At 41.9% G+C, this 72089-nt stretch overlaps 1 protein-coding gene across 1 annotated transcript; it reads left to right on the top strand.

The window, feature by feature from the left end:
• Nucleotides 1–15240: 15240 nt before the first annotated feature.
• On the top strand, nt 15241–52898 carry FGF3 (fibroblast growth factor 3). The gene is made up of 3 exons (XM_020782788.3): nt 15241–15805; nt 22592–22695; nt 28344–52898. Exons 1-3 carry the CDS (start codon nt 15505–15507, stop codon nt 28674–28676), a joined length of 738 nt encoding a protein of 245 aa, XP_020638447.3. The 5' UTR covers nt 15241–15504; the 3' UTR covers nt 28677–52898.
• The last annotated feature ends 19191 nt before the right edge of the window (nt 52899–72089 follow it).

The following is a 72089-nucleotide window of genomic DNA, read 5'->3' as shown; positions in this document are numbered from 1 at the left end:
AAACCACAGACCAAGAGAGGGGGGAAAGAACAGGCTAATAACAGTTGTTATTGTCTGGGGAGGGGGAAGAAAACCCCTCTTTTGTACACACACTGTTCAGAGATTGTCTGTAATTAAAATGCTGTTGTCTGACCAAAGGTCTGCTTCTTGAAATCTTTGTCCCCTTAAGTAATTCTTAACCACAAGTATAGTTAATTCTTTAGTGGGATTGCTAATGCAAGTCAGGGTTATTTTCAAGACTAAGAGTTTGCTGGCTCGACTATTAGGTGTGTGTGTGTGTGTGTGTGTGTGTGTGAGAGAGAGAGAGAGAGAGAGAGAGAGAGAAAGACAGAGAGAGAGACAGAGAGAACTTGTTACTATTATTGATTTGTTTTTTTTGTTTGTTTGTTTAGGGGGAAAACAGTCTTTATTAGCTAATCGAGAACATTTTGTTTCAAAATGGAGGGGAAAAAACACTTGATAAAATGTAATTGTAAGTCATTGACTTTGCCAAGGTAGGTGTTCCTTCAAATGCAAACAGAAGCAACAAAAAGGAATTTTGGTTCTTGGGAATATTGCAGGAAAAGACAGAGTTAAGCATGCCAACCCAACCATGAGGGCCCCAGATCTTCTCAACACAACAAACAACAGAAATTTAAAAAATGACAAATTTATGTTAATTGCATTCACAGTTAGGACAGATGTTCTGGTTTGGCATTTAACTGCTGTGCTTCTATCTCACTGAGGGTGGAATGATCAGGTCAATAGTATCTAGACCCAGAATTAGAATTTGCTAAAGTAACCACTTCTCCAACAGTTTTGGAGAATGAGCTTTTTCTTCTAGCTCTTCTTCAGAAGCCCTCTCTTAACTGGGGATGTGTGAGAACGTCATTTCAGTTTGTTTTTAAAGACGATATACATTAATTCATTATTTTCTTCTGATTTTGGGTGGAAAGAAGCAAAGATGTTTAAAATCCAAACGTGGAGAAACTGAAACTGGCAGATTTTTCCATGTAGATCCCTGTGGGATCTGTTTTAACTCTTAAACATCTGGGTTTGAATTCCTGAGTAGTCAACAATATTAAGAGTTGCCACCTGAGAGGCTCTCAGCTTTAAACTCTTCTAGGCAGGACCTACACTTTTGAAAATAACACATAGTAAGCATTTTACTTAGAGTTATTTGCAAACCAGACTGAAACCTGTTATGAAGTCTGTGTTTCTCTTGGCTGGTTGTTGGTGGCAGTAGTGGCCAAAGAGCACATTGGCCGCAGCAATGGCAGCAGCAGTGGTGTTTTCAATGGCTGGAGACTATGGTCCTTGACCACTGCCATCCAGATACCCACTAAACAAGCTGCCCTACTGAGTTGAATGCAGAGGAAGCCATACTGCAATTGAAAAATAGTGCCCATTGGATGTTGTTTAAAATGCAGTAGGGTTTAAGCCATGTGAAATGGTGAACATTGCTTTATACAGTGGACCCTCGACTTACAGACGGCTCGACTTACAGACTTTTCGAGTTACAGATTTCTCTGGCCGCAAAATGTAGGTTTGACTTGCAGCCGGAGACTCAACCTACAGACCAGAAAAAAACCAAAATGGAAAACAAAATGGAACAAAAATGGCCGGTTATGGGATTAATCGGTTTTCAATGTATTGTAGGTCAATGGAGACTTGACCTACAGACTTTTTGACCTGCAGCCACCGTTCCAATACGGATTAATTCCGTAAGTAGAGGGTCCACTGTATTCCACCCAGTTTTTACTGGGCATGTAGTTGCAGCTCTTGGTAAGCAGCTATAAAAGGAGCATAACTAGATGAGTTCTCTGGATTTTAAGAAAGCATATTTCAGTGAACTTATAGAAATGGCAGGTGAGATCCCTTGGTCAAAAATATTCTAAAAAGGCAAGTTCATGATGCGTTGGGGCTTCTTAAATGTGAGATACTGAAGGCACATTTGCAAAAGTTGTGATGAGAAAGAAAAGTAGACGGTATCTACAGAAACTAGGATGGCTACATAAGGAGCTTTCTGATGAGATGAGATTTAAAATCAGCATATATAAAGAAAGAGGGATGAATCACCAGAGAAGAGCACAAACAAACAGCTAATATTTGTAGAGACAATGTCTAGCTGATTAAGTGTCATAATGATTTAGAATAGAAGTTCAAACCTATAGGGAGGTGTTAGTTATGTTCAGAGCAAGAGTAAGAACAAGGCACTAGTAAGTTTGGATGACAAAAGGACTAACAGGCAGCAGAAAGAAGGTGGAACTGTTCAACACGTACTGAGCCTGCACCTTCCTTCAAAAGGAAAATAGATTTGAACCTGGTGAAAATCATATAAATGATGCAGTGAGCGACACACAGTCTAAAATAGGTAAAGAAGCACATGTAGGGAAGCAAAAAGTTATTGGAGATCAATACATAAAATACTACAAAAAATCTTATGTGATACCACTTAAACCAGAATTGTTTTTATTGAATGTTATGACTGAAATTGTAGATAAAGAAATGACATGTTTGATAGTACATGTAATTACGGCAGTGAGGATACTACGCATATGGAAAATATTGGAAGAAAGAAGAGGTACCGTCTCTGGAGGAGCTGATAGAAAAGATACTGGAAGTGGCGGAAATAGATATACTAACAGAAGCATTAAATGAAGGATCATCTCAAAAAGGACTCAAAAAATAGGAACAGTTTTATATTGGATCTGAAATATGTACTGGAAAGTATACATGGATGTACATCCAGGCCTTCCCTCCTGTCAACTTCTGATTTCTTTTGCTTTGCTATTTATTATTTACTATATTCCTGCACTATTTGTTATTGTTGTATGCTAATCTTTTATGTTTTTTAATTGTTTATGATATGCCGTAAGCCTCCCAGAGTGGTAGAATATACCAGATGGGCGGGATATAAATCGAATAAACAAACAAACAAACAAACAAACAAACAAACAAACAAACAAACAAAGTAGATAAAAGAGGTATGAGAAGATCCAAAGGAATGGAGAGAGTCGTAATGATAGTCTGGAAAAATTTGTTACATCGTTTACTTACGTGATTTCTGTTTCTTAATATAATTAAGTGGATGTAAGAATATTCTTTTGCTCTCTGGAATTTTACATTTTCCCCATCCTTATTCCTTCCTTTCTTATTCCCTTCTACCCACGCCCCAACCCTTACCGTTAATGAAAATGAATAAAAGCTTTAAAAAATAAAATAAAATAGGTGAAGAAGCAATATGGGAACATATTCACGAACTTAAAAAAGTTCAAGCCTTCAGAGACAGATGGAACAGCATTCAATGTTACTAAAAAATCATATGACATTTCAGAAATTTTTCTGCAACCTTTGAGGATTCTTGTAGAACAGGTAGGATCCTTGGAGACTAGAGGTGAGCAAATGTTCTCTGTGTCTTCAGAATTGGGGGTAGGGGAGGCAACCTAGGCAACTATTGACTGGTTAGTTTGGCATCTATACCTGGAAAGGTTCTAAGAAGATAATGAATTCGTCAGTCTGTGAGCACTAAATGATACATTGAAAGTAATGTGATGATTATTAGAAACCAGCATGGTTTCTCAAGACTATGTCACATCAGATTAACCTTACCTCCTTTTTTTGATAGATTGATAGATTTAGTAGGTAAAGGGAATTTTGTGAATGTAGTGTGTCTTGACTTCCATAAGGCATTTGACAAGGTCACCCATGATATTCTTTGAATCAGGGTAGTAAAACGGACTAGGTAATACTATTCTTAGGTGGACTTAACTGGCTGATAGACTGAACTCACAGAGTGCTCACTCATGGTTTCTTGTCATCTTGGACAGACCGTGCTAATTGGTGTGCTGTGGTGTTCTCTTGTTGCAGGATTATTCAATGACTTTATAAATGACCTGGACAAAGGAATAGAAGGGTGCTCATAAAATGTGCAAACAACACCAAACTGTGAGAAATAGTTAGGACCTTAGAAGAGAGAATAGGTTTCAAAGCTACCTTAACAAATTGGTGAAGTGGGCCAAAAAACCCCAAAATGAATTTTAACGAGATAAATATAATTAAGTATTAATAAGAACATCCTGATAGTGCAGGTTGTTTAATAGCAGAACAGGTGACCCCTGGATGGTGATGAACTTTGCTGAGAATTAAATGGCCATCTGTAAGGGAAGGTTTTTCTATAGCTTCCTGTATTGGCAAGGAGATGAACCGATTTCTCTCATGGTTAGACAATGTTCTCCATGCTGGTAATAGCTGTACTGACTAAGTCGACCAGTATAGGAAAGAAAACTATAGTTTCCCTTTACTTTTTTAAATAAATTTACAAAATTTTGCAAATTGTCAAATATTTAGGAAGGATATTGTTTTAAAAATTCTACTGCAGGAGAAACTAAAAAGGCTTATCCCTGCATAAAACTGGACAGAAAGTCTGTTCCATTATCCCAATATTTTCTACTCTAAATGGTTGGAATTCTCCAGTACCTTCAGCAGAGTTCTTCCATATAAACTATTACCACACTCTTTCAACCTGAAGTACTAGGAACTGAATTCAGAGCTCACAGCATTAAAAAGAATTTGCTCAGAGCTATAATTCCTCTCCCCTACTATGCTGCAGTTGGTAACTATGATCCTAGTTAACACAGATTATTTTTTTTGTTAATTACTGTCATTTACTCCTCTGCTGGCTGCAGCATTCTGAGAGTTGCAATCTCAAAAAATAAAAAAATAAAAAAAAATAAAACACCAATCTTTCCTAACTCTGGCTTACGACCAGTCCCCTAATCAGTTTGTTGTTTGGGGGGTGGGGGGTATTTGCTGCAATTATTAAATTTGCAATTGGCTTGGTAAATGGTTGTGGCTAACTGGATCTTTGAAAACTTTAACAAACACAGTTAAAGTATTTGTCAAAATACTCTCCACCTGAAGAAAAAACAAAGGATGGCGTTCCCAGCCAGAGACAGCAGAAAGAGGAAATATCTTACATTTGGCCTAGAAACATTTGCAGTGAGACCCTCACTACAACCGAGAGATCATGTTTCCCTTTCCATTACTTCATTCTTGTTAGTAAATACCTCATGATCAATGGAAATTCCTGGTTTTGATAACATGAGGTGATCATCTGAAGTTACTGTATGAGATCATGTCACGTTAGACAACAAGTCCAATCCATGATGGTACTATTAACCTCCTTTGAGTGCTGATATGAAAGGGGGTAGGGGGTCATATGTTCAAAATAAGGAGCTTTTAAACAGTTCCATCTTCAGGTCCATGTTGAACAGATATGTTCCCCCTGCCAGGTTCAAGCCAATTTAACTTTTGATTTTGCAGAGAGGATTCTAGCTCTCCTTTCTCAAAAGTACTGAAGCAGGAAATACACATCACTGAGGGAATCAAGGAATTGTCATGGAAGAGGCACAGGCCTAGATACTTCAGTGAGGATGTGTAGCAGTATCTGGAAAAGTTGAGCATGAAGGGAAATGTACACTATGGTTCATGCTGTAAAAGTGAGTTTTAACATTACTGTATTTTGGCAATTAAATGATGCTGCAGGAATACCACATGGTTCAAATGTGCTGCTTGTACTACTGCCCCGAGTTCTGTTGTGAGTGTAGGTGCAAAGGCAAGGAAGTGTTTGGCAAACCCAAACCAACTTACCTATAAACCACTCTGCAGCTAACAGTCAAACCGCCATGTTCTATAGAGAAGCCAAATTAGTCTGCCTTAATTTTGAGTTCAGCCCAGAATACATTACAGTACCAAAGGGAAAACAATGCCAATTCTAGATTTTGCAAAAATTGAGAATATATAATGGCTGAAATCCAGTAGTAGGTTGTGACTAGAATAGGCTCATTGAATCAAAGGGGATCTGGCCAGCCAACTCCTCTGTAAGTTCCATTGATTCAATGTGCCTATTCTAGTTGTGACTAACTACTCCATTTCAGCCACTGATGCATACTGACAACACTATACTCCATGTGAAAACTGACAACACTACACTCCATGTGCAAATTATCATCTAGATACTGTATTAAAAACACTCGGGGCAAGAGGGAATCTTCCCATGCCCTAGTATACCTCCCAAGGTTTGGAATAGTGATAATCCAATACCACTTTCTGAAAGCACCACATAACATCTGATCCAGAATGCAATTGTACAATGCGATTCCCTCACCGAAACAGTTTCATGGCTTTTTGTTTGTTGGTTGGTTCAAATCAAACCCCTCGGGATGATCTTCAAAGTCCTGGATGGTGTGAGATCAGAATATTGGAATGATCTTCATCTCCTATATAATTATGTCCACTTAATGAGATCATCTTTGGATACCATTTTTTTATATCTCAACAATCCTAACATGATATGTTTATTGAGGACTAGGAAAAATGCCTTCTGTTGGACTCTGAAACTTTCTTCCGAAAGATCAGGAAGTCATTCACTGATGATCTTCAAAAAACTGAAGACATCCTTCCCTTTTAGGAAAGCATGTGGTAGGTGATTGCAGTTTTGTTCGTCACTATTGTTGTTGTTGCCATTGTTTGCAAGATTTTTAATTTTTATTAGGTGGTTATTTATCACCATCATTCTTGTATTTTAATGGTTCTGCTGTTTTAATGTTTAGTAGTTCTGGGGTTTGCATTTAGAAGACAATTTTAGTTGCTATATTTTAAATTGTAGTGGTGGTGGTAGATACCTTGTACACTCAAGTCATAAAAGCAGGGTTTGTATATTTTAAAATAAATAAATTAAAATGCAGGCAGGATGTGAACAGTGCAATGGAGAGCCATGTACTGCTGTTTCCCCCAGTTAAGAGCCTTCTCCAAGTCACTGCTCATATTGAGCTGGGACTTTGATCATTCCTTATAGCATGGTCACTGGGCTATGGACAGTGAAGCTTGTAATGTCATATATCTATCTATACATTGCCAGGTTGAAGGAAGCTGTTCCAGAAGGAAACGGTTATTAATAGCAGAAAGAGCACCTTTAAATCTTCTATGATCCTAACCACTCTGGAAAGATATGGATCAAGTAAGCAGAGTTCTTAGAATCCTATCCCAGGCCAATGGGGTTCATGGGGAGTAATAGTCAATATAGATCTGTCTCAAGAAAGATAAATTTTGAATGATAATTGGACTTTGAATGAAGTGAACCAAACATATACAATATTTACACAGGTTAATTGCATTTTGCTATTCCAATGATTATCAGAATAATTATAATCTTATTACACATGACAATTGGTTTGTTTTTTTACAATAAATAATAATAACCATGTGTCATCAAGTCAATTCTGACTTATGGTGACCCTTTTCAGGGTTTGATTTACCATTCCTTTCTATTGGGGACAACTTGGGACAGTGCAGCTTGCCCAAAGCCACACAGGCTGGCTATACACCGTAGGGAATCAAACTCTCCATTTCTAGCTCAAGAATTTAGAAAAGCAAGACAAACAAACAAAAACAACCCAAACAACCTTTGAATGTGGAAATTCTTATCTTGTTTCAGAAGCAAATACTGTAGTATTTATATATTATATTTTAAATTGTCTAGTTTGTTAGATTTCTGGATTCACAGGGAGCGTGCAATAAATACATTCGTTCGAGGTCAGTGCTTCGCCTCCTAACAATTGACCCAAGGAAAAGAGCTACTTGTTCCAGAATGTCAACCACCTCCACTGATAACATAAAATGGACCTTGTCCAGATCAGATTTCCCCTCCTGCTTTAACAATATTGAGGTGATGTACTTTTTGCGGTGGTCCTGATGAAGCAGACAGTGCAAGAGCATGTGAGTGAGGATTTCCCAAGCACCTTGCTCACATGGACAATATCTTTTGAGATAAGGGGTTCCATTATACCAGTGATGGCGAACCTATGGCATGTGTGCCACAGGAGGCATACAGGACCCTCTCTCTGGGCACATAAGCCATAAGTCACCATAGAGAAATACTTACCCGTCCTCCGATCCTGGATTTCGGTATGCCCATCTGCTGGTGGTCCAGCAGAGGAGTGCAATGGCGAACATTTCCAGTCTAGCCCAATGGGGGATTGGAGGATCAGGGCCATTAAGGGGGAAAAAACAAGCATTTAACTGTTGCAGTGCACAACCAGTTGTTTTTTTCTAAACTAAAATGTCAGCATTCAGGTTTTAATTGCAGTATTGGCACTTTAAAATAAATAAGTTGATTTTGTGTTGCAGTTTGGGCACTCGGGCTTAAAAAGGTTCACCATCACTGTGTTATACCTACCATATGATACAGCACCAGGCATGGCATTACATTTGGCCAGAGAAAAGGCCCTGCAGTTTTGTGGACATTTAAGCATCGTGGGGAAAGCAGCTGGTTGTCCCATTTTAAAGGGGATGTGGAGAGACAATGGGAACAACTCTTATCAGCTCTGCTCCATAATTCCTGAAATTGGCTATATTATTTTCCATTGATTGCCTCATTTGTTGTTGTTTAGTCGTTTAGTCATGTCCAGCTCTTCGTGGACCCCATGGACCAGAGCACGCCAGGCCCTCCTGTCTTCCACCGCCTCCCGGAGTTGGGTCAAATTCATGTTGGTTGCTTCAATGACACTGTCCAACCATCTCATCCTCTGTCGTCCCCTTCTCCTCTTGCCTTCATACTTTCCTAAAATCAGCGTCTTTTCCAGGGAGTCTTCTCTTTTCATGAGATGGCGAAAGTATTGGAGCCTCAGCTTCAGGATCTGTCCTTCCAGTGAGCACTCAGGGTTGATTTCCTTCAGAATGGATAAGTTTGTTCTCCTTGCAGTCCAGGGGACTCTCAAGAATCTCCTCCAGCACCACAATTCAAAAGCATCAATTCTTCGACCGTCAGCTTTCTTTATGGTCCAACTCTCACTTCCATACATCACTACAGGAAAAACCATAGCTTTGACTATGCGGACCTTTGTCGGCAAGGTGATTTCTCTGCTTTTTAAGATGCTGTCTAGGTTTGTCATCTCTTTCCTCCCAAAAAGCAGGCGTCTTTTATTTCATGGCTGCTGTCACCATCTGCAGTGATCATGGAGCCCAAGAAAGAGAAATCTGTCACTGCCTCCATCTCTTCCCTTCTATTTGGCAGGAGGTGATGGGACCAGTGGCCATGATCTTAGTTTTTTTGATGGTGAGCTTCAGACCATTTTTTGCACTCTCCTCTTTCACCTTCATTACAAGGTTCCTTAATTCCTCCTCACTTTCTGCCATCAGAGTGGTATCATCTGCATATCGGAGGTTGTTGATATTTCTTCCGGCAATCTTAATTCCAGTTTGGGATTCCCCCAGTCCGGTTTTTTGCATGATGCATTCTGCATATAAGTTAAGTAAGCATGGGGACAATATACAGCCTTGTCGTACCCGTTTCCCAATTTTGGCTAGGCTAACTAGCTGAACAGAGTGACTGCAAAAGTTTTCATGTTTTTTGTTGTTTTTTTGTTTTACCTAAAGCAGGACTGAAGGGGGTGGGGTGGAAGAGAGGTAAGTATATTTCAATGCCTTTCAACTTTTCTCTCTCTTAATCTGCCAAATAAAGCATGGCTGAAGCTGTAGGTGGAGCTTAAGGATACTCCACATCCGTTCCCTGAATGTTCAACTTTTCTTTTTGCATTTTGAATGGGCAGGCATCTCTACTTCCCCCCAAAGCTCCTAAAAATAAGCCTTTTTGTCCAAAATGTGTCAGAAGACTTTTCATTGTGGTTTTATTTTAAAACCATGGGGCACATGTTGCTTTTTCTTGCTCTTTTACAAACATAAAAAGATGGTGGGGGTGGGGAGATTCTGTTTAATTGCACACTTGCGGTTGTTGCCGTCCTTTAAATGTATGTGTGCTGGAATGGTTCAGGGATATCTCGTTTGTGAATCGTAGGCCCACAGGCTTGTCTAAAAGTCAAATCCCCATTCAGGCCACCTGAAAAAGATGCAGGCAGGGCGTTTTAATGTATTGCCCTTCTTTACTGAATTATGGAATGTGTCCTTCTTTTGGGGCCTACCCTACCGTACTCCCTCCACATTTCTGCTTAGGAAGGCCCCCTTTCAAAGAGAAATGGGCTGGAGGGAGAGCTCCACGAGGTATAATGAGCCTTGTTAACTCTGGGTCCGCATCAGAAGGGAGGCCAAGGGCTGCTGTGTGGTCTGGAAAGTCAGTTCAACAAGATTAGATTGTTCACAGGGTGCAGAACTGCTTCACTGAGGAAGCCACAAAGGAAGCAGCCGAGGCTGAAAAGCGGCCCTCTTTCCCCCTCCCCAAATCCCATCTCCCTCGCCGTCCGGCAGGTGCGGCGGAGCTGGTGCGCGCGTCGTTACTCCTATGGCGGGAGCGGGGATTTGCAGAGCGAGCGGGGCCCGCAAGCTACATACCTCCCCGCTGCCTTTTCACCTCTTTCTCCAGTCCGTGCCTCCACTAGTAATGGGTGTTCCACTGGTGGTGGAGGTGGGTCAGCTTCCATTAACAACAGAGGCCAAAAATCACTGCCTGTAAATAGAAGACGCGTCCAGCAGCCAATGAATAGTTTGTATGAAACTGATGTTTCATTCAACTTTTCGTTCCTGTTTCCCTGCGTCTGACGGGAATGGCCGTGTGCACGAAAGCTCACGATGAAATGTAATAGCCTTTAAGGTGCCACATGTTCTCGGCTTGTTTTCTTTGGATTTTGCCTGATCGGCCCCCGCCCCTCCCCCCCCTCGGCCGCCATGCCTTCCTTTCTCGGCACGCTGCGGGTCCTCCTATTCGCGCCCCGAGGAAATCTGTCCGGGCGGGGGGGGCGGGCGAAGGGGACGCCCCGAGGCTCCGGCACAACACCTCCGGGCGGGAATCCTTGCGGGACTGCGTCGCTCCCTGGGGAAAGAGCGGAGAGGAACACCCGGAGCCGAGCTAGTTAAATCAACACTTCTCCATCGTCAGCTGGAAGCAGGGCGATGGGGAGGAGGTCTTCTCTCCGCTCCCGATTAAAAACAACAAGCATCCTTCCTCTCGTGTCTGAAAGGGCCCCGGCTGCGAGCACGTCAACGCCTCCCCTCGCCTGGCGCCCTGCGGAGGAGTCGAGCGACAACGGCGAGCAATGATGGGAGCTACCGTCCATCTCTTGCGGAAGGCACCCCGCTTTCAGAAACTTAGGGGAGGGAAAGGATTCCGGACTCGTTTAAATGAAGGACATCCCAGGCCTGAAGAGAAGGAAAAGAGTCCTTCTGTGCGATTTCTATGGGACTTGGGTAGCCAATCATAATCCTGACTTGAAGTAAATCCTAATAAATTCGGTTAGATTTACGGTTCCCTTAGTAGGTTTGCGTCGTAGCTTTCGGTCCCAGGAGTTTGTTGGCTCGCGTGTCTTCTCACAGGTAAATCCCTGTGGGCTTGCCTTCCTCGGGTTACCGGAGTCCTTACCTAGATGCTGGGCTGAGCTCACCTGTTCGATGTAAGGAACCCCCCCCCTCAAAAAAAAGCCGGTGCTTTTAGTTTAGGATCCACCTAGCATGCTAAGGTGGGAGCCGCCCAAAGTGGTAGAATATACCAGATGGGAGGGATATAAATCAAATAAAAATAAAAAATAAAAAAATAAAGCCTTGGAATTATCAAGAGTCAACTTGCACGTGAACACGTTTAGGATAAGCATGCCTGTTTGGTGGGGAGGAGGGAGAAATGACGTTTAAAATCGGGGTGGGAGGCGGTGATGCTTTAGATGTTGGCCTCCTATTCCCACCGTCCTTAATGACTGGCCTTGCTGGCTGGAGCGGATGGAAACTGGAGTTCCACAATTTCTGGAGGGCCACATAGTTCCGCAAGCTTGCTCCTAAATATTTGGCTCTATAGAACCATCGAAACGTTTCCTCTTGCAAGTGCATCCTATTGAGTCCAACGCTTATGACTTCCAGAGGTGGGATCGCAGCCTTCCAAAGCCCCGCTTGGCAAGAGCTTTCTAAGCAGCCCCTCCTGGTCTGTTCAGGGAGAGGAGGACTTCCTTTGAAAACGGACTCAACTGCAGAATTAAAAGATCCTTGGAGGGCAATTTCGCCTGCGCGATGCTTCTTCCTCTTCCTCCCCCGCATTAAGTAACCGACTCCAAAAGTGCTCTCTTGATTAATACATTGGAGCTACACACAGAGAGAAAGAGCTGTGGGGCATAATTAAAAATATTTCCAGAAAGAATCGCTGGACCACATCTGAGGTCCCGCACTTGGTCCGAGTGAGACCACATCAAAAGCGCCCTAGTTGGTTTATAAAGAAAACACACACAGGTCACCAGACGGACTTAAAATGTACAAGAGTGGGCTGATGGTTTCTTGTATAGATAGATAGCTGTCTAGCTGGGCAAGAAGACCCTCTTAAGACCACCGACCGCCCGGGATCAGCATCCTGGCCGGGAGGCTGTAGCCACGACGCGCTGCTTCCAGCAGGAAGCCGATCTCTGCTCGAAACCCCGAGGTATAAAGGCTGGCGGAGGCGGCGGCGATGTAGGTGCTAATTAGGAAAACTAACTACAGTATAATGCAATCAAGATGGAAGCAATCGGAGCTCTTCTCCTTAACGGTTTACTCGTCCGCCATTGAGGCTTGGAGCTGATTTTTGGAAGGCGGGGTACGAACAGAAATTGGGGGGGGGGGAGGGAGAGAGTTTTAATTTTAGGACATCCTGCTCCTGTCTCGCCGATGTCTCCACGATCGAGCTTTCTGAGTGATTCGTCCATGTAGATGCTGGGTTGTTTATGGCCATGGCTTTTGAACGGATTTTCTTCCCCGCCCCTTTAAAAAGTACACGTGTATCTTTCTCCAACATCACTAGGAACCAGATATTCCTATTTCGGTCGGCTTTCTAGCCCAGCTTCCCTGCGGAAGGCAGGAACAAAGGGATTGGGGAGTGCATTAATTTGAGGAACTGATTCAGCCAAAGATAATTTGTTTCTATACTCCACTACCCCGTTTTAAGCCAGGAGGCATATTTGTGTGCTTTAATTTTGATTGAATCCCATCACGTATTAAAAAAACCAAACAAACTCATCATCATTCTAACATTTTCCCGTTCAGATGTTTCCGTAGAATCTAGTTCTCCTTGTGAGACAGGAGCCCAATACATCTCGTGGGAAAGGAAGACAGTCTTTCAAGGAAAGGTTGTGGGGAGGCGGGCTGGGTTTTTAATACTGTATTTTCTTTCATTTCTCATGCCAGACGATTGAACTGCGTAATGTCTTTTACTTCTGGGCAGGATCGAGCTGTTCAGGAGACACTGACTAGATCATTTTTCCGGTCTATTTCCTTTATCAAAGAAAGCTTTTGTAGCTATTTTCTTAATTCTTGGGACCGTTTTTTCCCTCTAGGAAGATTCCCATCACTCTTCCACTAGATTTCTCTGAATCTCTGTAGTAGTTTAACAGTTTGAATCACTTTGGTAATTTTCAACAGCTATTGTAAAGTAAACCCCACATTATTCAGTACTTCCTGGGGACTAAGTCCCCTTGCATTGGGGCCCCAATCCAACATACATTTTTCCCCTCTGTGGGTGAACTCATTAAGTTTAGTGTATAGGGCTGCGCAGTGGGTTAAAATATGTAGTGGCATTCTCTCCTCCCCTACTTTAAATGTTTTTAGAGTTTATTTTGAGGAAATTGTTATTAACTAGGCAATCCCATTCTCGCCCCGTTTTTTATGTGGGCACGTTAGCAGTTTAGACTAGTGTTTTTCTTCTTTATTTATAGAAGTTTCTATATATATATATTCCATTCCCCAAAAAAGATTTTTGAAAGATATTTTAACAAAAAAAAGAAAGAAAAAGAAAAAGCTGAAAAGACTTGTTATGGTCGAACTCAGAGGAGCGCACTATGGTCATTAAAGATTTCCTTTCACGAATAAATTAGACGGATAAGTTAAACCTTATCAACATTTTATTATAGTCGGGCAAGGTTGCCACACACAGAAAAGGCATCCTCGAGAGACTATGGTAACGTGCTCTGTATGGAAGACTTGGAACAGCGTCTAGTGTAGCTGAGAAGACCAATTCGAGAATGACAATCCCTTCCACACTGAGGACAAATACAATCTGTCCCCTGTCCAGCTCCCTGATTTTGCTGGTTTCGGGACTGGCTCTTTGCCTCGGCCTGCTGAACAAGTGCCTCTTCAAATTGGAAGAAGCCATAATGCACCGCCTGCCTCCAGGCTGACCGCTCAGATGTCAAGGTTTCCTATAGATTCGGCCAATTCTATACACTCTTTGAATGGCTTTTCCCCCTTCTACCCAGAAGGTCGTTTTCCTGTGCTTCCTTTTTGTTTTGTTTTAAACGTGCATTTAAAACACGAAAAGAAAACCCCATGCCGCGCCACCCTCTTCTGCCATCAGTCATCCGATGTGTCACTCATTGGGCTTTTAGAAGCAGAGCGCCTGGTCTCTGAGACGACCCCCCGGGTGCGCTTTTCTCGAAGTAGCCCGTTTGCGAATAAAGCAACAGAAGGGAGGCTGCGGCACCTCATTTCCCTTGGCTTAAAACTTTCGTGGTCTCCAGCCCACGCCACTGGTTGCCTTGATCGATCAGTTGCCAACGAGGAAGTGGGCTGCAGTCCCCGAAAACCGGAGCCAGATTTAAAAAAATTAAAAAATCAACGCCGCTCCATTTCCCGATGCGTCCTGCCAGAGGTTCTCCCATGGGCGATCGCGCCCGGCATTGGCAGAGGCGCACCGTCGGGCTAGGCGGCGGCTGTTCCGTTCTTGCCTGGGAACTGTCCCCCCCCCCACACACACAGAGGGGCCCCCTTCCTAGCGTAGGTGGGTAGGTCGGTGAGAGTGACACGGCGTTTTAAAAGTCCAGAAAGGTGGTGGTGGGGGTTGCGTCCCGCATGTGGGTGCGCGCGCCTGCGTGGAGTGGCCGTGGTGCAGTTTCATCCCGGGTGGCACTCACACGACACGAAGCGCTCGTAGCCCCGCAGCGGGGGGGTGGGGTGGCCGGCCGGCGGGGCTTTTTTCTGTTGACGGTCCGTCGATTAAGAAAAGGTCTTTCCCCCCCCCCTTGGGTTGTACTTCGGGGGAGGGGGCGCCCAGCCCTCTCTCCCTCCCTCCCTCCCTCCCCCTCCGTTCCCCCTCAGCCCATCCCAGGCGGGCCGTCCGTCCGTCCGTCCGTCTCTCTTTCTGGAGAGCCAAGGTGTCCTCTGGTGGCTGCGGCAGCACCTCCACCGGATCCCACCAGCCGGGCCTCCGCTCTGTTCCTCTCGCGGTCTCCGGCGTTGATCCATTTCAGGAGATCTCGAACAGAGACTGAGCCGGGAGGCGGCGGCGGCGGTGGCAGGGGGGTGGGGCGGGCGAGAGGGATGGGACTGAAGAGGAGCGAGCTGCGGCGAAGTCCCTGCTGATCGGGGCGGCGGTCCAGCCCGCCGAACCGGCGAGCCTCCCCCCCCCCCGGCAAGCGCCTCCGACGCGGCCACCGACGCGCCCGGGTTGGCACGGCGTCCCCCGCGGATCCGGCGCGTCCCCCATGGAGGCGGCGGCGGCGGCGGCGGCGGCAGGAGGGTCCGGGTGCTTTGCTCCGCGCTGAGCGCCGCTGCGGCCATCATGCCACAATGGTGACCACCTGGGTCGTCTTCCTGCTGAGTGTCTTCTGGCAGGCGTCGGGCTCCCCTGGGCTGGCCACGACGGCGGGGGCGGCCGGGGAGGAGGAGGACGACGGGCCGGCTTGTGCCCGGCGCGGAGGGCAGGCGTGCGACCCGCGCTGGCGCAGAGATGCCGGCGGGCGCGGCGGAGTCTACGAGCATCTCGGCGGAGCGCCCCGGCGCCGAAAGCTCTATTGCGCCACGAAGTATCACCTCCAGATCCACACCAACGGCAAAATCAACGGCACCTTGGAGAAGAACAGCGTCTTCAGTAAGTGCCCCCCCAACCCCCTCCCCCAGGCTTCTCCCGGGGCCCGGCGAGGCGAGGCGAGGCGAGCAAGCCACTGCCCCTGGTCCCCATACCCCCCACGCCCTGCCCCGGCCAGCCTAGCTGGTGCCCCACGCATGGTAATTGCCAGCAAATGTCCGGGATTATTCCTGCTTATTGGAAGGGAAGGAGGGAAGGAGGACAAAAAGTGTGCCGGCCTTCGAGCGCCTTGACATCCCGGGGCCCTCAAGGCGATTCACCAGTAGTCCTTAGGAGTAAGTGTGGCTAAAGGGAGCCAGAGGAGCAGCCGATCATAAGAGGTTGCTTGCTTTGAGGAATGGGCAGCGTATTATCAGGCATTCCAACTGAGAAACCCTAGGTGATGTTACCCAGGAGAGATTTCTCACCTATGGCGAGATTTACACACAGATCCCGACCGATCCTTAGGTGTTGCAGGCTGTCTCCCGGCACGCTCTCTCCTGGATGATTTTGCTAGAGTGTGATTGTTGTTGTTAAATCGATAAGTTGTGTCCGACTCTTCGTGACCCCATGGACCAGAGCACGCCAGGCCCTCCTATCTTCCACTGCCTCCCGGAGTTGTGTCAAATTCATGTTGGTCGCTTCGATGACACTGTCCAGCCATCTCGTCCTCTTTCGTCCCCTTCTCCTCTTGCCTTCACACTTTCCCAACATCAGGGTCTTTTCCATGGAGATTTCTCTTCTCGTGAGAGCTAGAGTGTGATGCGTTTTTACAACCCTCCAGATTTAAACTGGGCGGGGGTGTTTCTCTAGACTAGAGCGTAACTCCAGGTACTATTACGGTGGTGTAACGTATGGGGAGGGTGGAATATAGAGAGGAGGAACCTTAGTTATGAATAGATTAATATCAGAGCCTAGTGCTAGACAAGCAGGTCTATGGATTCCCTTTTCATTAATATTAGTAAATATTAGTAAATTTTTGGTGAATATGAACTACTCCTATGAAACCAAAAGTTGTCACACTCCAGACTTGCTCTGCAGCTAGAGATGCATGGAATAAAGTCAGGATGGGGAATAAAGTCAGATGCTCTTGGGCTGCAGCTTTTATCATATCTTGATTTTGGCTCAAGTGCACTGGAGTTGAAATCCAACATCTGGACGGCTACACTTTCCTTAATGAGGGTAAAAGATTTTGGCCTAAATAAATGGCAAAGCTGTTGAAAACTAAGGGATCCTGCATCTGGCCATGTGCAAAGTGTTGTCTCTGGTCAACGTGCACGCGGCCAATAGAAAGCTAGAGTGGTTGGCAGGGTTAAGTTGTCTGAGCCCTGATTCTCCTTTTAGAAACTGATCCATCGTGAGGGGGCATCTTTTATCACCCCCAAAAGCCCAGTCAGAGAGCCCAGGAGGTATTGCAAACTTCAAAGCAAAGTATTCATTCATTTGTTCATTCATAATTTCATTTGTTTAGTTAAGCAGCCTGTGGTTAAAGTTGTTCACCTGCCTCTTTTCAGTTATTACCGAATAGGGCTGGTGAATTCCTGGTTCATTCATGGTGGCTTCCTACAATAATTTTCTTCTGGTCCTTTGCATTGGCCCAATGCAAAGACAAGATGGGAAAGAAAACCTGATGGATGCTGTGTGCGTATGGAGGGTGACCTTGTGTTTTTGGAGTGTCTGGGATTAATGGGGCTAAATTTTCCTCTTTTGCCACTGGATTAGGTGAGTGGAGATATATACAGTAAGTGAGTTTGGAGACCAGCTTCTAAAGTTGCTCCCACACCAGGCTAGCCCCCCACCTGGATGGATAGAAACTAAAGGGCACAAAGGAGGAGGCTACCAAGAATTCAGAGCAAAGGAGATATTTTCAACCTTGCTTTCCCACAGAAGAAGGGGAGTACAGGGGCCACAGGACTTCCTCTCTGTAGTCAGCCTGGCTCTTGTGTCTGGGTGCCTAGAAATATTTACAGGGCTGAATAGCCCCTGCACAACTCTCTGCTTTGCCTAATTTCCCTACCAACCCATCCATCCCTGAGTGGGTTGGAGCATCAAGGAGGAAAGCTGCTCTCCGGAACTTACAGGAAGAAGAGAGTCACTTGCTTGATCTGTCTTGGAAGGTGTTATTTCTCAGGACTCTTTAGCCTCTTAGACACACTGGGTTTCTTTCTGGCGTTTGTGTGTGTGTGTGTGTTTGTGTTTCATTGTTATCAGCTAGTTAAGGAGGTTGTAAATAACATTTGACGATGGCTTTCACACTTCAGTCAGTTCATCTTAGCCTACTTGTTTGGTTTTCGAGTCCTTCCTATTCAACTTTGTTTGATTTGTGCTTAGTGGGAGTGAAGCTATTTAGGGTAAAGGAAATGATGCCACCTCCACTTCTTCTGAATGGAGTAGACTGGCAAGATCTTAAGGAAATAGCACATAACAGAAACAGATTAACTGTGTTAAAAAGACAACAACCTTATTCTTCCCTGCAAAGGTGATGGATTCTTTACATAGTTGAAATAGAGGGTGAATTCACACATGCATCTTCACCACTTGATGTTCCTAACATCCAGGGCTCTTGTGCATGTTTGGGTAACAGTTATAACAAGCAGAACTTTGATCTCCACTGTTACCTTTTTAGAAAAGAAAAAGAACTGTTAATGGAAGCAATTCGCGGAGTCAGCTACAAATCCTCCAGTGAGACATAACTAACAGCACAACCTGACTACAGTTACACATTTTTATGGGTCAATGAGATGACTGATACTTTAACATTCATAATATCTGACAAAATCTGACACACACACACACACATCTACAACTGTATTTGGCCAACTGGACGTCTACAGTGGGAATAGCCAAGTAAAGTTTTTGTAGCTGTTGGGGGAGGAACAGAAACTGCCCTTCTCAGACTTTGGTGTAAGATTAAATGTAGAGACTTTTCTAATCAGTTCGCTATCTTTCTGTGGGTCTTTTCTGCACCAAGATACATATCTATTTACCAAGACCAGATCTATGTAAACCTGGTTCTCTAATTACTTAAAGCAACCTTCAAAACCATTTAACCCAATCTCATGTGTGTAGGACACACTCTGCCGTTGTATTATAACCCAACGGTGCCATGTCCCTCTACAGTATGCTAACTCCACTTGGGTGTCTGCAGTCTTCAGAAATGAGAAGAGCCATAGATTTGCATGACTGAAAAAGGAATCTTCAAGAGTCAGTCTCTTGCTGTAAGATTTGAAGCAGCCAAATCTGAGGTATACCATCTCGACGTATGCCATGCAGTCCTTTAAGAAAATCTGATCTTGCAGGACACAAATACAAGAGTTGGTGATACCTTTATAGACCACTGAAAAAAGTCATCATACAGTCTGTGAGCTTTCATGGATCAGGACCATCCACTTCATCAGGTGTGCACGAATGTGAAGAATTTAAAGTCCAAAAGTTCTTTGCAAGTTGGATTTTGCCAGGCATGTCTTTCTAAGACATAAGTCAGGAAAGATACGAGCAACATTAGAGGCGTTGTTTTAAAGTCACAGCTGAGGCAGCTGTGGCTTGCACTGAGACATATCATTTGCTGAAAATCTGCTGTCGCAAAAGAGAGGTGGAGGGGAGAAAGCACAGCGGGGGGGGGGGGAGAAGGTAGCCCCTACATCTTAAATTATTTTCCTCTTTTACGGACAAAGTCACATATGCAAGTACTCAGTGATTGCTACCTTAAGTGACTTGCAAGCGTAAAATAACTTAATGGATCAGACACCTCAAAAAGAGTTTTCATAACATTTAAACCACCATATTTTTCAATAATGGCATTCAAGTGTGTCATGACACAGTGATAAACATGCTGAGCAATTCTGTTATGCTGCCATGCTGGCAACCAATTTGTTCCAGTGTAATACCATGTGTTAGCCATCATATATTCCTTGCTTGAAGGAGGGAGGTGGAACACATTTCCAGATATGACATGGCTTCCCCAGCTGTCACCTCAATTTCCACAGGTTGAGTGTAGCACTCTTGTGAGAGAAAAGCCTATGCCATACAAGTTTCTATACATTCCCTGGCTCAAACTTCCCCACTTACCCTCTGGATGTCAAGAGTGGGCCAAGGGACATGGAAGGCCATGGCAGGGACAGTAGTGTGACCTCTGACCCTTTTTCTGCATGATCACACCTATGCAGGAAACTTAACACAAGATCCTAAATCATCTCAGAGAATATAGAGTAACTTAATTAAGTGCAAGTTAAAGAAGAAACAATGCCAGCCTTTTAAAAAAAAAACTGGCATCAAACACTCAAGGAGAATCTTAAAACCATTAGTGTTTCTTGGGACAATGCTGATAATGCTGCAAATTATTGAGTTCATTGGAAGAACATTTGCTGCCCAATGTGCCTGCACAGGACCCAGTGATGATGATGATGAAGTGCAAGTTCATGTACTAAGTTTGTCACTTTCAAAGCAATAACCCAAAATAGTTCTACAATAATTTTCTGGAATAATTTTCTGAAAGAGTGGGAGTGTAATATCTTTCTAAAGATTTGACAAAGTGCTTAAAGCATAAATAATATCTTGATCATGTAGATGTTAAATTAAAACTTATATCTGTTATATGATGCCAGTCAGTGTTTTTATAATCTTGATTGACTGTTCCTAGTGTTTTATAAGAATAAGAAGCTAGAAAGAAGAAGCAAGCAAGCAAGTAAGCAAGCAAGATAGGGGACAGAGTCAGTCTGAAATTCACAGTTGGACATTATTTTTGTAACAGCAGGATCACAATTTTCCTCATTTCATGGTTGTCAGCCAAGAAAGTGTCTACAACCTCAGCATTACCTCATATAGCTAAATTTGAATATCTGTCATTTCTCCCTTTCCATCACAGCTGGATGGGAAATAAAGACTGAAGATCTGGTTTTTTTGTCCCTTCCCTATTGACATCCCTGTGTTCTTCCCATGCCTTTTGTAACACCATGTCAGGAAGAAGGTGGTAACCCTCCAAGGCAGTCTTCTGTCCTTTCCCCCCCATTTTCCAGAAAGCTGGTCCAAAAAACCTTGTCAATAACCCCAGTAGCCATGCACATGGTACGATGCCTGAATTTCTAGTGTCTGCCTGAATTTCAGGCAGCTTCAGAGGTGGGAGCTGCATCTGCTCCATCTTCCAACATCTTCCATCTTCCTTTCTGTGAAGCTGGAACTGGCTAAGATCTAATTTCTGGTTTGGAACAAAGTCTATGCTGAGGCTGCCCAAAATGTGCTCCCTCCCAACTGTGTTAAAATGCACCCTTTGGCATGCAAATTCCAATTCTTTTTCTTCCTGTGATGAGGAAGCTTCATCACGTGGCCTTGCCTACAGATGGTACATTTCTCACTCCTGCTCCTGAGTCTATGCATCTGAGGAAGCTAGCTACAGTTCGTGAAAGTTCTTTGATAGTAAATTTTAGAACTTACCTTGATAGTAAGTTTTAAAAGGTGAAAATCTGGGGGCCGGTGTTCTGGAGAAGTCCTACTGCATGTAAACTGTGTAATTTGTATTGTTTTTCTTTTGCAGTACTTTTGCAGGGAAGCTCTCTCTCAACCACTCTTCCTCCCTGTGTGGCTATATACACAAATTGTGTTTTATATGCACATCCTGATTGCCTCCAACTTTCTGCTGATTTTTCATGTGGTAGGAAACCTGGAATAATTTCTGTTCTAATCCACAAAACAGCCCTGAGAAAGATGACAGGCATACCTTGACTTTATTGTTGCACCTGTCTGCGTTATGAGACATGCTCTTTGATGGGCTGAAACATTTCCTCTCTTGGAATCTGGCCTAGAGAGCCACATTGTTCTCTTCCCAAGGGAGCACAGACTTCCTAAATGACAGGCTGCTTTCATGGGTCCCACACTGGCTCTAAGATGCTACAACTACTCATCTTACTCCATTTTGTCCTCTGGAGACCTCAGTAAGAGTATTGTCTTGAAAAGGGCAGCTTTGTGGTTTGTTTCAATAAGTCAAGCACTCTTGTGTTCCTAAGAAAGGAATTAAAGGGGATTTAAACTTTTTATAGACCTATAGGATTAGGTGGACCTCTAGTTCAATGTCAGATCCTTCTTTTTTGAAACAGTTCAATCTCAATCAAACAGCTGGGGATTTACTAGTAATAGTTTGCTCCGAACAATTCCCATGTTCTTGCTTTCTTGCACGTTGACATTTTTGATCATCAGACTTTGATTAGGAGTTAAGGCGTAAATGCCAGCCCCTTGTGTGGTAGTGCTATTAAGCACAACATTTTCCAGATGGAGGAATCATTTATGTAACGTAATATTAGTAGCTTGGGAACAAGGAGAGACTTAAGTTAGGGTTAAAGATTCTTGCTCAGTTATGCATTCAGTTGATAGCCTTGGGCAAGTTATTTTCAGGTTTTTTCCTTTCAAATTTCATTTTGTATGAAAAAGAGGATCCTAATATTTGTGTTAAAAGCTTATGGGGAGAATGACTAGAATAAAGGTTACTTATCACACCTGTCCGATGCTATGCCACTTGCAAACTTTCTGGGTTGGAACACAATGATTAGATGGTCAGTGATGGGACTTCCAGTTCCATTATAGAGCTGGGGAATGTTTCATACATGCAATCTGGTCTTCTGCCAATCTCAGGGCTACAGAGGTACAGAAAGTCACCAAATATATAGATGTGTCCTTGCAAAATTGACGGGAGCCACCTCCCAGTAAGCACCAAATAATGATGTCCAAGGTAAAAGTGCTCTGACATTTGTGACTTAAGAATTATAATGGTAATCATAAAAGATATAAGTGTCTTTAAACCCCTTGCTTTTCCTTTTCTAGGTATTCTAGAGATAACAGCAGTTGACGTTGGGATTGTGGCCATCAAAGGCTGCTTCTCTGGCAGGTACCTGGCCATGAACAAAAGAGGCAGACTTTATGCTTCAGTAAGTACTATTTCAAATAGAAGCATCTTGACTATGGTGATAAGAAGGAAGGTAAAGCTTTCCCCATAGGAGTTCTAAGCACTTTCAATGGGGATTTAAATGTTGTTCTAATCAAATCAGTGATTCATGTATTAAAATTGAACAAAAATATGTTGTTTGGTTTCTCCGGTTGAGGTGGGATGGGGGGGGGGGAAGGAGTAAGCAGTCAATACGAGAAGTCCCCTAGGTGAAATGTGAAGGCAAGAGTGAGGTACACTCATTTTGTTTCATGTATGTAAATTGTCATGGAAATGAGGTGTATTTTCTTTAATGTTAACACACAGAGAGAAAGAGAGAAAGGATATAGATGAATATTCATAGACTTGCATTTAGCCATTAGCTTAGATTGTAAGTAATTCTTTCAGATAAGTAAGTGTATAGGCGTAAGAAAGTCTACAGTTAGGATTAGAAAGTTTTTCAAAAGAAAAATCTTCAAGAGATGTCAGTGGGAGTCCCATTTGGGCAATGTAATGAATGAGCTCTCAGGGGAGTAAAGTAATTTGAGTTGAGATTTAACACCGGAGGTGCAGCACCAAAGCTGCTAACACCCTGAAAGAATGTGTGATGTTAAAGCATGTTTTTCTCTAACTTTTTGCAATTACACTTTTATACATTGATCTGGCTTTATCACGTGCATGATATATTTAACCCCTTCTGGAAACCAGAGAAGATTGGAGAGGTACTGCACTGCCAGCGTGGATGGATTAAATGGAATTTAAGTACACATTTTACTGCTTTATTCCTTTGTGTGTGTTGTGAAGTCAATTCTGACTTACGACAACCCTTTTAAAGGTTTTTTTTTAATAAAATAGCTAGATATTACTCAGAAGTAGTTTATCATTCCCTTTTTTGGGAACATTCTGGAACTACGTTGCTTGTCCAAAGCCACACATGCTGCCTCTTCTGGGATGAACAGTGGGGAACAGATTCTGTTAAATACATGTAGCATGAATTGAATGAAATCCACTATGAAGACAGAGAATACATATGTGATAAATAAACAGCTGAATAAGCAACAAATGATTTCAGGGTAGGGGATGGGCAAATCTGTGAGAAAAAGAACAAACATTAACAGAAGGGAGAGGCAACTTTAGAACGTACAAGGGCTACTTCTAATCCCACTTTGAACTCGTGAGCCCCCTGTCCACTTTTCCAAAAGCGGAAGCAACTGGATGGCCACCTCTAGTTTTCTTGTAAGGCTCCTCCAGAACCTCAAAAGTTGGTAGGCAGTGATGGCTGAGATAGTCTGGAAATGAAGAATTGCTTTCCTTGGAGGTTTCTGGGCCTCAGTTTTGAACTAAGGAGGAGGGCTTAGGATCTTTGAGAGACCATATATACTCAAAGGCTGTAGTTTGCCCATACCAGTCTACAGCTAACAAGGATCCCTTAGGCAGAATGTGGCTCATGGCTGACTGCATTCATTACATTTTTATGCCCCCTGTTTGTGGGAAATTCAGAAAGGAGCACACATTCTAGAGGTTCCATGCTGTGCTTTTCAGGCCCACAGCCAGACATTTGGTCAAGAATCTAGAGGGGTAGAGTGAGTTTCTTATTTAGAATATACAGTACATCTCTCATTTCACCTAGGCCTGGCATTAATGCTTCTTGCACTCATGATGAGATGTTAAATCTGGTAGATTAGTTAGCCAGAGCTGAAGCCAATGGAGGCCTAATTGACTAGCATTTGCCCTTAAGTCTTAGATCTATTTATTCAAAATAATTGAGAATTACTTTGAATAGGTAGGGCTGGGGCTTAAGGGCTCATGCCTGACTGTGCCCTTGGATGTTCTCTCCTCTGTTGTGCTCTAAAACAGCCTGGGCCCCCTGAAAATTTGCACCAGAGGGTCCTCAAAGCCTCCAGTGCAGATTTTGGAGGAGAGCCCCTGCCCAGCTGATGAAATGTACTTTGCTCTCTGTTGCTTCTAGAGATGGACATGAACTGGCTGTTTGTGCCAGATTGTTTATTGGCTGAATAAACAGCAGTTTATTCAGCCAATACAGCCAGTTTGTTCAGCAGTTCAGCACTTCCCAGCCCTGCCTCCTCTGGCAGGCTGTCACTCAGAGACAACACCCAGAGGAGGTGGGGCAGGGAATGCCAAACACCTGTTTAGACAATAAATAAATCAGCACTGAACTGGCAGATTGTGCCCATCTCTAGTTGCTTCTTGTCTACCTCACAGGGCCGAAATCTGATGTGATGTCATAGCTAGGCCATTGGTCTTGGACTCAGGAGCTATGAATCATTATCCTCAGTCATGAAACTGACTGTGTGACCATGTCCAGTCAGGTGCTCTCAGCCTGATCTACCTCCTTGGTTTTGTGATGGTAAAGCAAGGGCTGGGGTAGGAAATTATGTAGGCCATCTTAACCACATTGGAAGAAATGAGGGAAATAAATGTGACTAAAATAATAATACAGTACTAGTTTAATGCTTTTTCTTAATCCCCCCACTAACATAAACTAACTATGTTTTTTGCACCTGCAAATAAAAATTGCAATCAATTAAGCCTTTTTTAAAAAACTAGTTCCCAAGTTCCAATTTCAACTGATGTCACAGCTAAGAGGTGCAGAAATATCTGTGTGAATTGTCCTTCCAGCAGTATTCCTTATTCCCTGCAGAAAACAGTCAATCTTCCACAGTAGTAGCAAAGTGTGGCTATTGCTTCAAGATCTCAAGATTCTCAAGAGCTGAATTTCTTGCTGCTACTCAAGATAAATCAAACACACAAAAATATTATATCAATTAAATACATTCCTGAAGTCTTCCACTACAGATCACAGGGTGGAGGCAAGTCTTAATTGTCGATGCTTTCTGCATATGACAAATGAACCTGCCAAGAAAAGTGTTAGTTGAGGATTTGCCCTAATTAACTTGTTGTCCATAATAAACATATTTTATTTATAAAAATAAAGATAAAAATGAGACCTCTTTGATGTACATCTCTATCTTCACCCTGTAGCACCAGTAGTTGCCTCCATCAGAATCCTCTGTGGATCACATGACATCACAAGTACTGTACAGTTATGCTCCCTGATGCCATCTGGAGCTTCTCCATCAGTAAGGATGGCAAATTCTTAATCAAAAAAGCTTTGTGTGCCTCTGAGCATAATGTGGAACTTTTCTTTCTGCAGTGTGGAATAACTTCATCAGCTGCCTACCCACCCATTTAGAGCTGAGAAATGAGATCTGCAAAGATCAGTAGCAGGACACACATTTTGCATACAAGGCTCAGAGACTCCAAATGTAATCTCAGGCATCTCCAGTTTAAAGGATCTGATAATCCCAGTGCTCTACACCAATCTTCCTCCATATTTGTTTCTCCTGCATTCTGTGCTCACCCCAATGCTGTTGCTGCTGCGATCAGCTTTGCTTTTTTTAATCCAAGCTGCTCAGATTCCTTTTGTGCCTAGTTAATTAAGATGCCTTTAAAATTACATTTTAACCTTAATTTTAAATTAATTTGGAGAAATATTATAGTGGGTCATCATTCTAATTGTGTATGGTCAAAATTAGGGCAAACATTAAAAGAATAGCCTAATTCATGAAAAAAAAAAATCTATCTTTCCCTGTCTCGTGGTGGAGCCATTCAAATCCATGTAACTCTAATTCACAAAATCTCTAAAAGCATAACACAGATAACAACAGAATGTATGCAGAAGTAATATTCTGTAAGAAGTAAAACAGCCATCCATAACAGAAAAAGAAGCAATTAAAACCCAGAAAACACTGAAGTGAGGAGTCAGCATTAAATACTCTATTATATCGCATTTAATGGTGCTCACTGAAGAACTTTCTGAAATTATTTATAGACAGGGTGCTACTAATAAAAAGGGCTTACAACTAATTTTTGATTCTCTTTGTGTGTGTCTCTGAGTAGTACTCAGGAGTATACATAGAGAGTTTTAGATTCAGGATGAAATAGTCTTATAGGTTCCCCCTCTTTAGGTGATAATGTATGTGACTTCCTTCAGAATGCTGTAAGGCCTGCTGCATTTGAAGGCTTCTTCTGTTGATTTTGCTTCCATAGTATGAATGTGTCTTCTTGTTATACATATGATATAAAAATATAAATTGAGAAAAATAAATACTCCAAAGATAGATAATAGAAATTAATTTGTACAATTGAGTCAGTCACCAACCTTGTTTCCCCATTCCAAAGGTTGACTAGGCCTTAAAAGCTTCTGATGTAGTAAGTCCTAAAGAACCATCAGAAGACCTTTTGCATCTATCAGTTTCCTGAGGAAGACCATCTTAAAATATTCTCTCACCTCTATCAAGGTGTGGGGTGCCACTGAGCCTAAATCTGAACAGACAGTGATCTAGTTATAACAAAGGAACAATGTTGAAGTCTCTGCAGATCACCATAATTACATCTCTCTCTCTCTCTCTGTGTGTGTGTGTGTGTGTGTGTTTGTAAACAGACCAGTGAATATGTGTGATCAGAAATTACCTGAGAAAGGACCATGGTTGCTATGGAGACCATAAAGTCCTCCCAAACAAATTGTCTTTGAAATTCCAATAGTACCTCAAAGATTACCTCAGGCAGGGAGGCCACTGGACAACAAGGCAGATAGTACACAAGCATAATCTCTATTTCTTCCCAAATACCAGCTTCAGAAACAGAGACTATAAATCTTACATAAGGTTCCTGGTCAAAACAATGGAATCATGGTAGACCACCACAATGTCGTCTCCGTATATTATTCAGCTTGTTTACCTGCTTGAAACCATAACCCAAATATAACTTCAATGTCTTACTAAAGGTAATTATTATTGGGGGGAGGGGGGAGAGGATTTGGAAGGATGAGATTTGCAACCCTAGTTCCATGATTAGTTGGGGTCCAGTTTACCCCCCTGGTGTAATGCCATGGTAAATATGGAAAATGGAATAATTTACTCCCTCTGCTGGGCTAACTTGGAATTTCCTAAAGCCTTTTTTCATCACTTTATGCTAGCTTAATTACGCTTGCATTTTTAGTGGTGTAGAAATCAGAGGTCTGTGTGGAGACCTGCAAAATAGAATAAGGAATATTTCCTTGGAAACATGGCATATTACAGAGGCACTGAACAGCACTTATGTTGCAGTGCAGTCAGTGGCATTTAAGCATTTAACTGTATCTCTGAGGCATTGATTTCATTGGAATGTACACATGGCTAAGATTTTATATGTAATGGATCTGGTGTGCTCACATGAGGCAGAGGCAAATGTTGAGTCACAGAAAAGCAAAAACTGTGTGGCACAGAATGTGTAACTGCAAGAATCTAGGGTTCTATAGGTTTAAAAAAACATTTATGATTAGAACATGTAAAACAGGTACATCAATCCTAAACACATTGAAGGTCAAAATCTCCCATCCAGGAAATGCCCATGGACACCCCCAGATTTCTGTCTCCAGTGGTTTATATTGGCTCTACCTTTATCCAGGGCACGTCACAAATGTCTTTGTACAATTATGCAAAGAACACTTTTGATGCATTTTATTAGACCCAACTCTACTCTCGTTGGTGTGGCATCATTAATTTGCAAGATATCAAATACAATGAGTAGCCTATCTAATAGATGCAAGTTTTCCTGTTGCAACTGACGCTTATTGTTCCTACTTTCCAGGAAACATACAATGCGGAGTGTGAGTTTGTGGAAAGGATCCATGAGCTGGGCTACAATACTTATGCATCTCGCTTGTACCGGACAGTGCCCAATGGAGCGAGCAGCAAGCGCAAAGCTAGTGCTGAGAGACTTTGGTATGTCTCTATCAATGGCAAAGGACGACCTAGAAGAAGCTTCAAAACCCGCAGGACCCAGAAATCTTCTCTTTTTTTGCCTCGGGTGTTGGATAACAAAGACCATGATATGGTCCGACTGTTCCATACAAACGCTAAGTATAGGGAGAGTTTGCTAAAACGTCCAAGTAAGAACCAGAGAAGAAGGAGAGGACACTAGTGGACACTGTGGGTGGGTGAGAAGGGTAGATAGGATGGAGACTGGTAACAAGTCAGTATTCAGAGAGCTACTACATAACTATAAATAAAAATATGTGACCCATGTGGACTCAAGAGACTAATGGTGCAGTATGTATATATCTCTTAACTAGATATCCTGTGTACCGGATATACTGGCTAATAGATATTTTAGAATTTTAACCCATTGCTAAGAACATATCAGATAATAAACTGAAACATGTTCACATGTAAATGAAATTGATGAAATTATGATTTTGAGTATGTTTTCTCCTCTTCTTCAGTGAGCAATTTTTTCTCCCAGTAACCTGAGATATCACCAGCTACAGCAATGTTTTGCTGAAAAGGTATTGGTAAACAGTGTAAGGATCCTAGGACTAAGAGGTGAGGTCAAAGAAATGTTGTGGCCCTTAAAAGAAGTTGCAGCCCCACCCATATTACACCTTCCTTTTATTGTATCATATAAAATGTAAGGCCCACTCTACCAAAGTGACCAAGTCAAGTGGTAAATGCTGGGGCAGTGGGAGTGCTAGTGAAATGTTGCAGAACCCAGGCATGTATGCCACAGGATGTATCCTGTGCCTTCTCAGGTGTGGTCTGACTTGCTACTAGTGCTGAAATAAAATCATACTGCCAACTCTCTATGTACAATAGGGAAGGCAACTCACCTTTTGCCTTGGAAAGGAAAATGTCTGGGATCAGCCCTAAGAGGATTAGTCATGTTTCCTGCTCGGAATTAAAGTGATTGCCTGTAATCTTTACAGTCACTGGCTTTGAAATGATTGAAATAGTAATTATCTTTGTTTTATGATATCACATGAGGCAAGGTGATTGTAATCAGCATGGCTAAGAAAATACGTAATACTGAAAATCTTCAGTTTTGCTTTTCTCTTCATGAGGAGATACATTCCCCCCCCCATGAGGGATGACATCGTTATCAGAGAAAATTAGTGCTGAGAAAAGTAACAGACAGCTGTTTGTTTGCCACATAGGCAGTGATTTGTTATTTAGTCTGAAGATGCCTTCAAACATATTAATTAAACTGTAATAGTACAAGTCATATTGACTAGAACTAGGTAATCAAGACATTCCAGACAGAAGATTTAGCAACAGACAGAGGAAGTAGTAGGAAGGGATTTTTTTTAATGTACACAAACACCTCCAACTGGGTTACTTTACCTTAAAAGAGTGACGTCCAAAAAGACCTTCAATTAAGTTGTCCCTTGCTTTCATCCCAGTCAGTGCCATCAAAAGAGATTGAAATAAATGCTTCAGAACCATGGTAATATCTCCTGTTGATGACTGTGGGTTTTTTTTTTTGTTGTTTTTTTTTGTTTGTTTTTTTGAATAAGTAGCTACCTAACACTGATTGAACACTACCACCTAATGTTACGGCCACCAGACTCTGAGATAATTTTGGGGAGAGACCTTGACTACTGAAAAAGTATGGTATTTGGGACCTAACTATACATACTATGAGAAAATTGTGTAACAGGGTCCTGACAATGTTCAGACAGCTTTTGTGGAGTTTGTTTTTGCATGGAGATGCAGAAGTCTTGGCCCTCATCTCTGCCTGAATTCTTTCTCTCTCCCCAGCGTTATTGCTTTGCTCCTCCTGCCTTGTTATGTAGCTGGTCCCTAAAAACATTGCCATAAGCATTTGGAGAAGCTTGAACTTGAAAATCTGTTCTGTGCTTTTCCAAATCTTTTTAAGCCCACTTGCTTGCCATGCTGCATTAAGTCATATTTGATGCACTTCATGACAGATGCCCCAATGACTAGTCTTACCCAAGCATGCCTTTAGTGCTGCAAACTGTTGTTCTTACGTATGAACAACACTGCAGGAATTTCTAAAAGGACAGAGACTGATGCTACTTGCATATCACAGCTATGCTATAACTCATTCTTTCCCCATATGTTTCCACCATTATGGAGTAAGTGTGACTAAATGTCTGGCTTTAGCATTTCAAGAAAAAGACAGGATGAATGAAGCGACTGATTCAAAGGGCCAAGTGAAAATATTTATATGTATTCCTAAATATAGTTTAAGAATTAAAAGCCCACTGGACTATGTTTCCTTAATACAGTAGTTAATTCACAAGTTCAGAAAAACTGTGTATGCTGGTATTCAGTGTTCAGTTTCTACATCCCAGATACAATGTACAAAAATGTAGGGCTGGTTAAGAGGCTTTGTGATCAAAAAGGATAGAAAAGCTCTCACTTGTAGAAACTCCAGCTCCTCTCTGTCGTAGACTGAGTCTTCAACTAGAAAGCTTCTAATTTTGAGGCATCGTCTGTGGAACTCCCTGGACCTCTGCTTGTTCTTCGGCCTCAGAACCTTCCTGTGTCATAGAGAATAAAATAGGAATCTTTATGGCTGATAGGTAGTGTGAAGCCTTTAGACTGGCCAGGTCTTGCATAAACAAAACATGCTAAAAGTAAGAGATGTTCAACAGTGGAACTGCTATTCAAGTGATGGCTGGCCTCCTTTGGTTAAGATATTTAAATGAAAGGTTGCATCTATTTGTTAGAAATATTGTTATTGCACTCTGCATTGTCAGTCCTGCATTGAGTCTGTACACCCAACCCTGTGTTTGGCAAGATCAATTGCTTCTAAACTATGGCCTCCCAGATTCCCTGACTATGCTGGCAGAAGTAGTCTTGGAGTGGACATCCAAAACATCTGGAGGGCCAAAGGCTGAGCATCACACAACTTGGTCATGTGCATGGCACCTTCAAACTACTCTAGGAACATTGCTTATTGTTGCTGGCTGGTGGAAAGAACATCACATGGTATGTATTATACTTCAGGCTCCAGGCCAGGCTTTGACTCTGGTTATAACTCAAAACTCACAGCTTCAGTATCTTTCCTGAAGTCCAGACTTGCTTGTGGACCTGCAGTTCCAGCCTGACCCTGATGGCATCACAGGATACAGGGGATATGTTAGATCAGGATGTAGAATCTAAGGTCAGCAGTGTTGTGAACAACAGACAAAAAAGGTCATGTCTTAGACTGTTTGGGTTTAGAAAAATCTGGCAACTCAGTAAGAATCAGGGGAAATCAGGGCTGAAAATGTATACTGCTTTTAAACTAAATTTAAGTACTGTATCCTGTGAATCATCTGACACCTAGGGTTGAAAAACAAGTGTTGTTCCAAAGAAATATGAACAAAACTGTACTGAACCAGCTTTAATAAGGATGCAATTTTATGCTTTTCTAGTTTTCTCCATTCAACCTATCTATTTCCACTTTTTCCCTTCTCTTTTCATTTTCCACTAGTAAAACTTTCTATTCAGAAACACATTAGATGCTTAAAACTTTTCCCCCCCTGGAGAGCGGGGGAGAGAAAAGCTATTTAAAACAGGCCTTTGAAATTTCAGCAAAGCTCAAGTTCAAATGTCTCTTGTTTCCTTTTGGAAGATGTGATGGATTTGGGAAGGTGAACAAGCAAAAGCTATAATTAAGGAACAGTTGATGGGAACTATACCGTCCTGGTGAGCATTCTCAGGCCATGTCCAAATATAGGCTGCAAAAGAAAACCTTAACCCATTTTAGGTTTACAATGGCTTAGATGCCTTCATTGCAAAGCAGAAAGGAAGCTCTTCTGAAATTTTGGGGATCTCACTGTGAGGCGACAAGCCACCTCGCCCAGGATCAGGAGAGTGCACCGTCTGCTTCTCAAGAAGCCCAAGAGACAGGTGTGAACAGAAAAGGAATTAAGTAAACTAGAAATAAAAGAAGAGGCTAAAGGGGGTGCAAATCAGGTGGGAAAGGAAGAGGATAAGAAGAAGGGAGAAGGAAGGGAGGAAGCAGAAGCATGTTGGGGAAGAGAGGAGAAAGGAGAGCAAAAGGAAGATCTGGTAGAATTGATCCAGGAAGATCCTTGGACAGGAGAGTGGGTAGAGTTCAAGGTGCCTCGTGAGTACGCTGAAAGGGAATGGAGGCGACAAATGTATAGAAAGCCACCATGCTGGGGCAAGACTGAAGAGCGAAAGCAAAGGAAGGAATATAGAGTGTGGGTGAAGAGAGAAGAAAAAAGAAAGACAAAAATGTATGAGGATTCCTGAGAATTCCCATGGGCCCAGCCCCTTCAAACCCCAACAGAGAAAGATACGTGGCTCGACAAATGGGGGACTGCAGGGAGCTACAATGTCCCAGCTAAAAACTTGAAGTGGGCTGAGAACACACCAGAGTTGATGTGCCTGGCCCAAATGGACCCAAGAAGTTAACAATTGTTCCCCGTTGTCTTACTATGAAGAGATACCCAGTTTTAATAATGTAAAGACTTATGATTTGTTCTTGAAGTTGGATGATGACAAACAAGACCAAAAAAATCAAAGAAGCCATGTTAAATAATAAACCAGTTTTATTAGAAGAATTGCAGAGGACGTGGTAGTGCTGTGGGTTAAACCGCAGAAGCCTCTGTGCTGCAAGGTCAGAAGACCTGCAGTCGTAAGACTGAATCCATGCGTGAGCTCCCATCGCTTGTCCCACTCCCACCAACCTAGCAGTTCAAAAGCATGTAAAATTCAAGTAGATAAATAGGTACCACCGCGGTAGGAAGGTTGCACTGGCCACGTGACCACGGAAGATTGCATTCAGACAAACGCTAGCTCTATGGGTTGGAAACAGAGATGAGCACCACTCCCTAGAGTCAGACACAACTGGACAAATTGTCAAGGGGAACCTTTACCTTTACCTATTAGAAGACGTGGGTGTGACAAATTCTTCTTTGGACAAAGTAGAGAAAAAGCAGGTAGATGACAAGCGGCACAATCACACTCACTGCAAGGGAAATTCTTTATTCATCTTTATTTGTGGGATGTGGCCATTTAAAATGTATCATTGTAGAAGTCACATATTCTTGATTTCATTCTTCCTTGTCCTTTGTCCATCAATATGACACTTGGAATGATACTGGAGTCTAGATTCCTGGATGATTCAAGGTGGATGCAAGAATAGCGTGCAGTTATTCTATCCCCCATCTGACATCTTTAGGGGCTCCTCCCAGACATTGGCTATAGCACAACAAAGCACTCATAGGGGAGGAGGGCACTTTGCTTTCCATAATGATAATGAATATATATATTCCACAATATCAAATAGATAGAGCACCAGGCACTGAAAAGTTTTCTCATACATGTATAATTAAAATGCACAGGGCCTGCACAGCAGATATGCATAAAATCACAAGGGTCCAGAAATCCTGTCTGCTGAGATGTGTTTTTGAAAGTGAAATCTACCAGTTCCAAAGTCCAAGTCAGATCCAGTTGCAATGTTTGGAAAACCCCATAAAGCCAGGAACAATATGCCTAGCATGAATAGAAATGTATTGATCTTGATGTAGCCAGTTTCTTCATGGGTGCGTGTACTTATTCATGGTATTGCATTGCCTTGATGTCTTATTTCCCATTTGTTTGTGTCTTTATTATTAACCTTGTTATGATTTTAGAAAAGACAGACAGACAATCCATAGAAAAGTAAATGAATCTGTTGATGTTAAAATGAAAAAATGAAAATGTAGATCTGAGAGTGATACAAGAAACAGAGTATCATCCCGAGAGTGGCACAAGGAAATAAAAATATGAGCACCTGGAACAAATAAAACAGAGAAGTTACTGCTTAAAGATTGAATGCTACTATGAGAGAATATTAAGCCTAAAATCTTGAACTGTGCAGTGAGGATGGTATAACAGTCGAAACTTGGAAAAGTTGCTATTTTGGATTTCAACTCTTAAAATCACACACCTTACAGTACCAGTACCAACCAGCCTTGCTGGTTGTGGAGTTCTCCAGCTGTTGAGCCCAAAGTAATAGCTTGTTCTGATTCTGATAATTATGTGGTGGAACTGTTTTTTTTTTTTTTTTTAATGGCAAAGAATGAAACCCTGCTTTTCAACCAAATATTCAGAACAAATCTATAAGGAAGATGTCCCTCAAAGCATGGGCTGTCAGCAGGATTCTATGAATTTTGAATGGACCCCTTTCTTGTGGGGGCAAACAGTTTGTGTGACCAAGCAAATCCATGCTAAGAAATTGTAACGATATTTTGCTTTCAGCATAAATCTTTTCACTTTAAAACCTGATCTCAAAGGTAGGATCATTTTATCAAATAAATGCTTTTAAAACAATGTCCTAGGCAGTAGCCATATAAGTCTAGTGTGGCACAAACAACAAGGAGTCCCGTGACATCTTAAAGCCAGTTTTAGCATCAGATGAAGTGGGCTACAGTCCATGAAACCTTAGGCCAAATAAAATGTGTTAGTTTCCAAGATGCTACAAGACTCCTTAATATAGATATGTATGCTATTAAAATTTCAACTGGAAAAATCCAACAAATATGAATGTATGGTTGTTGTGGGTTTTTTGGGCTCTTTGGCCGTGTTCTGAAGGTTGTTCTTCCTAACGTTTCGCCAGTCTCTGTGGCCGGCATCTTCAGAGGACAGCACTCTGAAGATGCCAGCCACAGAGACTGGCGAAACGTTAGGAAGAACAGCCTTAAGAACATGGCCAAAGACCCAAAAAACACAACAACCATTAGATCCCGGCCATGAAAGCCTTCGCAAATAAATATGAACGTAGTAAGAAAAATACCTTCAAAATGACTATTCAGCATTCCTGTTGCAGCTAACTGGCATGCAGAAATATGATGGATGATGAGCTCAGCGTATATGCATCGATCAGAGCAATTTCATGTCACAACCTTTGCAAATAAAGCTAGAACCACACTGTACAAGTGAGGTGGAACACACCACTGCACATTTCTTGTCAGCGTTCCTGATTGCCATCAGGGTGTAGTCTTGGACTAAAATGCAGAAGATGTGGGTTCAAATTTCTATACACCTAGGAAAACCTCTAAGACACTTCTCAGTCTGAACTATTTCATAGGGTTGTTTTAAGGACAATATGTGGAGGAAAAGAACACATACACCATCTGGAGCTCACTGGGCTGAAAGCAGGATAGAAATGCAACAAACAAAATGATCATTTTTTTAAAAAAAGTCTATCACATGCTAGATTTTTATATGCAGTGAAACTGTGTGTGTGGTGGGGATAAACGGAGAAAAGGATTTGGTTATGCAATATACTGTATAAACAGGAATCAGCAAAAACAAAAAAACACCCCCACATCTCATAATTTTCTAGCATAGGCCAATAAACTGCTAATCAGTAAACACCTAAAAGTGCTATCCAACAACAGGGGAATTGCGATGTATGTTCTGAAATTCCTTAATAGGAATCGTGACTAAGCTAGAGAATGTATTTGTGCTTTGCATGGTTTGCAGAAGTGCACCTGTTATAACTAGATACAGGTCTGGTCTTGCAGTGGTTGGACAGGTATATTGCGTGGGTGCAGTGTACAGGATACAGGTGCAGTTCTTTACTGATTGGTGTGTGACTGAACCCCCACAGATCAATGACCAGCCCAGAGGTCTAAACTATTACTTTCTGAACTACACTGCCTAGATTTTTTCTCAACATCCCTATAAAACAGGTGAACCTTCCAAAATCAAGAAGAGCCGTTAATCATGAGAAGCAAGCAAACTTTTTTTTTTAAACCAACCTTCCTAAAACTATGATGCTACCACCTAAGGGGCCCTGTTTTAGGTTCATTTACTTTTCAGATGAGCTCATACTTAAAAAGTAGCAAAAATGTTGCTTTGTATTATTACATACAAAGCTATGTTCTGAAATGTTTAGCAGTGTCTTGTTTATGCTGTTCGGTCGTCCTAAATGCAATAACGGTCCTACTGTCACCATAAGCTCTGATAATCATACTTCTTACTGACACGTCTTCTTTCCTGCTGCCTCAGTTCCATACTTTGCAAATGTTTGTATATTCTTGATAGGTTAGAAAGAACAAGACATAAAATCCAATTTGCCATTTCTGATCTTTAAAACTAGCATTCTGAGCAGGTACAAAGTCACAGTTTGAACTCACTTCATTCAGAGCAATGTCAGGCTTAGAGAAATAAAACAGAGTTGTTTCTGCTTTCCTCATGTAAAAAGACTTTGATTTAAGAATAAGGATTTTTTAAAGAGAAGGATAATATTAAAGGAATAAAAATGAGCTTCTATAACAATTGCATGTCTATAACAATTGCATGTTATAGTGAGTTACCCCTCACTATAAGATGCTTTTCAAAAGAAGGAAGGATACTAGGATGAACAGCATCAGTACCACTTTTTGTTGTTGTTTAGTCGTTAAGTTGTGCCTGACTCTTCATGACCCCCATGGACCAGAGCATGCCAGACCTTCCTGTCTTCCACTGCCTCCCGGAGTTGGGTCAAACTCATGTTGGTAGCTTTGATGACACTGTCCAGCCATCATGTCTTCTGTTGTCCCCTTCTCCTCTTGCCTTCACACTTTCCCAACATCAGGGTCTTTTCCAGGGAGTCTTCACTTCTCATGATATGGCCAAAGTATTGGAGCCTCAGCTTCAGGATCTGCCCTTCCAGTGTCACTGGGTCCCAGCATATTCATGCTGACCCATAGTGAGTGAGTGAGCGAGTGAGCGAGTGAGTGAGTGAGTGTGAGAGAGAGAGAGAGAGAGAGAGAGACTGAGTGCTTCTCACTCATTTTCAGACTGCATCTGGAACATCATAATTAGTTTTGCTTGACACTACTGAACAAGGAGATAGACAAACTGACTGAGGAGAGCAGTGAAGATGATCAACTATAATATCATGACAGAAGAGTGGTGTGATGTTTTTGTGCAGCAGAGCAAATCAACATTCTAGAAGGCAATTTTAAAAATGGGGGCATCCCAACAAAAAATTATAACTTTGAAACTCAGCTTTTGATAAGTGCCAGATTTGTTACAGATGTGACAAATGTTTTGATCAGGCGCTGTGCAAAATCTGGGGAAGTTTGAGTAAAAAAATTTTTAGTTATTATTTTTAGTGAATAAAACTGATTCCCCCATGCTGGCAGAAACAAGCATCCTTATATGTCGTCAGATTTTAAAAGATCAAATAAATTGAAAATATCAATCTTGCCTACCTTGAATGGTTGGCCCCACCTACTTTTTTTTTAATGGAAAGAATCCAAAGAATCGGGCTGCAGGGGCTGAAATACTGACCCTCAAAAATGCCTTTTAAAAAAGAAAAATGGTAACTTTGTTACATAGACTTACCAGCAAGATTGTTCCATAGAAGATACATTATAGTAGCTTTCTGTAGGGAATGAAAGGTCATACAAATAGTTGTTGTGGGTTTTTTGGGCTCTTTGGCCGTGTTTTGAAGGTTGTTCTTCCTGATGTTTCAGCAGTCTCTGTGGCCGACATCTTCAGAGGACTGGAGTAGGAACTCTGTCTATGCTCTGTTGGTGTTTGTTGGATAGTATTTATAGCTGTGGGAATGGCTTTTTGTATTTTTTCAGGAGATAGGGTGATTAGCATGTTTTTGTTTTGATGAGGGGGGAGAGAGGGGGAGAGGGGGAGATTATCTGTCACTGTAGTTGATGGGTGTCGTTAGCTGGTCTTTTTTGTGAAATGGTCTCTTGCCCTTGTGGCTAAGAGTTTATTGACCTTTTGCAGGTTGTGTTTTTCAGAATGGGGTGCCAGGTCGGGTTTAGTTTCAGGCATTCTTCTTTCCTGTTGAAGTTTTGTTTATGTTTATGGATTTCAATGGCTTCCCTGTGCAGTCTAACGTACAGATTGCTGGTGTTGTCCAGTACTTCAGTATTTTGAAATAGAATTTCATGTCCAGCTTGTTTTAGGGCATGTTCAGCTACTGCTGATTTTCCCAATTGTTTTAATCTGCAGCGTCTCTCATGTTCTTTTTGAAACTATGGTTCTATTTGAAACTATACAAATACAGTGGTGCCCCGCATAGGGTCACCACTGTATCCGGATTCGTCGCTATGCGTTCCTATTGGGAAAAACTCACCGCTATGCGGGGAATCCTCCATCCAGCCGCCATTTTTGCTGCCCGGTAAGTGAGGGCAGGGCGCAAAACCGCTGTGGGCGGCCATTTTGTTGACCTGGTGGCCATTTTGGAACCGCCGATCAGCTGTTCCCAAAACATCGCAATGCGAAGATCGGTAAGTGAAATGCTTACCGATCCCCGCAATACAATGTTTTGCCTATTAAAACATCTCAATGCGATTGCATTAGCGATCACAAAAAACACATTGCTATGCGGATTCGTCGTTAAACGGTGTGCTCGTTAAGCGAGGCACCACTGCGGTTTCAAAAGACAGATTTTCTTCAAAGTCAACCCCCCCCCCCAAAAAAAAACAGAACACAAACCAAGCTTGCTTTAAATTAAGTAATGGGGCTACTGTTTTTTGCTTTGCAGCTGGTGATGGTCTTACTAGACATTAGCAGAGCTTTCATGCCTATAACCTGTCATAGTTTCAACCATTCCACCTGTCTTGCTCCTATACAATTTTTTCATGATTAAGGGGGGAAAAACATCCAAAGATGTTATGTGTCATCACTTCTGATGTATGGTGCTATATGAGTTAATGACCTCCAAATTGCAATATCACTAATATCTCTGCTCAGATCTTGCAAACCAACAATATCTCACGTTAATTTCTTTTCTCTTCCTATTGCTTAACTTCTTAGCAATATCATATTTTTCAGTAAGTTCTGCTCAGGTCTTACAAACTAACAGCTGTGGCTTCCTTTACTGGGACAATCCATCTCATGTTAGTTCTTCTCTTCCCACTGTTCTCTACTCAGGCAGACTGAGTAGAAGTTTGTTGGAGATCCTCTGGATTTCTTTCATTGACTTCTATTGACTACATGGTCAACAGGCTCGCCTTTGTCTAAATACTAAAATATTATTCCTGGTGTAATTTGCAACACTTAGGTATCTAACAACAGTCTTCAAGATGAAACCTGTGAGATCAGCCAATGATGAGACCTCTAGCCGTGACATCTCTGGGGTACTGGAATTAGTGCTCATACAGTTTTCAGATTTTCACTATTTTAATTCTGAAAAGTTCAGACATCCTGAGTTGAAGGAAATTTCACAGCTTCTGCTATGTTAGTGTCCCTCATCCCTTCCTAGAAATTTCTAGGTCAATGGCTGCAAGGAAGGGGCAATGCAGCATATCCCAAAATTAAGAATAAGAGTATCAGGCACAGTTTGAATTACAGAAGGAATAGACCAGGTTCAGCTTTTCTTTTTTGCATTATTTCTTAACTGCTGCTTTTAGAACACTAGGGGGCACAGCATGCTAAAATTGGGAGGAGTCAGGGATTGCACTTGCAAACTTCGTTAAACCCCTCTTCTCTCCCCTCATAAATCAAGCATTGCTTAAGAGCAGAATATTTAGTTTCACTCTTGTCAAGGATGAGCACAAGTCTACTAATACCAGTGTGAATATATTTCTTTTGCAGATGGTATATGCTTTTGCGAATTTTATGGCATCAGTTATCTGATGTGTCATTTTGTCTGCACCTTTATTGCTCGGAGAAATAGTGTTTGAGAAAAATAAGAACAAATACTGTACACAGAAATCAAATTTTTTTTCCACATGGGTCTTTTCTCCCAAATCTGTGATCCTGTATCCATTTCATTTACCAAACATTGCCACTTGATCTGTAGTAATAAATGCTAATCTTATTACTGCAGGGAGTCTGTATTCCTAAGAAATAGAGTTGCAGTGCAGTCAGCAGTGTTATCTAAGTCAGATCTGCCAAGTCTTTTGCTCTGCTGATTAAGGCAGTAAACCAGTGGACAGTTACAGCTACTTAAATCTCACTGAAATGTGTAATGTGTAAACACTGTGATTTCTATCCTTGCCATAAGATTGTTTTCTTGAGTCTGCTTGAAAAAGAAAGTAATTTATGTGAATGGAGAAGGGAATTTATAGGTTTGCAAGGTCAATCCAAAGATAGTGCACAGTAAATGTGCAAAGTATTTCTGCCTGCTACCCTTCTACCAGCTTCTTTTTGCTCAATGCACTGCATTGGCAGGGATCATTATTACATTGATTTCCCCCAGTGCATTATTTTAAAAAGCAGCTCCATTCATATTAGTTCCTGTATCTGTTTTCCTCTCTCTGGAGGACATTCAGTCACATGGTGGATTTTGTTGACATTTGTGATGCAGTTGTTATACTTCCCCCTCCTATTTTGTGACTTTACAAATTTATTTTCAGTTCAGAGGCTTGCTTTCCTGTGAGCAATGAAGCACTGCTGGCTATTCAAAAGTAATGCATTATCTTTGAGTGAAGGCAAAGCTGTGATTCAAACGGGAGTTTTGCTGAGATTAGAATCCTTAAAAGTTAACAATTGGAGCCTTTCATGAGCAGGAGGCAAAGACCCCGTATTGATTTAACACCTTGGTATTCAATCAAGAAATAACCAATCTGGTGTAGTGGATAGAGTGATGGAATAGAGTTCAGGAGGCCTGGGTTCAAATCTCAGTGAAGACATGGAAGCTCACTGGGATATGGAACTGGTAAAACCACTTATTAAATATTTCACTTACCTTGAAATTGAATTCTGGCATTGAGCAGACGGTTGGACTTGATGGCCTTATAGGCCCCTTCCAACTCAATGATTCTATGATTGTCTGAAAGCCCTATTGTGTGCTGTCAAGTCAGTTCTGATTTATAGTGACATTGTTTCAGGATTCTCTAGGTAGAGACCATTCAAAAATGGTTTGTCATCCTGGGACTTTGCCGCTTGCCCAAGGCTACATAGGCTGGCTCTACTCACAGGAAGCACAATGGGGAATTGAACTCCCAGCCTCTGGCTCTGCAGCTAGATAACTAACTCAGTGTTGCTATAATTTGGTTCCAAGTTGATAGCACATAACAAGAAATTTAATTAGAAGCCCATGTTCTGTGTCATTAGTTGTGATAAATCATATTAAGGAAATTAACTAATTGCCTGATTTGTAAAAGGTATGTTGCATCTATACTTATTGTCCTGCTACTTTTATGGGTTCTCTGTATTTTTACAGCAGATAGGTTTAGGCACCTAAAATATTCTTTGGGTCTGGTGTAAGACATCATCTTCATCATCATCATCAATTTAAAATCCCTGAGACTAGCTGCTTCTTTGCATAGGTTTATCACATCAATATTGGCCCTGATCCCATACCATCAGCACTCTGCTATCCTGAAAATTAGCAAAAGAGATATGCTCCAAACATTGATGTCCAAGGCAGACACATTTTTGCATATCAAACTGCTGTTAAGGGCATAAGAGAGGGGAGGGAAGCATAATCCTATATTCACACATTCAAGAGATATGTTGTCATCTCATCCTGAAATAAAAGTCCTTAGATACAACAACATCAACAGCAGCAGCAGCAACAAAGGAATTTGCATAATTCCTCATCTCCTGGCTTCCTAACAGTCCCTTGCCATTATTCAGGGGAATTTGTAGGGGACTGTGAACTTCACGGGATAGATATAACAAGCAACCCTGCTGTTGTTTACACAGGAGAAAGGATTTAAAAGTCCATGGTTTTTGCTCAGGGTGTTTGGCTCCCTTTCAAACAGGCTTTCAAAGAGCTTCGTGCAGATTCTTGTGGCAGCTTGAAAAGTACCAATGCACTCCGTGAGAAGACAGGTATGGCTCTTCTTGCCTATCCCTTTTATCTGATCCTTCCCCCAGTTTTCTAGGTGTTGCCTGTGGATCACATTTTGACACCTACCTTTGGCTCCATGAATAATGGTTTATGAAGCCACGGACAAGTGTTGTAGCCACATGCCCCACCCTCACCCCTCCTCTTCATACTTCCTGTCACACAATAGCATCATTTTAGGAATCTGGTTTGCATTAAACCAGAGTTCCCTGTTACATCTGAAGCAGGCAATTCATGCTGAATTTTGGTGAATGAACCAAGATAATACAACAGGATCATTAACGGGCACTACGTCAGCACTCTGTGGCTCAGAAGAAAGAGTTTAATGTAGCACAAATGCTTCACAGTGAAGAAAAAAAGGAAGCTGCAAGACAAAAATGGAAGGGAGAAAGGGAGCAACACACAGCCAAGATATTGGGCCATGGATTTTGCCATCATGGCCAAGGGTAACAACATGGTGTTGGATTATTCAGCATCACTGCATGCAAGGGATAAAAAGACTGTAGAGGAATATGGTGGGGAAAACCACGACTTTCTGTGTAGGAGAGAACCTAAGATGTAAGTTTTTGTTATAACCTGGTAACCTTATATCCTATATGCTTGAACTTCAGATTCTCCTTGAATAGTCCAACTGGAATTCAAAGAGGCATCAAGCATTGTTATCTCAAGATAATTGTTCATATAAACAAATTTTGCCACAGTAACACCTACTTTGAAACCAGATCCATGAACATTTACTGTCACTCACCTCTATAATCCATCCGAAACAGAGGTTTACCGAAAATAAGAAGTCAACAAATATTGAATTATCTCCTAATGAGTGGTATCCATTGGACTTCTACTTTGTCTGTCTTTGTTGCTGTTGGTATGTTCCTTCAAGTTGCTTCCTAGTTATAGCAGCCTTATGAATTAGTATCCCCCCAAGTGCCCTGCTGAGGTCTTGCAAATTCAAGGCTATGGCTTCCTTTACTGTGTTAATCTGTCTTGCATTGATTCTTATTCTTTTTCTTCTGTTTTCAGCTTGTTTCAACATTATTAATATTGTCTTCTCATGCTATGCTCTATGTATGACAATGTACATTTAATCAATTTGTTTTGCCTTTCCTTATTTCTACAATAAAATCATGATTCGGTCTGTTTCATATAACAATAGCTTATTGGTTTGCACCATATTTGGAGGGTAGGTTCAGGATGGTCTAGCTTAAAAAGTAGGATATTTGCTGTATATAAACACTACTTTGAGCCCTCCCCACTGAGATGTCCCAATGATCTTAATGTATTCTCGAAGGCTCTCACGGCTGGGATCCAGTGGTTGTTGTAGATATTTTGGGCTGTTTGGCCATGTTCTGAAGGTTTTTCTTCCTAACATTTTAACAGTCTTTGTGGCCAGCATTTTCAGAGGACAGGAGTCAGAACTCTGTCTGTGCTCTGGTGCAGTTTGTGAGATACTTGAGTATTTATAGCTGTGGGATCAGCTTTTGTCCTTTTCAGGAGATTGGGTGATCAACATGTTTTTGTTGTGGGTGTACTGTTGTGATACGGGGGAAAGATTATCTGTCACTATGATTGATGGGTGTCGTTAGCTGGTGTGTGCAGTGATCACAGGTCCTTGTGGCTGGATAGAGTTCATTGACTTTTGCAGGCTGTATTTTTCAGTGCTAGGAGCCAGGCCTTGTTGAGTTTTAGACTTTCTTCTTTTTTGTTTAAGCTTTGCTAGTGTTTGTGGATTTCAATGGCTTCCTTGTGCAGTCTAACATAATGATTACTGGTGTTGTCCAGTACTTCTGTGTTTTGAAATAGAATTTCATGTCCAGCTTGTTTCAGGTCATGTTCAGCTACTGCCGATTTTTCTGGTTGTTTTAGTCCGCAGCGTCTCTCATGTTCTTTGATTCTGGTGTGGATGCTGTGTTTTCCAACTTGGAGAGTCTATCCAGGAGGATACCATGGTCAATGGTATCGAAAGTGGCTGAGGTACCAAGGAGGACCAACAGAGACATTTTGCCCCTGTCAGCCTCCCTCAACAGGTTATCAAACAGGGCAACCAGTACCGTTTCCTTAACGGATCCAGGGCACTGGTTTCATCTAAAAGTACCTGGAGCTTGTCAAGCCACCACCCTCTCTACCACTTTGCTAAGGAAAAAAACATTGGCAATGGGCCTATATTTGCCAATGTCATCTGCCATCAAACTTTTTTTTTCCTGATGAGCCTAATGAGTGTCTCCTTGAGGTCAAGGGGAACCTTTCCCTCCTGGAGAGGCCCATTAATTATTGCAGTGGCCTATTCAGTTGTTACAGGCTGGGCAAGGGTCAAGGGAGGTGGTGGTGGCAGGACAGAGATCAAGCACTTTATCCACCATATCTGATGTCACAGACAGAAAATGATTACATCTTATCAGGCAAGGCGGAGCGCTAGACATCTCTGCTCGATCTGCTTTGTTCATAAAAGGAGAAAGATCCTGGTGGATGGCCTCCACTTTAGATTTTTTAAATGCTGCAAATTGGTCAGGTGACCAATCACTGTGACCAACTCCAGATACGGAAAAGTTTTGCCTGCTGATTAGAAGTTTCGCTTAAACCAGGGCACTGTATGAACTCTGCAATGGAGAGGGTATTTAGGAGTAATGGTGTCAACAGCCCTGGTGGTGGTGACAGGCCAGCCATCAGCCAGAGCCTCGAGAGGAGCACAAGTCAGATCAGCCCGAATCCCTCTCATGGAGCCCTGGAATCCTATAGGATCCAGTAACCTTCTAAGGCAGACCATTAAAATAGGTCTTTGCTCCCTGTGGGGAGGGAGAGCCACTGAGAGGTTGCATTTTATTAGGCGGTGATCCAGTCATGACAAGGGGACTGACACAAGGTCAGTCACCATCAGACCATATTCACTCTGCTCGGTGGAGAACACCAGGTCTAACATTTGACAGCCCACATGGGTGGGGTCGTTGACATGTTGGAACATGTCCAAGGAAGCCATGGTTTCCAAGAACTCAAGAGCCGGACCAGAAACCTCCACCTACGCATGGATGTTGAATCACCCAAGACCAGAAGCCTTGGGGATTCCAACAGTGCCACGGAGACCAAATACGCCAGCTCCAGTAAAGAAATGGCTGGGTCGTGGAGAGTGCGGTAACCCAGCAAGATCCCAATACCATCCCTGGCTCCAATTGACATGTGGAGGGCCTCAAGACCCGACGTTGCCACCGTAGAGCACCTAACAACTTATAGAGTGTTTCTATAAACAATGGCTACTCCCACCCCACTCATCCAGTCTATCATGGTGTTGGACTGCATAACCAGGAGGACATAACTGGGAGGAAACTAAAAGAGTAATTCAGGTGATAGAGAGAGCATAAGATGAAGAAGTTGAATCTGTTAATTCCACATACCCCCCATCCCTGCCTAAGCTGCTCTTACAACACCACTTAAGCGCCCTGTGAATCCATATAAGGAAGAAGTCCATGACATGTTAAACCTTTATTTGTGCAGCGATTTGGATCCCCTATTAGGTGCATGCTAAACACAGTTTGAGATGATGGGTAAAAGTTGTTGATAAGACCCAGCATGGCAGTATAAGCTATTTCTTACAGAGGTGACGTTCTGCGTTCTGCGTGTAGGCTTAAATTATGCAGTGTTGACTAAGCAGCCCTAGCAAACAAATGTTTTTCTACATTAGATGATTTTGCCACTAGCTGAACATTGTTTGGAATGTTCTACATTTCTCACATGTAGACCAGAAGCATTTGACATCACCTGCTTTGACCAGTCCCAAAATTTGAGATATCAGGAATTGAACCCAGGGCTTGTTATGTGTGAGCTATGTGCTCTGCCATGAAATGCAAACCCATACCAGTGACCTTTAGGTACTTAGACAAATTTTAGCAGAATAACACTCCTAAAAGTCTCCTTTATTCCTAATTCCTAATTGAGAATTCCGTGTTCTGGCTTGTAAGCAAACAGCTGATTTGTAACTGCGATATAGTCAGAGCTAAATAATGACACCCTTTCCCCCGCCTTCCATAGAGCAAACAGCCATCACTCCCTCCCTGACCTAAAGTTCTCTAGATTGTTTCCAATCCCACATGGCTAACCTCACTGAGCCAATAGTATTCACAGTATTTTGGGGTTGGTGAGTCACAAGACAGCTATGAGGGCTCCTTAAGGGACTCTTGGAAGTCTTCGTGTAAGCAACTCGTTCCTTTGGCCACAGCTGTAGGTCCTAAGCTTCACATACATTTGAGATCACCCTCACTCCCCTCCCTGCCACCCTGATGCACACTTTTTGAGTGTGTGTGTGTGTGTGTGTGTGTGTTTTAGTTTCCCATTAGCACAGGTGCTATTCTTTCTGAGCATAGAACCTTCAGCTTCAAAGATACTCCTTCGGTATGTTTGCAAAGTTAGAGAAGCATAGGAGGGACATTTTTAAAAATTCAGACTACACTTTATGAAGTGCCTGTTGGTATGTACAGCTGTATAGGATCAAGTGGGTCATATTCTGGTTTCCTGAGCATACAGGAGATGTTCCCTGTCCCCCACCTCCTCATTCCTACTGCAATTCTTCCTCCCACAGAGCCAGCAGTGGCTTGCACATTAGAGCCAGTTATCTGGTTATCTCCAAGCATCCCATGAGTCCTTATCTCCTTTACCACAGGCATAACACCTTTTTTGTGTAGGTGAAGACAGTATGTATGTGAATAGCCACTTTCCCCCCAGCTCCAGCCATCACTGTTTGCTGTACCTTCAGCTCCAACAATAACAATGGCCATCAGTTCCTATGCAATTATTTGCTGTGCAGAAACATAACTCTAGAGGTTGACCGCCCTTTGCATTTCTCTCATTAAGCCTTTCATAAGCAGGAGAAAATGCAGCTCAATGATTTAACTAAATGCTAATCAAATTATTCCAGACATGACATCAAGAAAAAGCCAGGCGTAACTGCTTTACTCACTGTCTAACACCAGGATAGCTCTCTCCATAAAAATCCCTGTGGAGAATTCCTTCAGTTTATGGAACATCACTGATTTCATAGGTATACTGGCAATGGGAATGTACAGCATACATGGGATGGTAATGCCCAATACATTTGAAATGATCAAAAGCTACGGATTGGTGGTGGTAGTGGAATAAAGTTACTTTACTCAATTGATCTTGATGGCAAACTGACAGAAAAAAGACCCTCCTTTGTCAAAGCAGTTACTATAAGACACATTACTGGGGAGACTGAATAACGAATGAGATTGTTGTGTAAGAGAAGTACAACAACGAGCTGGGATAATTAAATGAAAAAAAATATTGTAGGAAATCATAAACAAAACCTCATATCTTATTTTTTTTTTAGATGTGAAATAATCAACAAAAGAGAATGTATGAATTGTAAATGTGAAGGCCTTTCTAAGTAAAACTCTAGAAATATACACTAATCAAGTCAAAATGGGAGGTACACAGGAGGACAGGGTTTTCAACTGGTTTGTAGCATTTGAGTGTTTTCTTTAAAGAAGTACTTCAGTTACTTTTGAGAAACAGGAAAGTAAAATGTTAATAGTCTAGACATTTTTAAAGGCATCTAGCTGCTTACTTGGACACAGAACAACAACTATTTACTTTTAAGAGCAATATTCCACGCTTTCATCTTCTTGAGAGCTTCCAGAGGCATATATCTGATGAAAAAGGAATAGTGGAATAAAAGGATGTTGATCTGACCTGGAAAGGCAATTCTTATACTATTCTTATGGCTATAAGAATAAGAGAAATTGGCACAGTTCTGTTATGTCTCCAAGAATGTTTAGCATGTTCTAAACATGCAGGTTCCCTTTTTTAGATGCCCAGTTCAATATTTTTGCCAAATGATATGAGATCATATTAGAGTAGTTTGGGAGTTAAGTATCCCATACGTTGGGAGTTGAGTTCCCCTCTGTGTATCCCAGAAGAGCCAGCCTATGTGACCTTGGGCAAGTTGTACAGTTCCAGGATGATCCCCAACTAAGAGAATAGTAAAACACTTCTGAGTATTCTCTACCCTGAAAACCCTGAAAAGGGTTGCTTTAAGTCAGATTGTCTTGATGTCACACAGTGATGATGATGATGACGACACAGCAACTCACTCTGCAATTCATGACATAATGGATTAAAATAGATGGCATATATTGGGGAGAGAGTGATGCAGGGGAACTGACTATATTTCATAAAGTAATGCAAATTTTTATCTCTTTATTCTTTGTTATTATTTGCAATCTTTATAGTATGCTGATATTTGCTCGTATAAAATCATGCATAGTTTTGTTTTTCTGTACGTTAAACATCTAGACAAGATGCATTTAAACAGAAGAATAGCTATGACAATAAAGATGCTGGGGGACAGGGCACTGTTGCATGTACCGTGTGGCAGCAACCCTTCAGTGTCCCTTATGCAGGGACTCAGGTGACCAGGAGCCCTTCTGTAATTGTAGAAAAGTGGTTAAAAGCTCAGGCTGAACGTTCTCTTCTTTACTGCTTTGTATTTGGAATAACAGAGAAGTGACTGATGCTCGGTTAACCCATATGATCACATATCACTTAAAAAACCATCAACACATGCCATTTATATTAGGATGAGTAGTGGAATTCCTTCATGTATGCAAGTGGTCCTACAGTCCAAAATCCTCTGGGGGAGATCTAACTTTTTATCCCATCTCTTTCTCTAAAATGTAATTAATATAGAAGAATGTTGTGATAAATACTCCCATCTCAATGAAAGAATAGAGGCATGATGCAACAGCACATTATTTATGTCGTTAAGCTATCTTTGAGATGGTAATAAAGGTTCATAACTTGTCATCTGCTGAAGCCAGGGATATCCTGTTGGGAAACATTGCAACTGAAGTCCGGAGAGATACGGTTACCAGGAAGGAATCCCCTGGGATTCAATTACCATGCAGGAATTCTGTAAGACAGTATTATTACGCAGGAATCTGTCATGGCCAGTATTCCACAAGGCAGTAATATAAGATTTTTAGAATGAAATCCTAGGGTATCTTGTTTTATAAGTCCTGGCACAGAAGGAACAAAGAAAAAAAAGGGAGCAATGCAAGAAGGCAGATGTTCGCTTAAATTATGGAGATGGAAGGAATTCCAACTGGTTAATATCAATTTCTGGTGCAAGGAAAAGATATCTGCTGATATTGATAATGATGTGATGAAAGATTATCATTTTGTGATTAAAGATTACTATTTTGTGATTACTTTTAAAGCAGATACCTATTTCCTGAATTTTGTTTACTTGACTGGTGAGGCACAGAATTTATCTTTAATCTTTTCAAAATATAAAATAAAGGGCTGTATTCAGTCAAATCAATCACCCAGCTCAGCTTTTCTTTAATCAGAGAACTGTCCTTTTATAAAAGCTGCACACATCTAATTGTGGGCACGGAATGCTAATTTAGCTAGTCCAAAAGGATTTTATATTAACATCTTTTGTAATGAAGGCAAAAAACATGTGGTAACTGGGTCCTATACAAGGCATCAAGCATAAGCCCCAAATAGAGAAGAATAAATATATTTATGTTCAAGATGTCTCAAACTAGGAAGTGTATTTGTCCTAAGCACAAGTACTTATAAGAAAATGTACAGAAACTTAAAATATGGCATCAGAGCTAGGCAATGGAGATTGGCGTAGCAAATACATTGCTGAATTGGGATGCAACATATCTTAGCCATGGAAACAAACTGGGTGTGCATAGCAATAGTAAACCACTTCTTCAACATCTCACATACCTCAAAAACCCTGTTAGGATTGTCACAAGTCTGAAGTGACTGTGACAGCACATAACAAAGTATATTATATTATTATAATATGGTGTATGTAGTGACAATGCTGTATCACTTGCCATTCAATAGCTAAATGGTCAATTCACCTGTTCAATGAACTTAAGGAACCTAAAGGCAAACACTAATAATGTATGCAATTACTACAAAGTAATTTATTATGATCAATGATAATAAATATTAATTTATTCATCTGGTTCTATTTTTATTTATTTCAGACAGAACTATAAGATATTTATATTTATAGCCCATTTCACCAAAACTCACAAGATGGGTTACCTTGTAATAAAATATGACTTAAAGCCTATTGAACACATTTGGGGTGGGGAAGAGTTGCTGCTGTTGCCCCCTCCCTTCCTCTTCCAACCCTCTCCCTCTTTCCCTCTCATGCACTCCTTGTTCTCTGCCCTGTGTCTCTCCCTTGGAAGAGATATGTACAACCTTTGCCTTTTTATGGATATTGGGGGCAGGGAGAGTCCGGCCCAGAACTTGGAAAGAAAAGAAGGAAAAGTGCAGGAATCATGGAAAAAGACCTTAGAGCTTAGTTCTGATTACTACATTTGCATCTGGCACAGAGTAGACCTTTGGGCTAGATGGGCGGGGTATAAATCTAAATAAATAATACATAGCTGCAACTACTGGTTGGCAAACCAACTTAAGCAGAAATAAAAGCAGCCTTGGATTCTTTCACCTCTGGCAGGGCACCTGGGAAGGATAACATCCCTGTTGAAGTGCTGAAGTGCTGTAAAGAGACCATTAGCAGTGAGCTGTATGAAATCTTTTGTCTTTGTTGGAGGGAAGGTGGAGTACCACAGAACATAAAAGATGCAAACATCACATTGTATAAGAACAAAGGCGACAGGCGTGACTGCAATATCTACCCTGGCATCTCTCTTCTCAGCTTTGATGGGCAGCTGCTTGCCTGTATTGTACTGAAGAGGCTTGCAGACAGAGTCTATCCAGAACCACACTGTGGATTTCGAGTTAATAAATCCACCACTGACATGGTATTTTCCCTCAGACAGTTGCAGGAGAAATGTAGGGAACAATGACAGCCACTCTTTGTGGCCTTCATATATCTTACAAAAGCCTTTGATTTGGTTAGCAGGGATGGCCTTTTTAAAAAACTTCCCAAGATTGGATGTCCACCTTGAATCATTAACATCATCAGGTCTTTTCATGAGGGAATGAAGGGCACCGCACTTTTTGATGGCTCAACATCAGATCCCTTTGGCATCAGAAGCGGAGTGAAACAGGGCTGTGTCCTCGCACCAACCCTGTTTGGGATCTTTTTTGCTGTCATGCTGAAGCATGCTTATGGAACTGCAACAAAAGGGGTCTATTTTTGGACTAGATCAGATGGAAAGCTCTTTAATCTCTCTGGATTGAGAGCAAAGACCAAAGTCCAGCTGAAATGCATGTGGGACTTCCTCTTCGCCGATGATGCAGCTGTTGTTGCCCATTCTGCTGAAGATCTCCAACAACTTATGAACTGTTTTAGTAAAGCCTGCCATGGTTTTGGAGTAACAATCAGCCTGAAGAAAACGCAAGTCATGGGCCAGGGCATGGACTCACCTCCCTCTATTACTATCTCTATGCAAGAATTGGAGGTTGTTCATGATTTCGTGTACCTTGGCTCAACCATCTCAGACACCTTCTCTCTAATTGTCGAGCTGGATAAAGGCATTGGCAAAGCAGCTACCATGTTCTCTAGACCCACAAAGAGAGTATGGCTTAATAAGAAGCTGACGGCATATACCAAGATCCAGGTCTATAGAGCCTGTGTCCTGAGTACACTTCTGTACTGCAGTAAGTTCTGGACCCTTTGTGCACAGCAGGAGAGGAAGCTGAACACGTTCCATATGCGTTGTCTCCAACACATTTTTGGTATCACCTGGCAGGACAAAGTTCCAAATAGAGTAGTCCTAGAACGAGCTGGAATTTTTAGCATGTATACATTAACACTGACGTCTATGTTGGCTTGGGCATGTTGTGAGAATGGCTGATGGTCAGATTTCAAAAGATCTCCTGTATGGAGAATTAGTGCAGGGAAAGCACTCCAAAGGGAGACCACAGCTGTGAAAGAAGGATATCTGCAAGCAGGATCTGAAGGGCTTAGGAATGGACCTCAACAAATGGGAAAGCTTGACATCTGAGCATTCAACCTGGAGGCAGGCGGTGCATCACGGCCTCTCCCAATTTGAAGAGACACTTGTTCAGCAGGCCGAGACAAAGAGACAGTCCTGAAACCAGCCGAATCAGAGCGCTGGACAGGGGACAGATTGTATTTGTCTTCTGTTTGGAATGGATTGTCACTCTCGTATTGGCCTTCTTAGCCAGACTAGATGCTGTTCCAAGACCTCCATTCAGAGCAAGTTACCATAGTCTCTCGAGACTGAAGGATGCGTGCCTAAGTCAAGAAACATTTTTATTCTTTCATCTACAAATGTCTCAGAGTGAGCTACTGAGACTTTAAGCGCCGGTTAATGAGACAGAAGTGGACTGTGAGGAACTTGTAGTTATTCTCCTCTGTAGACAAGCAAAAAGAGAATCTTATCAAAAATTCAAAACTTAGCAACACCTAGCACCATGAAGTCTAATTGTTTCTGTGAATGGATTGTTGAGCTAGTGAGTCCAAGTTCAGAAGTACTAAGCAATAAGAAGTGGTGTGCTGTGGAGACTTGGAGCTAATTCTGTTCTGTAGGTCCCTGAACTTTTATCCACTGCATAGTCAGAGTTTTTTATCCACTAAATTTCCACAGTCTGTCAATATTATTTTCCCAAAGCACCAATCTGTGCACCTTTGCAAAACACACACACACACACACACACACACACACACACACACACACACACACACACACACACACACACACACACACACACACACACACACACACAAACCAAACCAAAAAACAAAAAACAAAAAACAAAAAACAAACCTTCTATCTCTGTATGTATAGATTCTGTCCAAGCAGTTCTGGAACTTATAAAAGCAATGTCCCAAATTACACAAACAAGTCTGCACTTACAGCTTTTATGCATATATAGTATGTTGGCAAGTTGTCTGCAATAAATATAGGCTGAACATTGGACTAGCAGGCACTCCATATGGGGAACTCCACATGTACACCATATGTTTTATACACCATCAAGAGGATTCATATGTTGAGGAATCAAGTAAGGAGGAATTGAATGAGGTAGGATCATATAGGAACTAGTCCTATGGCTGCCTGAGGAGGGAAAAATATTGTGCTGTTTTTACTCACTTTCCCCCCCTTAGCTAACTTTCCCCATCTAGGTACAAATGTACAATTAGTATGCATGCTGTCATTGTTCATAAACTCTATGAAATACTGAAAGAGATAGGAGTGGGAGAGCAACCAGTAGGATCCCAACCCTCCCTTCCATACGTGTCCTCTACTTTTCCAGCCCCACAGAAGTTGCTCAGGTCTGCTGTATGGAGTTGAATTTCCTTGAAGGGCATCTTGGTCAAACCTCACTTGTTACACTATGTTCAGTTTTGGGTATGCAGTCTAAAGAGGATGTTGACAAATTGGAACAAATCCAAAAGACAGCAGCAAAGTTGGAGAGGGTCCTGAATGACTAAGTCTCACAAGAAAAGTTGAAGGGGTTAAATGTAGTTAGTCTTGGAAGATAAGCATATAAGAGGTGATAGGTTATTGCCATCAGTTATTTGAAGGGTAGGCGTAAAGATGATGCACCAATACTGTATATTTTCTGTTGCTCCAGGGGATAGACCCAAATCAAGGTTGAGATTACAAGAACAGTAATTTAGACTGTGGATTGCCAACATTGCTGGGTTGATGGGACTGCCATTTTGGCCACTGAATCGGATGCCAGTAATGACATTTGCAGGTACAGATAGATAGATAGATAGATAGATAGATAGATAGATAGATAGATAGATAGATAGATAGAGAGAGAGAGAGAGAGAGAGAGAGAGAGAGAGAGAGAGAGAGAGAGAGAGAGAGAGAGAGAGAGAATACATTTGCTGGTTTGGCACTTTGGCCCAGTTCATTTACCGCTGCAACAGGTGTTTGGTGGTTGTGTGCCTCACCTCTCTGGCAGGCACCGACTCAAAAACAGCATCCCAGCTTGTCTGCTCCGCTGCCTCTGGGCACAGCTAATGAGAGGGCACTCAGTAGAATGGGCCAGCCAGCAAACTGCCAAATACTGGTTGTGATGGTAAATAAACCAGGACCATCTCTAGATGTGTCCTTCTTTTATAAGTACAAAGCAGGAAAGGGCACCCCATAAACAGTGGATTTTAAGAGAATGGAGTACAACAAATTCATTTCTGTATCAGTGGAAGTAGGCCTCTGTAATCTCCTCAGAGAGTTGTACAGCAGGACCAGTAAACCAGGAATAAACTTCACTTCCATTTTCTGCCCTGGGGCTTTTCCCAGTGACTTGAAAATGATAAATAGTAATACCTAACAATAGAAAACAATAAATAATTCTAAATTATTAGAAGTCTGGTGCTTGCTGCTGACCCCACAGATACCCTACAGTAACCCACTGATGACAATATTAGAATACTAAACTTGTGAGGAACTCCAACACCTGTGCACGTCTCAGGACTCGAAGGAGTGGGAAGTGGACATTTATCTTCTTTCACAGACTCTCCATTGCCGATGAATGTTTGGTTTAGTACTTTCAGCCTGAGTTGGTTTTATGGATGGCTCTTCTGGCTTTGTTTTTCGGATTCCATGGGGCACAAAAATAAAAAGAGGCCTTCTTTGACAAATAGCAGGAGCTAGAAGAGAGGCATATGATATTTCAACAGCTCGCACATCCAGCTCCCAAAGTTTCCAAGAATGAGGAGAATGAAGATTGATCTCCACATTGGAATAGGTCTGTCCTGTTTAATGAGCAACTTCAAAAGGAACCAGGCAGTGCTGAGGGCAGGGACATTGCTGAGGTTCGGAAGGGTGCACAACGCAGACAAAAAGCCCAATCCCCATTGCAATTTCACACAGGAAATGTCTAAACAACACTATATCAACAGCCTTCATCCTCATTCCAGGATGATTTATGAAACTGAATTCTGCCCACAAGTTACATTTGTGCCACACTAATGTAATCCACAATAAACGCGGCTACTTCCCTGAAAACATAATCAGGGTCAGAATTTCATTCTCAGCTTTGCAAATATCTGATTTGTATCGTCCTCAGAAAGTTGCAGGATTTTTTTTTCTTACTTTATTCAGGTTTTTCTCTTTGTAAAAGAAAACACAAGAATATCCCCCATACTATGACCATAACTCTGATGAATTGCTTGACATATACTTGAAAAAAACAATTAGACCAATTCATCCATTAAGTATATTTTCCTCTAGAACTTCTAACAGTCTCTTGTCTTTTCTAGACAAGAGTGACTAATTGTACGCCTTTCATAAAACCTTTGCCAAGAGATTAGCTATTTAGCAGCTTGAGACAAGTCTGCATTAGAAGATGAGAGTCTTAGGTTTTGTGAGCAGTTTGGAAGCAGTGTCAAGGGACATGTGAAGGATAAAACCGAACATTGATAATTGAACAAAAAATAGGTTAGGGAGACTGGACTCCCAATACTCAACTGTAGCATGAAGAACTAAGTGAGAGATGCTTCTGTAATCAGGAAATATCTGCATAAACAGGATAGCAGTGTGCAGCTAACATGCCGCATGATTTTCTCACCTTAGGTAGTTTTCAGAGAAGTAGCTGTGTTCCTCCATTTCTGCAACAACCAAAACAAGCACAGAAGTACTGTGGCACCTTTAATCTTTAATCCTTAACTCCAAAGGAGCCACGATACTTGATTTTGTTTTGTTTTTGTTACTCCAGGATATTGTACTGCAATACATTATTTCAACTTCTATACTGACCCATCAGTGTGAAAGCTCTCCGGCAGTTCACGACACATCAATTTGTAGTTAGTGCAGAAAAAAAAAACATGGAAATCCCTAAAGCCATGGCAGATGTCTGTGCCAGGTCTGTTTCTTAAACATGAATTTGAAAATGCAGGCTTCAATGCCAATTCAGAAGTGTAGGTTTCCAATTACTCCTCTGGTGGCGATTGGTTCGATTCTCTCTCCCAGCTCATCAATCAGTGCTAAGACACAATCAGTTATGTGTTGAATGTTACATTGTATTGCAGTGTTATTGCAAGGCAGGAGGGAGGGGACAAATAAAAACTGGTTAGCTTCACCTGAAGTTAAATTTGGTTTCCTTTTCATTGGTCATTCTACCCTACCATTCTCCATGGGCACCAGCCACCACATTTTACAAGCTTTTTTTTAAAAAAAAAGAAATATTAGCAGTAAAAATATAAATCTAATAATGCATGGCAGGGCTAAAGCCCAAGCATGGCATATGGCTCTTAGCCTATTTTCAAAATCCCCCTGTAAAGCAATCATTCCAGATCTTGGTAAAAGCACTGGGGCCATCTGAGGAAGTCTGTTGGATAGGCATGGGGTGGAAGGGGTGTGGGGTGGGGAGTATGAATGTATAGCAGAAAAATAAATAAAACAAAAATGGTCCTATGCATTGTTAGTTATTTTGGATTTGACTCCAAGCACTGTTGGCTTTAGCATCACCCACCACTGGCAGGTAGCCCATGACAGACAATTCCTAGGACAGAACTCTAAACTTATCAACTATTGTATATTTGTTCCAGACACCGCTACTAATGTAGTGTTCATGGTATCACTGGCACTGGTTTAGCAGTGTCCATGTAGGTGCTAGTAATATATAATTCCCTTTCATTTAAAAGGCTTTTAGAAACTGTTGCTCAGAGACTGTTTGCTCTGTTGCTATTCAGCTATCAAGCTGAATGCTCAGTAATAATTAAATTAGGACAAGAAAACCACAGTGTCCCTCTATGGAAACAATGGTTTATCATGTCATGCCTGTGAAAAATATGTTTTTTGGTTTTAGCTTTTTATCTCCAGGAACCCACACTTTGTTCCTCATCTTTGCAGATTTTTTCAGAATGAACATGCTGTCTATGTTAGGGCAGATTAAATCAAGCAACCAACTTCCTGTGTCTTTTGAGCAACGTTAATTAAGGTGAATTAGCTATCTAAAATCCAGCCAAAATTAAATAACAATTTATTTTAATTAAAAGAAGACTTCCCACTAGAAGGACAGAAGCCAGGCATTTGAGCAATCTACTGGTGATAATTAGTAGTGCAGTGCACCAGCTGGGGCTAAATCCCAAATTCTAAAAAAAAATGGCCAAGGTCCAATTATTCCTATGAAATCCAGATTGAATTGATTTGATTCACTTCAGATTTGAATTTACAGTGAAATTAAAATGTCTGAAATGCTTTGTATTGATCTGGAGACTCAGACATCTAAAATGCACAGGAAAATGTGTCTCTAAGAAAGTAGTGGGGTGAGGAGAACTGGCTTTACTCATGGGCTGCTCTAAGATGAAATCTGAGGTAACACTCATCACCACTCTGCCATTACAGTAAAATCATATATTGTGCTATCTCTTACAGCTCTTCACCGTTCTTTCAGGAAGTTCAGCAACTTTGTGCTGATTATAGTTGTGCTGAATATAGTCTGAACTTAATCCAGGTCATCCCCCCCCTCTCTGTGTGATATGATTCTAATAGTCTTTTGCATATTCCTTCCTTTGCTTTCCTAGTTTGTCTGAGTAGTAAAATCTGTTAATTTTGTGTCAGTCTTTGTGTACTTTAGATAGGGAATTTTCTCTGTTCTTCTTTACTGGTCGTGGTCATCTCACATTGCCTGTTGCCTGCTTAGTGTCTACTTCACAGTGCAGCCTTTCAGTGGAATAATGTGACCATCTTCATTGTTATATTTAAGGTGGCTCTTCTTTGGTGCAGTTTTTCAACTATAAAATTGGAGATTTTTTAAAGGCTATCAGAAGATGCTGTCAATACAAGGGGAACAATGAGAGGACAAAAGCTGCATGAGATTTAGCGATCAATAGATTTACATGTTTTTAAGTTTTTGTACTTTTTTAAAAAAAGCAGACTTTTAAAATGCCAAAAAAAACTGTGAAGTCAACTGTCTAAAATTTAGCAGGATTATTCTATAACACATTAGATGCTATGATATCTCCAAATCCTACTTAAATCAATGCAAGAAGAAGAAGAAGAAGAAGAAGAAGAAGAAGAAGAAGAAGAAGAAGAAGAAGAAGAAGAAGAAGAAGTTGTAGGCATTTTTATTTTATTTTATTTTTTTATGCAAGTCAACAGGAGAACTAACAATCCAAACTTCTCAACAGATCCAGATTTGGAGCTTGGACAAATTTGTACAGGATCTGCATCTCTCTGCACTAAACTGAGGCTTAGTTCAAAGAACTGAACTGGCTTCCAGATTGAATTGCGAAGCCACACACATCTCTAGTACTTAAGTAGCATTGTGCCAAATGTTTAATCTTCTCCTATAGGTGGCACCAACATTACTAAGCTTTTAGAAAAATCTTTGTCTTTCAAAACAGGGACCAGGAATTCTGAGTAGCCAAATAGCAAAGAACAATTGTTTGAAGGACAAGGGGTGTAACATGCTTTGCAGGATGCTCTAATAACCTGTGTTCACACATTTCCTACTGAGGTTCAAGCTGGAAGTTCATCTTCTTCAAGAAATGTATGCTTCTCTCTTTAATAACTGGTAAAAATAGCATTATTCAAAGTAATATACAGATAATCAATTAAATTCCCTTGCCTCAGGAATTTGTTCTTACCAGTTATAGTGGGACAGAAATCAAGAAACCTTGGAGGTGTTGTACTCTTGCAATGTCTTGTTTATTTTATGCCCTTTCTACCAAGAAGTAGTAGAAGAAGCACTCTGGGCAATTAATTAATAATCATATTGTTTTTGGCAACCCTTTCAAGGTTTTCTAGGTATAAAGTACTCAAAAATGGATTATACCAGGCCCTCCTTCTGGTGGTGCTTTTGGAAGTATGCATCTTCCTCAGAGCCAAACTGGGGTGGGGGCAGGGTAGATAACTCCATTAGTCACACATGGTCTGGGAGATCTCAGTTGACTCTTCTCCTGGGTCCACAGCCCACACCTTAATTGCCATTAGAATCCTTAAAACAATTAAGAATACTCAGATAGAGAGGCTAACATCCTAGTGATCAGTGATGCTGCTGTAAGTGCAATGGCATAATGTGCTATGGCAGATTGCCATTAGTTTGAAAGTCACCACTTGTATCCTTCATCATATGCTAGTTCAGAGCCTTGTGGTGCAGTGGTTAAACTGCTGTACTGCATCCAAAACTGTGCTCACAATCTGGGGTTCAATCCCAGGTAGCCGACTCAAGGTTGGCTTCTATCCTTCTGAGGTCGGTAAAATGAGTACCCAGCTTGCTGGAGGGGGACAATATGTAGCCTGCATAATTTACTTATAAACCGCCCAGAGAGTCCTTGGAGCACTATGGGGCGGTATATAAGCAGCACACTTTGCTTTGCTTTTTAGTTACATGAGTTGCTGTATAATGAGTTACAAGTGTCAACTCATTAACTGGAGGTAATTTGCCTCAGTGATTTAGGCCATTGCATTTATGGCAGTGTAACTAACTGACAGGTTTTTAAAAAGTCAGTAGAAACTTTAGGGTACAAACAAATCAACCAGAAACAGAATTAGAAACACAGCTGCACTGAGTAAAAGATGGAAGACGTATGCTAGCATGCTGAGACTTCATCATCAACCCTTCCCCCTTGAAACACTCCACCTTCCAGAGACTTTCCCAGTTCTCCACAAAAAATGCTGAGGGTGCCAGTGCAGAGTCATTTATTCCCCTCCTGGTCCCAGTGGCCAAAGCACTTCTGTCACTGGAATGATACTACTAAAAGGCTGTACACAAATGGTTAAACTGTCTTCAACAAATGACCATGCTGAAGGCCTCCCTTGGTAGAAATATATTTAAACGTAAAGGTAAAGGTTCCCCTTGACATTTAGTCCAGTCATGTCCGACTCTAGGGGAGAGTGCTCATCCCCATTTCCAAGCCATAGAGCAAGTGTTTTTCTGAAGACAGTTTCCGTGGTCACGTGGCCAGCGTGACTAGACACAGAATGCTGTTACCTTCCCACCAAGAGGATATCTATTTATCTACTCGCATTTTTACATGCTTTCAAACTGCTAGGCTGGCAGGAAGAAATATATTCACCTGCCAGTGAAAGGATGATACCTACCTGTTTCCCTTGGCCAGAAGTACCAGGGTCTTGCTTGGCTTTCTTTGACCATGACTGTTTAATTCTGCCTGTTTCTGCTTGTACAAAATGAACTCAGTGCAAGCTACAAAGAACTGGAAAGCAACAGGAGCAGACCCTATCAGGGATTTAGTAAAGGTAAGCCATCTTTCCACGTTCCTGTAGCAGATGTCCATCACTAATTAGAAACATGGAGACAGTAGCTTACTGGTCCTCCAGGAGTCCCAATGCAGAAATCTTGTGCTCAATGGCATAGATTTTCCCTTCTTTTCTCCACAGATCTTCTGAGTAACAGTGAAAGAAGCAGTTGTTATAATTCTAAAGCAATATTTTCTGTAACAAGCTACATTGTAATCAAGATTTTCAGACACTGAAGATGTTAATGATCACATCAGTAAAGAACAAACAGGTGTAATTTTTTCCAAAAGAAAACTCTGTCCTGATCCCAGTATAGTTGAAGAAATCCCATGTAATCTGTTCATTTTGAATGCACTGGCTTTCCAATATATTTGTTTTTGGGGCTGTAGAGAGAGAGAGTGGAACATTTAAGTTATTTAAGACTGTGATGAGACTTTGGGCCTTGAAGAGCTTTTTCTGGCTATGTCTCTCAGGGGAATATTTTGCTCCTGTATATAGCATGTGACAAATAGCACAGCAGTGACTGCAGTCTGAATTCTCTTAGTGGAGAAATTTCATTTCATTAGAGCATCATTTGCAACCTTATACAATGATTCTAACCATTTAGTTATAAACATCTGTATCAGTAAAGGCAAGATCCATAAAGAATCAGATCTGCTTGGATGAAGGAGCAAGTTTAGTTGTTAAATTGACACAGTTTAGGGGCAAACTACAAGTTACACTGCAGCCACATGTCACGATACTCTGGTAGCTCCTTTTTTCCTTGCAAAGGAACCCCGAGGAGCACTTTTCATGAGAGCAGGGAAAGAAAAGCTTACTATTGCACCTGTCAGCCACTTACCAATTGTAATAGGCCCCTTACATAATCATTCCAAATCCATGCTTGCAAAATATAAATACCATAAGAGGAAGTTTTAGGGGAACCATGTCTGGCAAAACAACAATTAAGCACTCCCTTTCTTCCAGTTCCCTTCAGTTTTAGCTCAGCTGTTAGGCCCCATGTTATCCATACAGGTTTCATCCCCAATATGTCCGGGGGGGGGATGGGGGGACTGGAAAGGACCTATTCATGCAGACTTCACCTGGGCAACTTGATGTTGTTGAACTCCAAGTTCTAACAGACACCAATTAGTCTGATCATTCAGAAAGTAGGCTGAGAGTAGTAATTCACCAACATCTGGAGATCCAAAGGTTCTAAGGTATAAACAACATTGGGCTGGATGGAGCAATATATATCAACTTTTTATATTCCTTCTGTAATACAAATTCAAATGCAAGCAGTGGTTCACCTATTTAGTTCTATAATGCAACCTTTAGCACCCATCCAAGGAAGAAATCCAGGGGAGAAGGAGTGATTAGAGATTGGTTATTCAGAGCTGTAGCATAACATGTAGCTGGTCCAGGATTTGATCTGCGAAAGCTCACATTAAAATATAACAGTTAGGGTGCCAAACATCTAGCAATTAGTAACTAATAACCAGGAATGTCTTTATCCTGAATGCATTCTCCTTGCTTGTGGAAATCAGTACCAAATCCCTAAAACTACCACATTCTCCAGGAGTTACTTTTATTTCAGATTATGCAAGCGGCATTCTGATATGAACACTTGTCTGCATTCTGCATCAGAGGCACAGTGTCTGAAGCAGCTTGGAGACGTTTGCTAATAAATATTGCAGTTGGAAAAGACTCAGGCTTTAAAAACAAAAATAACTCCTAACAGAATTGTCTCCACAGGCTCCCTTTCTATATTCACAATGACTACGTCTATTTTCATTCCATTAAAAGTCCCTAAGTTAGTGCATGGTTATTTAGAGGGAATGATTCAGAAACGTGTAACTATTACTATAGAAGAAGAAGAGGCAAATGTCACAGGTAAGCTTCCCTCGCTGCCTAGTGACAAAGTTCCCTTCCCTTCCCTCTCAGTTTTACCGTGGGTTTATGTTAGGAACCTTTGTGATCATCCAGAAATATAATATTTGACTAATTGAAGTCATCTTATTTTGCATGTGATAACTTGCTTATCCCAGGACAGTATTGCACTTTCATTTTCCATGGGTTTAGGTTTCAGTCAAATATTGAAAACAGGAGGAGCAATAGTCATGGTCATTGCACTTCCTGCAGGTCCTGCTTTCCTCTCTAGACTGGTGGCTCATTGTTGTGGTGGTGGGTGTGGTGGTAGTAGTGGTACAGTGGTTATCTTTCCCATATTCGCTCATGTACCTACACTGGTTTCTCCTCTACTTTACTGTTGCCACAGCAACAGTCCTTAACCTGCCCTCCAAAACCCCAATTCCTCTTCTCCTTGCACTAATAATGGCTAATCCCACCGTTTGCTCCCAGCCTTATGAACTAAAATGGTCCGGGTGTTCTGAGTATGAACAATGAGGACGACGACAATGCTGCTGCTTAAGTATTACGAGTATTAACATGGGGGAGACGGAACAGTCACAACAACCTTGATCAATTTTGTGCTCAGTCCTGCAAGTACATACAGAGGAGTCTCTCTGCATGCTCACTGGCCAATGGGTGCCATTGTTCCTACCAGCCTTCAGGCAATTGCCCATTTTCCTGGTGGACACCAGCAATCAGTGAGACACATATGTCCTGAAAATACAGCAGTCCAACAAAATACAGCTATTGACTATTCCTGCACTATAGCACGCCTGTTTAACTTCCAGCCCTACATTGTTCTTATGACTAATCCAGATAGTTAGTGTTCTAGAAGATTAAGGGGGAGGGGGAGGCAAATTTTCATGGAAAGCACTTCAGTGTTTTCCATGATTATGGCAAGAAATGTCAACTGGAAAACCTATTTTTCATACCGCTTAAGGTGGTTATGAATTAGGATGCTACCTCTCTATGCATGGTGACAGGTTTTATATTAAGCTATATGGTGCAAGTTTTAAAAAAAATCAGCAAAACACGTCATTTGCTTACAACTACACTTTACTGCGTAAGTGTGTGAAGATGACTCATAAAGCAGAAATCACCACATGGGGAGAATGCCACTTTTATCAAGAAAACTCTTTAAGGTCAACTTCAATTTAAAAAAAACAACAACCAACAACTCACCAAGCTAATGTCAGCTACAATTTCCCAAATAAATTGCAGCAACATATATATTTATTATATTATAAAACATATTTGACAGCATCGTTTTGTCTTAATTTTCCTGATTTAGTAATGTAAATGATCTGAAAGAAAGAATGCAGTTTACAGGCTAGCAAGAAGGCAGGTTGCATATTTTCACCTAGAAAAAGTTCATTAATTTTTGAAAAGAACTGAGCACAAACCATGTAAGCATGAGAAATTAAAAACAACTGAACAGGAATGATAACAAGAGCAAGCACATTTTAATGTAATATGGTAATGAGCTATTGTAAAAAAGCACATTGAACAGAACACAGCACAAAACAGTTTGGTGGGAGGTGGCTAGAAGTCTATTCTCCAGACTAACAATTTACAATGTGTTTAATTATTCTAAGAACTGATGCAAATGTTTAATACAATGGTAGTTCAGAGGACTGGTTTCCTACCTATCTTTTCAACAAAACAGTTCACTAAGAAGATCTGAAGACCAATTTGTACTACAGTATTGTCTTCTGAAGGCCTAGATGAGATCTAAAGGCTTGAGGGCTACTATAGGATGCATAGCATAGCATAGGCATCCTTCAGTCTCGAGAGACTATGGTAACATGCTCTGAATCGAGGAGTGTCCTCTCCAGAGCATGAAGCCCGGGTAAGGTAATATGGAGGATACGCTGTTACTCAAGGAGCAGATCCCCCCTCTCCACATTGCTGAAATGGTCCAATGGAAAGGCAAGAGCCAATACAACTGGTTCCAGCAATGTCGCAGGAGTTGGCAGAACGACACATGCTGCCTTCGGGACTCCAGCTCCGGATTTTGCACCAACCGCATAAACAGCCCAGAAGAACCCTCTGTTACATACAGCACTGATGTTACCTGTCTGTCATGGGTTTGGAGGGAAAGTTCCATCCTATGGGGAGTGGAAGGCGGGACATCAGGAGGAGGGGCTGTACTGTATATATATGTGGAGCGTGTGTGGAGAAGCTGGAGAAGAGCTGAGAGAAGAAGCTTGAGTGGGAGTCTGTGTGTCAGACAGGGTACTACTGTGTGTCAGTCAGTACCAACCTGATAGGTTCAGGTGTCTGTATGGTTAGCCAGAACTGATAGGTTCAGGGTCTGTGCTTCAAGTTAAGTGTTCTGTGTGAACCAAACTGTGTGTATGTATGATTGAGACTAAGCCACGTTACTGTATCTTATTCACTTGATCCTTTTATTTTCCCTGTGTGTTGTTTAAATAAACCTTATTCCTTTATTTGTTAAAAATCCATCCCTGGTCTGTGTGACTTCTTATAGGGAATGGTTGGTGGCAGCTTAGTGAAACTGTGGCATATCCCAGTAGGTCTGGGGTTGTCACATTGATTGGTGTCCAGCGTGTGGGATACGACTGGTCCAGTTGTCCAGTGGTACAGCAAAGCCTTGGCAAGTGTGCCCAGAGCAAGGGGGGTCTAGTCAGGGACAATCTGAGGCGCGTAGGTAATCTTCTAGGTGTACCTCACGGGGAGGTGCGCTAGTGGAAGAACGTGCCAACTGGGGGCTAGATTAGGGAGCTCTGAGGCAGCCTGTTTTGGCGGGAAAAAAGCTGAGGCAAAACTGTGTAGTAGCAGTGATCTAGCCTGCCTGCTGAGAGGCCTAGCAGAGGGGGGTAGACTCTGGCTCGCAACTGTTGCAAGTTAGTGCTGAAGAACAGCAGTAATCTATAGAAAGCTGGTTCTGAGGCAAGAAAAAAAAAGTGGTCGCTTTATTTTGAGGCTTGACTTTTGAAAGCAGCCTGTTCTGGGGGGGGGGGATTATGCCCTTGACTCGAAGCCAAATGGCAGAAATGGGTGAAGTGAAAGACCCCCAGGTAGACCAAGGTTCTGAGGATGAATTTGGCTCAGTGCAGGATGACAGCACGGGAGAACAGAACCCAGAACTCAAAAAAATGCTCATAGCCCAACAGCATGAACTGAGGATGAGGCAATTTAAAATGCAGGAAAGGGAGAAACAAAGACAATTTGAATTGGCATTGGAGAGAGAGAAAATGGCATTTGAGTTAAGAAAATTGGAACTGATGAATCAGAACAATAATAACAATAGGGATTCTGAGGGGGGCCAATTGTCTAAAGCTGACCTGAAGAAATTCCCTGTGTACCACAAGGGAGATTGTCCTGAAGTGTTCTTTTCCCTAGTGGAAAGAGCGTTTGTGGACTTCTCAGTAAGGGAAACTGAGAAGATGACCATCATGCGATCTTTAATCAGTGGCAGCCTGGCAGAAGTTTATGCAGAGATGCCACAGGAACTGATGAAAGATTTTGCAGAGTTTAAAAAACTGGTGTTTGCCAGACATGGGATAAATGCGGAACAGCTGAGGCAGAGATTCAGGTCACTCACCAAGAAACCAGAGCAGACTTTTACCCAAGTGGGGGCCCAATTGGTGAGGCTGCTAGAGAAATGGCTATCTCAGGAGGGGACAGAGACCTTTCAGCAGCTCAAAGACTTGATAGCGCTGGAACAGTTCTATTCAGTCCTGCATGGGGAACTGAAATTCCAGGTGAGGGAAAGGAAACCGAAATCTGTGGCAGAAGCAGCCGAGATCGCAGATTTTATTTCCCAAATAAGAAAGCCCTTGGGTGAGGGGAAATCGATGGGGAAACCTAAAGAAACCTACAGCAAGTACTCTCAGGGACCAGGGAAAAGCCAGCAAGGGGGAGGGGCCCATGGTGAAGGGAAGCCCTCAGACATGAAACCAAGACCTCAGATTTTGGAGGGAAAACCAAAACAAGATGAGAAAGACTTAAAATATAGCAGAAAATGTTATTTCTGTCAGGGAAAGGGCCATCTGATCTCAGAGTGTGAGAAATTAAAGCAGCTAAAAGGAATTGTGCCTCAGGATTCGAGTGGAACCAAGCCAAAAGCTGTGTTCTGTGTCCAGAAAGAGCAAAGCCCCTTGTCACTGAGGGAGCCTGTTGCCATGGCTACTCAATCTGGAACAGTTACATCTGCTGATCAGGCTGAGGAAAATGGTCCTCTTGTGGAGGTCAAGCGCTGCTTGCTCGTGAGAACAGATTCTCAGTTGTTTGAAACCGCAGGGGTGGACGTAGGAATACTTGACCATCAGTATCGGGGGCTGAGGGACACTTGTTCCCAGGTGACCCTGTGCCATCCAGATATTATTCCTAGGGAATATATAATCCCAAATGAGAGCATGAAGGTGGCAGGGATTGAGGGGCAGGTGATCTCACTGCCAGTAGCGGAGGTACCTGTGAACTTTCAAGGCTGGAGGGGAGTTTGGCGGCTAGTGATTTCATCGACTCTGCCAGCAGCCGTGCTCGTGGGAAATGACCTGGCTGAACATGTGAAACGGGTGCTAGTGATTACACGTTCACAAGCCACCACGGGGACAGTTCAGGGGGGTACTGATGAGCCAGAGACGGAAGCAGAGGGGAGTTCAGAAGCTGTGGTGGAAACCTTAACCACAGACAGCCGATTTGGCCAAGAGCAAAAGGCAGACGCCACTCTCCAAAAGTGTTTTGAACAGGTGACTGACGCCCAGCTAACACCTGAAACCCCAGTGAGATTTCTAGAGAAAAAGGGGATTTTGTATAGAGAGACCCTGAGGAATATCTCAAAAGGGGGAGATGGGATCCGAAGTCAGCTAGTGGTACCTGAAAAGTATCGCCCCATGATCTTACAAAGGGGGCACTCTGACATGTTTGCTGCGCACTTAGGGGTGAACAAAACACAGCAGAGAATCACACAGAATTTTTACTGGCCTGACATAGGGAAGCAGATCAGGGAGTTCTGTAAACAATGTGATGTGTGTCAAAGGCAGGGGAATAACCGCGACAGGACCAAAGCAAAGTTGTGCCCTTTGCCTGTGATTGACACTCCGTTCAAATGCATAGGGGTGGATATTGTGGGACCTTTGCCCAAGGCCACAAAGAGGGGGAACAGATTTATTCTCACCATTGTGGACCATGCCACGAGGTACCCTGAAGCCATACCCTTGTCTAACATTGAAACTAACACAGTGGCAGATGCCTTGGTGGGGTATATGTCCAGGATGGGATTTGCCTCAGAAATAATCACAGATTTGGGCGCATCGTTCACAGCGAAGCTCATGAAACGCTTATGGCAAATCTGTGGAATTAAGCACAAGGAAACCACTGCCTATCACCCTGAAAGTAATGGGTTAACTGAGAAGTTCAATGGGACTCTAATGCGCATGATTAGGGCTTACTTGGCAGAGAATCCAAACAATTGGGACCAGAAGCTGCAATCCCTTTTGTTTGCTTATCGATCAGTGCCACAAGCCAGTACCGGGTTCAGTCCATTTGAACTTTTATTTGGGAGAAGGGTGAAAGGGCCCCTTGATTTAATCCAACAAAATTGGGAGCAGATCACCCAGGATGACCCACAAGACGTTGTGACATATATAGACTCTTTAAGGAATGACCTAAAGAGAAACCTAGAGCTGGCAGCAGAGACCCTGCAAGCTCAAAAGGTCAGAAAGAAAGCTTGGGATGACCAGGAAGGCAGGGAGAGGCACTTTAACCCAGGGGAGGGAGTGCTTTGGCCCAGGCCCTGCAAAGAGAACAAACTGCAGCTGGGTAGACCAGAAATAAATACTTGGGTCACATAGTAGGGGGAGGAGTGATAAAACCCCTCGAGGCCAAGATAGAAGCAGTTCGTGATTGGCCCAGGCCCAACACCAAGAGAAAAGTCAAATCATTTCTTGGGTTGGTGGGCTACTACAGAAAGTTCATCCCGAGGTTTAGCGAGATTGCGGCTCCGCTGACCGATCTGACGAGGAAGAAGGCTGATGACCGCATCCCGTGGACCAGCGACTGTGAGGAGGCGTTCCAGAGGTTGAAGCAGGCGCTCATCAACTATCCAGTGCTGCGTGCTCCAGACTTCGACCGGGAGTTCATCATCTACACCGATGCGTCTAACAGCGGGGTAGGAGCAGTTCTTTGCCAGGAGGATGAGAATGGTGACCAGCATCCAGTGTCCTACCTGAGTAGGAAACTCCAGAAAGGTGAGAGACATCTGGCAACCGTGGAAAAGGAGTGCCTGGCCATAGTCTACGCGATCCAGAAGGCCAAGCCTTACATCTGGGGAAGACATTTTATTCTGTGCACTGACCATTCACCACTGCAATGGTTAAAGACAATGAAAACCCACAATAGTAAACTTATGAGGTGGGCTTTAAATCTGCAAGACTATGACTTTGAAGTGAAGGTGGTCAGAGGGTCAGTGAACTGTGTTGCTGACGCCTTGTCAAGAAGACCTGAAGAATGAAGACGGCGAAAGAAACATGGACTATGTATATATTTTGATGACAAAAGGTCAAATGTGTCTGTTTATTAAACATGTTGGTTTGTATAAATAAAGGTAACTTGATGTATTGTTAATGGTAAATGTTTAAATGCCTAATAGAGTGTAAGTATAAGTAAGTATGGTATTGTATGTTATTATATGACTGTTTTTGTTTGTTTTGGGTCCAGGTTGTTTTTTGGTGAAGAGCACCTTAGCTTTCCCCCTACAAAACAACTTATAAAGAGGGGAGGTGTTACATACAGCACTGATGTTACCTGTCTGTCATGGGTTTGGAGGGAAAGTTCCATCCTATGGGGAGTGGAAGGCGGGACATCAGGAGGAGGGGCTGTACTGTATATATATGTGGAGCGTGTGTGGAGAAGCTGGAGAAGAGCTGAGAGAAGAAGCTTGAGTGGGAGTCTGTGTGTCAGACAGGGTACTACTGTGTGTCAGTCAGTACCAACCTGATAGGTTCAGGTGTCTGTATGGTTAGCCAGAACTGATAGGTTCAGGGTCTGTGCTTCAAGTTAAGTGTTCTGTGTGAACCAAACTGTGTGTATGTATGATTGAGACTAAGCCACGTTACTGTATCTTATTCACTTGATCCTTTTATTTTCCCTGTGTGTTGTTTAAATAAACCTTATTCCTTTATTTGTTAAAAATCCATCCCTGGTCTGTGTGACTTCTTATAGGGAATGGTTGGTGGCAGCTTAGTGAAACTGTGGCATATCCCAGTAGGTCTGGGGTTGTCACACCCTCTTTTTAAAAAGCCAAAGAAGAAATGCCCAAAGGGCACTGTTGGCTTCATTTTTGGGGTGGGGTAGTTAAGAGATGTTTTAAAAACAAAGTAGATCAATTTTTCCTTATAGTAGTATATTTTTGTTATTATTTTTCAGCATTCCTTATGCTTGGGGATTGACCAAAGAGCCAAGCTTAAAATTAGGAACCAAGTCCTAAAATTCTACAGGTGAGACGACATGTTAGCAAAATTGCTGGTATTTGGATTTCAGGATGCAAATTAGCAGCTATTGGCAATTGTTTTTAATTCACTATCAATGATTTTGGAAGGACTCTGCTGAAATAGAAATAGGCAGGATGATTACCTGATCATGCTTCCACATTCTTTCAAAAAAAAAAAATTCTTAATATTTGATACTTTGCAATTTGCGTACTTCATCTACTTTTGAGGTTGCATATTGATGGAATGCCAACTCCTATGCAGTATGTTTTTCTTTGTACTTGTCCAGAAGTATCACATTTGGCTAATTAAAATCATATTATTTTATATGGGATATCTTGTTTATCCCAGTATAGTATTGCACTTTCATTTTCTAAAACTGGAGGTGATTGGAATTTATAATATGAATGAAAAGATGTGAGTAATCTGTAAGATTTAGTCAACAGCTGAAAAATTATCTTTGCAACTTAGGTATGCCTGCACATACAATCTGTTGATGCTGTCGTAGGGCATCCAGTTAGGACATGATTAAGAATTCCTTTCAGTTTATGATGCACCCTACATACTTATTTCACTTACACAATACTACATAATTATTTTCTGATGGTATCAAGTGCAAATAACTTGGTCTTGAATTAGACAGATGAATTGCTCAATTTCAACCTGAAGACAACCTAATTTAATCCACAAGTTGATTGTTGCTTATCAATGATGATTGTAGTGATCATTATCATCATCATTATCATCATCATTAGCTATCTGGAACTTAGGGGATATGAGGTGGCTCAGGGGTTGCAAAAATGTCTCCTGAGTGCTCATATGGCCCGTTGGCTACAGTTTGCCCTCACATCTATTCGGAGCACCAAGGGATGATGGGTACAAACCACAAAGGAGCAGTTAGACAGATCTCAAACTAGGCACGAAGCCATAAATCTAGGTAGGAAAATCTTTCACCCACCACATATTTCAGTCCATCAGTTCCACCCAACACAGCCATTGGCAAGTGACCATTTCAGTAGGGTCAATGTCCCCAAGAACCAGTATGATGGAATGACAGATTAGGATCAAGAGACCTGAGTTAAAATCCCCGCTCAGCCATTGAAACTCGCAGGCAGGGGGCACTGGTAAAACCACTCCTTATACATCTCAATCAATCAGACCTTTATTGGCATAGACAAGACAACGTATAAAAGGAAAATTAAAAGAGGAGTGCAGTTTGCTGGTCTTTGTTGCACAAGGTTATAACATAGTGTAGAAAGGATGCTACGTTCGCAGATACATCCTGTAGAGAGTCACTCAACATAAAATAAACTTTATCAGCTTCGGAGAGGCCTGATTTGTTTTTTAAAATTGGTTCTAAAAGTTGGATACGAGGGGCAGTATACTTGGGACACCCTAATAGGATATGGGAGATTGAATCGATACAATTTTGTTTGCATGAACAGAGCCTATCTGCGTGGGGGGTCCTTAAAAATCTGCCAGTCAGGACTGCAGATGGCATCACATTAAACCGGGCCAATGAGAACACCCTCCGGTGCTGGGGGTTACTTAGTGCAGAAAGATATGAAGCTATATGTCCAAATTTGCAAGGAAGAGACAATTTCGCTGGTGAACAAGTCTTGTTAGCCGCATTATAAAGATTTTGTTGCTCAATATCCAGGACTCTTCGTTTAATTATTTGAAACGTTTCAGAGGCAGACAGCATATAAAAAGAGTCCAAGCATAGACCCAAAGTACTAATTTTTTTCTCGATGATGGCAAGCCAGTTGGAGGGGGACAAATCTTGAAGTAATTTAAAAATGAGACTATTTGGATCAGGGTCGTTATGAAGTCTCAGCCAGTATTTGAAGGTAATCAACCAGGCTCTAGATTCGATTGAAGTCTGTCCAGTTTCCAGGCAAAGAGCAGCGTAAGGAACGCAATTAGGCAGCCCTAATATTTTGCGAAGAAATTTTGACTGGATACACTCAATAGAATGGTCGAATGAGCTGATCCATATAGGGCAACCATATAAAATTTGGGCCTGAACTTTAGCGTTAAAGACCTTTAAGGCTGCAGGGATGAGTTGGTTGCCAGTATTGTAGAAAAACCGGGAGACTGCAAAGGCGCTGGAAGTGGCTAGATTTGTAACAGAATTACGGTGTTGTGTCCAAAATAGGTTATATTGAAAGTTGATACCAAGGTATTTGTAATGCTTAACCTGTTCTATTATGTTTCCGTTGATTGCCCATTTTAAGGGTCGCCAGGATTTGGAGAAAACAAGAATTTTTGATTTTTCGCAGTTTAGTAGAAGCTTGTTTTGGTTGAGATATTCGAGGCACCTGGTAAGTAGGCGTTTCAAACCCACACGGGTGCGGGAAATTAGA

Source organism: Pogona vitticeps, chromosome 1, assembly GCF_051106095.1.
Source record: "Pogona vitticeps strain Pit_001003342236 chromosome 1, PviZW2.1, whole genome shotgun sequence".
NCBI classification, from domain to species: Eukaryota; Metazoa; Chordata; class Lepidosauria; order Squamata; family Agamidae; genus Pogona; species Pogona vitticeps.
The sequence above is the reverse complement of the archived record's forward strand: the minus strand, read 5'-3'. Positions and strand labels throughout refer to the sequence as shown.

Coding starts and splice junctions, on each gene's coding strand:
- FGF3 (XM_020782788.3), top strand. CDS start 15,505: ATGGTGACCACCTGGGTCGTCTTCCTGCTGAGTGTCTTCTGGCAGGCG. Junction 15,806..22,591: donor GGAGAAGAACAGCGTCTTCA/GTAAGTGCCCCC, acceptor TTCCTTTTCTAG/GTATTCTAGAGATAACAGCA. Junction 22,696..28,343: donor GAGGCAGACTTTATGCTTCA/GTAAGTACTATT, acceptor CCTACTTTCCAG/GAAACATACAATGCGGAGTG.